Source organism: Drosophila ficusphila, unplaced genomic scaffold (assembly GCF_018152265.1).
Source record: "Drosophila ficusphila isolate 14025-0441.05 unplaced genomic scaffold, ASM1815226v1 contig_657, whole genome shotgun sequence".
In the NCBI taxonomy this organism is placed as follows: Eukaryota; Metazoa; Arthropoda; class Insecta; order Diptera; family Drosophilidae; genus Drosophila; species Drosophila ficusphila.
The window spans coordinates 40508-112596 of record NW_025064589.1 but is presented as its reverse complement, the minus strand read 5'-3'; the positions used below and the strand labels follow the sequence as shown (position 1 = coordinate 112596).

The 72089-nt window shown below is 41.1% G+C and overlaps 8 non-coding genes and 3 pseudogenes across 8 annotated transcripts; all 11 read right to left on the bottom strand.

Annotated features, from left to right (window-relative positions):
- Nucleotides 1–4803: 4803 nt before the first annotated feature.
- Nucleotides 4804–4983, bottom strand: LOC122320609. The gene has a single exon (XR_006245726.1). It is a non-coding gene; the product is annotated as a 5.8S ribosomal RNA (ribosomal RNA).
- A 598-nt stretch (nt 4984–5581) lies between these two features.
- LOC122320616 lies at nt 5582–7576 on the bottom strand. Its single transcript, XR_006245733.1, has one exon. It is a non-coding gene; the product is annotated as a small subunit ribosomal RNA (ribosomal RNA).
- Nucleotides 7577–13194: 5618 nt separating this feature from the next.
- Nucleotides 13195–22533, bottom strand: LOC122320623 (annotated as a pseudogene).
- A 438-nt stretch (nt 22534–22971) lies between these two features.
- Nucleotides 22972–23151, bottom strand: LOC122320608. Its single transcript, XR_006245725.1, has one exon. It is a non-coding gene; the product is annotated as a 5.8S ribosomal RNA (ribosomal RNA).
- A 599-nt stretch (nt 23152–23750) lies between these two features.
- Nucleotides 23751–25747, bottom strand: LOC122320613. The gene has a single exon (XR_006245730.1). It is a non-coding gene; the product is annotated as a small subunit ribosomal RNA (ribosomal RNA).
- Nucleotides 25748–33553: 7806 nt separating this feature from the next.
- Nucleotides 33554–42747, bottom strand: LOC122320628 (annotated as a pseudogene).
- A 7352-nt stretch (nt 42748–50099) lies between these two features.
- Nucleotides 50100–50279, bottom strand: LOC122320607. Its single transcript, XR_006245724.1, has one exon. It is a non-coding gene; the product is annotated as a 5.8S ribosomal RNA (ribosomal RNA).
- Nucleotides 50280–50878: 599 nt separating this feature from the next.
- Nucleotides 50879–52875, bottom strand: LOC122320612. The gene has a single exon (XR_006245729.1). It is a non-coding gene; the product is annotated as a small subunit ribosomal RNA (ribosomal RNA).
- A 4157-nt stretch (nt 52876–57032) lies between these two features.
- On the bottom strand, nt 57033–66373 carry LOC122320622 (annotated as a pseudogene).
- Nucleotides 66374–66811: 438 nt separating this feature from the next.
- LOC122320630 lies at nt 66812–66991 on the bottom strand. The gene has a single exon (XR_006245741.1). It is a non-coding gene; the product is annotated as a 5.8S ribosomal RNA (ribosomal RNA).
- Nucleotides 66992–67591: 600 nt separating this feature from the next.
- On the bottom strand, nt 67592–69587 carry LOC122320614. Its single transcript, XR_006245731.1, has one exon. It is a non-coding gene; the product is annotated as a small subunit ribosomal RNA (ribosomal RNA).
- Nucleotides 69588–72089: the final 2502 nt, after the last annotated feature.

Below are 72089 nucleotides of genomic sequence, written 5' to 3'. Positions count from 1 at the left end.
ATATTACTATCACCAGTAGCTAGGAGGTCCTTTGCAATCAATCGTTTTACGGACTGACTACTCCAGATCCCCCTCCAGTTAAGTGTCGCGGAGTGGAACTCGATGTCACATGTCCCTCCGTATTGTCGCCGCAATTCAGTACGTATGTCCGGTCTGTCGTATCTCTCGACTTTGCGTTTGTGCGCATCGTCGATCGAGTGTCCGTCTGTCACAACCTGAGCGTCTATCACATAAATGTGATTTTGTCGGATAGCCACCAGGTCAGGTTTATTCAAGCCGGATTCGCATTGCAGACTTGGTTCGACATGAACAACGCAGCCTTTTCTCTCAAGTCCCAACTTGATTGAATTTACTACGCTGTTGTGTCTAGCTACCCGCCTTCCATGCGTACGGTAACATTTCTGCAAGATGTGGTTTGTTGTTTCGGAAGCATCACATCCTGCACGACACAGTCTATCCAATTCGTGCCGTCCCCTCGTAGTACGAGACTTTGAAGGTAGGGCATTTATCCGCAACTTGATTCCGTTCAAATATTCCTTTCCTGTTAGTAAACGCGTGGGTTGACTTACCCATCCATGTTGCTGGTGGAATTTACCAGCTTCACGGAGACCGCTGCCATCAACAGACATGTACAACCTATTTGCCCAGTACGACTCTATGTCCGAACGTGAAAGCAGTTCCGTACCTCCCGCTAGTAATCTAACCCGGGCCCGCCGCATTTCGTCGTCCATGAAACAGCTGGCCGCCTCGGATTGTTCGAGGTGGGGCCACTTAATGCTGCTCAATCGTTTTAAACGAAGCATTGGAGCTATCCATCTTAATGATGGGATCCCGAGTCCCCCAGAATTATGGGGGGCGTGGAAGAAGGATACTGGCACATCCGCCGGAAGATCTAACCATTTCCGGATATAGAATCGTACCAATTTGTCAGATTTTCTTAGAACGCATCGTCACACTCCCAAGGGTCAGCTTGTGATAGAGTTGTGGGATAAGGACAGTCCTAAGGGCAAATAACTTCTGTTGTGGCTTCAGGGGGGCCCGTGTCAATCTCAACAGCTTCGGACCGAAGTCTTCCGCTGGATTGTACCGGGCCCTCCCCTCCGCTGTGAACCGGATACCTAAATACTTCCACTCGTCGGTGCGCTTCATTGAAGGACATTCTCGCGAGCCTACACGAAAGCTGTGTTGCGTCACAACACTACACTTTTGTTTCGGCTGTCCCTTTATGCTAACAATGAAACACTTGTTAGCATTTAGGTCGAGTCCCACAGAAGACAAAAAAGTCAACTGTTTTGTCCAACAATTTTTGAAGGCCCATCGGAGTTTCCGCAAAAAGGACCAGATCATCAGCGAATGCTGCCGCGTTTATCATGGCATTTCCGACTTTGGCACCAATCTCTTTGGGTAGGGATCTAAGCAACCGATCCATGATCAAGTTGAATAGAACTGGAGACAGAGGATCCCCTTGCTTAACACCTCGCGCAGGTCTGATCACATCTGATATCCAGCCCTCCCCATTGAGTGTGGTGCCCCCGACCTCGTACGACCTCTGTACGTAGTCGACGAAATCCTTTGGTAGGCCATACTGCAATGTTTTTTTTTTTGTTTTGGGAATTAAAAAATAAAATTTTTTTTTATTTTTTTTTTTTGTGTTTTTTTTTTTTTTTTTTTTTTTTTTTTTTTTTTTTATTATTTATTCTATTTTTTTTTTTTTTTTTACACTCTTAAAAGGATTATTATTTCCCCCGCCGTTGACCCGCGCTTACTTGAATTTCTTCACTTTGACATTCAGAGCACTGGGCAGAAATCACATTGTGTCAACACCCGCTAGGGCCATCACAATGCTTTGTTTTAATTAGACAGTCGGATTCCCCAAGTCCGTGCCAGTTCTGAATTGATTGTTAATTGATAATCGTTATAATTAATAAGAACTAATCGGTTTGAGCCAATTAGTATTCTTAAAAATTTTAGCAAGAAAGTTCCACAATTGGCTACGTAACTAAACTATCCGGGGAACAAGTAACCACCATAAATGATAGACACTCTATTTACCCAGAACGAGCACATAAACCATGTTATTGTTTCCCAATCAAGCCCGACTATCTCAATCTTCAGAGCCAATCCTTATCCCGAAGTTACGGATCTAATTTGCCGACTTCCCTTACCTACATTATTCTATCGACTAGAGACTCTTCACCTTGGAGACCAGCTGCGGATATTGGTACGGCCTGTTGAGAAGTTTGCGTGTCCCCACCATAAATTTTCAAGGTCCGAGGAGAAAATATCGACACAACAGTATATGTCATGCTCTTCTAGCCCATCTACCATATCTCTCTGCGAAAGACTTCCATGGTAGTACGGCTATAAAACAGAAAAGAAAACTCTTCCGATATCTCTCGACGGCTTCTTTATGGTCGTTCCTGTTGCCAGGATGAGCACGAGGCCCATATTTAATAACAAACGGATACTCAACAGGTTACGGAATTGGAACCGTATTCCCTTTCGTTCAAAATTATTCAAGTATATTATTTTTGGCTTGTATATATATTTATTTAGTCATTAGTTTTTTACTTGAAAATTTTCGGCTTTCGCCTTGAACTTAGGACCGACTAACTCGTGATCAACCACTGTTCACACGAAACCCTTCTCCACTTCAGTCCTCCAAGGTCTCATTCGATTATTTGCTACTACCACCAAGATCTGTACCAATGGCAGCTCCATGCAGGCTTACGCCAAACACTTCTACGCATACCATTGTACCTTCCTACTCACTAAAGTTTCAAAATTTATATTACAAGTAATATAAATCATCTACTTTAGCGGTAATGTATAGGTATACAACTTAAGCGCCATCCATTTTAAGGGCTAGTTGCTTCGGCAGGTGAGTTGTTACACACTCCTTAGCGGATTTCGACTTCCATGATCACCGTCCTGCTGTTTTAAGCAACCAACGCCTTTCATGGTATCTGCATGAGTTGTTAATTTGGGCACCGTAACATTACGTTTGGTTCATCCCACAGCGCCAGTTCTGCTTACCAAAAAGTGGCCCACTGGGCACATTATATCATAACCTTAAACTTCATATCAAGAAAGTTAAGGTTCTTACCCATTTAAAGTTTGAGAATAGGTTAAGATCGTTTCGACCCTAAGGCCTCTAATCATTCGCTTTACCAGATAAGATTATTTTATATAATATTAAAATGCACCAGCTATCCTGAGGGAAACTTCGGAAGGAACCAGCTACTAGATGGTTCGATTGGTCTTTCGCCCCTATACTCAATTCTGACAATCGATTTGCACGTCAGAACTGTTTCGGTCTTCCATCAGGGTTTCCCTGACTTCAACCTGATCAAGTATAGTTCACCATCTTTCGGGTCACAGCATATATGCTCAAGGTACGTTCCAGTTAGAGGCATAAATAATATAAATATCATTATACATAACTATATAGAACGCCCCGGGATTGTGTTAATTAACTATAAATAGTTAAAAAACTAATCCCATTATTAGTCAAGTTAATTACGCTATTAGGTTTATATCCCAATAACTTGCACATATGTTAGACTCCTTGGTCCGTGTTTCAAGACGGGTCCCGAAGGTATCCTGAATCTTTCGCATTGTTAATCATACAAGTGCATATAATAAACACAAAAATCATTGATAATTATGCCATTATATAATTCCGAAAAATTAACGCACTGTAATCATATAAATCTATCAGCACTTTATCAAATTAATGACATTTATTTTGTGTTAAAACGCAAGCATTTTAATTTAAATAAACTATAAGCCATATTTTATGATAAATTTTGTATGCTAATAGATTACAATGTCCTTATATGGAAAAAATGCACACTATTATCATAATATTGTTTAAATATTACAATTTTAATGATGAATTTTCCATAATGGATATTCAGGTTCATCGGGCTTAACCTCTAAGCAGTTTCACGTACTATTTAACTCTCTATTCAGAGTTCTTTTCAACTTTCCCTCACGGTACTTGTTTACTATCGGTCTCATGGTTATATTTAGTTTTAGATGGAGTTTACCACCCACTTAGTGCTGCACTATCAAGCAACACGACTCTTTGGAAACATCATCTAGTAATCATTAACGTTATACGGGCCTGGCACCCTCTATGGGTAAATGGCCTCATTTAAGAAGGACTTAAATCGTTAATTTCTCATACTAGAATATTGACGCTCCATACACTGCATCTCACATTTGCCATATAGACAAAGTGACTTAGTGCTGAACTGATTTCTTTTCGCTCGCCGCTACTAAGAAAATCCTAGTTAGTTTCTTTTCCTCCCCTAATTAATATGCTTAAATTCAGGGGGTAGTCCCATATGAGTTGAGGTTGTATATAACATTTTTTTTTCAATATATTCTTTACATTTATATAATGGAGAAACATTTAATGAATTCGTATAAAAATTTTTTTCGTTAATTAGTTTTAATTTAGTTATGAGTTTTAAACGAATTTAACGAAGAACAATAACATTTACAAAAGATTTCAATTTTACTAAATCATTAATAAGAGACAATTCTAGATGAAAAATATTTCAAACATTTTTTATGCTAGACATTCCTCAGTATTATATGATTGAAAATGAAAATATTTTTCTTCGTTTTTCACAATCAAATTATTTATAATGTGAGATAATGTTTTCCATAGATATTTTAATATTATGAATAAAAATAATAATTATATTTAATTAAAATTTTTATCCAATAATATACCATATGCTTAGAAATTTGATTACCAAATTTCTAAACAACTTAATTAGCATAGTCTTACAACCCTCAACCATATGTAGTCCAAGCAGCACTAAAAAATTAATTAAAGTACCATAACAGCATGGACTGCGATATGCGTTCAAAATGTCGATGTTCATGTGTCCTGCAGTTCACACGATGACGCACAGTTTGCTGCGTTCTTCATCGACCCATGAGCCGAGTGATCCACCGCTTAGAGTTTTTATATTTATTATTTCAATTTGTCAAATATGAATTTATTGAAAGAAATTAAAAATACACCATTTTACTGGCATATATCAATTCCTTCAATAAATCTTTTTTTTATACCTAAAACGAAATGCTGCGAAATGTCTTAGTTTTATATAAACAATATTATACCATTTATTACTTGGATAATTTACAATTTCATATAATTTTAATGTGATATAATATTGCGTTTTTTATATAAAACATTAACCTGAAGTAAACCAGGTACAACATTCAACATTTTAGGTTGTTGCATTAGCCAATGTATGCCCATAACTATGATGAACAATACATATTCGCAACGCGTGTATATTATGGTCCATATACACGCAAGTTTCATATTATAATATATAAACATAAATTTGTGAATATATTATAATACAATTTAATTTGCTTGATTATTATTCTTGTTTGCTTGATTTTATTTATAAAAAAATTTAATCCAAATTTTCATTGAACTTCTTTTTTATAAATATATAATTGTTTGGCAATTTTATCTTGTTATATTATAAAAATATATTTTATAATTAAAACAAGTTATTGTTGTTTACGGTAAAGATATTATATACAATAATGATCCTTCCGCAGGTTCACCTACGGAAACCTTGTTACGACTTTTACTTCCTCTAAATAATCAAGTTCGGTCAACTTTTGCGAAACAACCGTAACACGCAAGGCGTCACAGTGATCACGTCCGGAGACCTCACTAAATAATTCAATCGGTAGTAGCGACGGGCGGTGTGTACAAAGGGCAGGGACGTAATCAATGCGAGTTAATGACTCACACTTACTGGGAATTCCAAGTTCATGTGAACAGTTTCAGTTCACAATCCCAAGCATGAAAGTGGTTCAGCGGTTTACCCGGACCTCTCGGTCTAGGAAATACACGTTGATACTTTCATTGTAGCGCGTGCAGCCCAGGACATCTAAGGGCATCACAGACCTGTTATTGCTCAATCTCATTATTGCTAGACGCAATTTGTCCATTTAAGAAGCTAGTGTCCTTATAATGGGACAAACCAACAGGTACGGCTCCACTTACATAAACACATTCAAACACAATAAACATTTTACTGCCCACCATGAATGAAGGCTATATAAGCTTCAACACCATAATCCTGAAGATATCTATTTAATATATTTGAGTCTCGTTCGTTATCGGAATTAACCAGACAAATCACTCCACGAACTAAGAACGGCCATGCACCACCACCCATAGATTCGAGAAAGAGCTATCAATCTGTCTTACACACTTATGTTCGGACCTGGTAAGTTTTCCCGTGTTGAGTCAAATTAAGCCGCAGGCTCCACTCCTGGTGGTGCCCTTCCGTCAATTCCTTTAAGTTTCAGCTTTGCAACCATACTTCCCCCGGAGCCCAAAAGCTTTGGTTTCCCGGGAAGCGACTGAGAGAGCCATAAAAGTAGCTACACCCAATTGCTAGCTGGCATCGTTTATGGTTAGAACTAGGGCGGTATCTGATCGCCTTCGAACCTCTAACTTTCGTTCTTGATTAATGAAAACATCTTTGGCAAATGCTTTCGCTTAAGTTAGTCTTACGACGGTCCAAGAATTTCACCTCTCGCGTCGTAATACTAATGCCCCCAAACTGCTTCTATTAATCATTACCTCTTGATCTGAAAACCAATGAAAGCAGAACAGAGGTCTTATTTCATTATCCCATGCACAGAATATTCAGGCATTTGAAGCCTGCTTTAAGCACTCTAATTTGTTCAAAGTAATTGTACCGGCCCACAATAACACTCGTTTAAGAGCACTAATGCAGGTTTTTAAATAGGAGGAACATATGAAAAAATACAAGTACTTAATCACATATAAGAACTCCACCGGTAATACGCTTACATACATAAAGGTATAGTACTAACCACAAATGTAAGTTGTACTACCCGTATGAAGCACAAGTTCAACTACGAACGTTTTAACCGCAACAACTTTAATATACGCTATTGGAGCTGGAATTACCGCGGCTGCTGGCACCAGACTTGCCCTCCAATTGGTCCTTGTTAAAGGATTTAAAGTGTACTCATTCCAATTACAGGGCCTCGGATATGAGTCCTGTATTGTTATTTTTCGTCACTACCTCCCCGAGCTGGGAGTGGGTAATTTACGCGCCTGCTGCCTTCCTTAGATGTGGTAGCCGTTTCTCAGGCTCCCTCTCCGGAATCGAACCCTGATTCCCCGTTACCCGTTGCAACCATGGTAGTCCTAGATACTACCATCAAAAGTTGATAGGGCAGACATTTGAAAGATCTGTCGTCGGTACATGACCATACGATCTGCATGTTATCTAGAGTTCAACCAATATAACGATCTTGCGATCGCTTGGTTTTAGCCTAATAAAAGCACATGTCCCATAAAGGTTCATGTTTTAATTGCATGTATTAGCTCTAGAATTACCACAGTTATCCAAGTAACTGTTAACGATCTAAGGAACCATAACTGATATAATGAGCCTTTTGCGGTTTCACTTTTAATTCGTGTGTACTTAGACATGCATGGCTTAATCTTTGAGACAAGCATATAACTACTGGCAGGATCAACCAGAATAATGTTTTTCTTTACATATTTCATTCATATTTTCGAATAGAAATAATGCAATATAAATATTATAGATCTATTATTTTAATATTCTATTTTTGAATTTGATTACGGCCAAAACTTGTATAGCATTCGTAATCCTTCTTTTATGTTTTGTTTTATACTTGTTTCGCCACTAATATAACAAGTTTTAGATGTTATAAGAATTATTCATTACATCATATATATAAATATACGTATGTATGTATAATTTTATAACATAATTTTTATTTAATATATATTTGCTACTATAATTTTATTATATGTACAATATTTTATTCTAAAATATCATTTTATTTCAACATACATAATTATTTATGTATCCACACATTTGCAATTTTTGTTTAATCAATATAAATATTGAATTAAATCATTTGTATTTTGATGTTAAATTTAAAATTTAACATTTTTCCATATAACTCTCGAATGATATATAATATAAAACCGAGCGCATATGAAAAATAAGTATTTATTTAATAATAATATTATTAAAAAATATTATTATTTTATTTGAACTCACTATACCGGCAAACGATATAGTGCGTCCGATTTTAAGGCAGGTACTAATTTAATATACATTATATTAGCCTGCCACCAAAAATTAACGATAATAATTGGAAACCAATTGTTATTATATATATACATATATAACCTTGGCGCACGTTTCAACGTTATTATCTTGAGTTTTAATAATATTAGTCCGCTCAGCCAAGTCTCGTATTCAAAAAGAATAAAGAAACAAATTTATACGGATAATATTATAATATATATTGTCAACATTGACTAAATCATATTATATACATAGATTTATATCAATTCTAGATGGACATCCACTGACCATCCTATAGTAGTTTTTTGCATCGATGTCTTGAAATCGGGCATTTTCAATTGGGCTTGCCACCCACCCTACAGTTATTCTCCTATAATAACTTAAGAGAATATTGAATTCAGTACTTTTTATATACATATGAATTACTTCTTCATATAATTTATATTTATGCTGATTTTCATATGTATATGGTAAATTTATTTATATTATTGACAAAATCATATGCATATCATATGTTTTGAACAATACTTGGGTCGGCAACCACTGCCTACCTATAATAGTTTTTGAACACCCTATCTAGATATCGGGTGTTTTCTGTACTAGATGAGCCCACACTGTGGCTTTCTCTTAATTTACTTAAGAGTTTATAGGTATATTTCATACTTTTTTATATACATATGATATATTTCTTAATATAATTGATATTTATGCTGATTTTCATATGTATATGGTAAATTTATTTATATTATTGACAAAATCATATGCATATCATATGTTTTGAACAATACTTGGGTCGGCAACCACTGCCTACCTATAATAGTTTTTGAACACCCTATCTAGATATCGGGTGTTTTCTGTACTAGATGAGCCCACACTGTGGCTTTCTCTTAATTTACTTAAGAGTTTATAGGTATATTTCATACTTTTTTATATACATATGATATATTTCTTAATATAATTGATATTTATGCTGATTTTCATATGTATATGGTTAATTTATTAATATTATTGACAAAATCATATGCATATCATATGTTTTGAACAATACTTGGGTCGGCAACCACTGCCTACCTATAATAGTTTTTGAACACCCTATCTAGATATCGGGTGTTTTCTGTACTAGATGAGCCCACACTGTGGCTTTCTCTTAATTTACTTAAGAGTTTATAGGTATATTTCATACTTTTTTATATACATATGATATATTTCTTAATATAATTGATATTTATGCTGATTTTCATATGTATATGGTTAATTTATTAATATTATTGACAAAATCATATGCATATCATATGTTTTGAACAATACTTGGGTCGGCAACCACTGCCTACCTATAATAGTTTTTGAACACCCTATCTAGATATCGGGTGTTTTCTGTACTAGATGAGCCCACACTGTGGCTTTCTCTTAATTTACTTAAGAGTTTATAGGTATATTTCATACTTTTTTATATACATATGATATATTTCTTAATATAATTGATATTTATGTTGATTTTCATATGTATATGGTTAATTTATTAATATTATTGACAAAATCATATGCATATCATATGTTTTGAACAATACTTGGGTCGGCAACCACTGCCTACCTATAATAGTTTTTGAACACCCTATCTAGATATCGGGTGTTTTCTGTACTAGATGAGCCCACACTGTGGCTTTCTCTTAATTTACTTAAGAGTTTATAGGTATATTTCATACTTTTTTATATACATATGATATATTTCTTAATATAATTGATATTTATGTTGATTTTCATATGTATATGGTTAATTTATTAATATTATTGACAAAATCATATGCATATCATATGTTTTGAACAATACTTGGGTCGGCAACCACTGCCTACCTATAATAGTTTTTGAACACCCTATCTAGATATCGGGTGTTTTCAGTACTAGATGAGCCCACACTGTGGCTTTTTCTCAATTTACTTAAGAGTTTATAGGTATATTTCATACTTTTTTATATACATATGTTATATTTCTTAATATAATTGATATTTATGCTGATTTTCATATGTATATGGTTAATTTATTAATATTATTGACAAAATCATATGCATATCATATGTTTTGAACAATACTTGGGTCGGCAACCACTGCCTACCTATAATAGTTTTTGAACACCCTATCTAGATATCGGGTGTTTTCAGTACTAGATGAGCCCACACTGTGGCTTTCTCTTAATTTACTTAAGAGTTTATAGGTATATTTCATACTTTTTTATATACATATGATATATTTCTTAATATAATTGATATTTATGCTGATTTTCATATGTATATGATTAATTTATTAATATTATTGACAAAATCATATGCATATCATATGTTTTAAACAATACTTGAGTCGGCAACCACTTATAGGTAGGTTTATAGGTATATTTCATACTTTTTTATATACATATGATATATATTTCTTCATATAATTGATATTCATACTGATTTTCATATGTATATGGTAAATTTATTTATATTATTGATATCATATATATATATATATATATATCGGATATCATAATTTCATATATTTTGAAGAATACTTTGATCGGCAAAACTGCCTTGCCTACCTATAATGATTTTTAATGGAAAAAAAGTGTTTAGTGTGAGCACCAGCCGCGTTGGTTTAATTTAATTTTATCCCAGTAGCAATTCTTCGGGACAGTAGGAATTTGATTAATTTATTGATGAACATTACTAATTGATTAACAAGGCATTGAACTACACTTTAAAAGTTACAGTTACTCCCGCCATTCAATTGTGTATTTTAAAAAATCTTTTGTTAGTCAGGGTGACTTATATCGTAATAATAAATTAATTACCTATTTTAATAATATTATATCATAGTATAATATTATATGAACGATTCCGCAAATAATATGTATTATTTATAGATATATTAAATATAGGTTTTTTTTTTTTATTCATTACCGGTCACCAATCATCTATATGGCTATACATTCATTAACTATTATTATTAATGTGACGAGACTCTTGGTTACCGTAAAGAGGTTTATATATAGTTATCTCAAACATTACTTTGTTTCTTTTACTTTGACATGATCTTATATGCGTCACTAATAATATGACGGGACATTTGGCTACCGTAAAAGTGGATTCATAGTTAATCTCAAACATTACTTTGTTTCTTTTACTTTGACATGATCTTATATGCGTCACTAATAATATGACGGAATATTTGGCTACGGTAAAAGTGGATTCATAGTTAATCTCAAACATTACTTTGTTTCTTTTACTTTGACATGATCTTATATGCGTCACTAATAATATGACGGGACATTTGGCTACCGTAAAAGTGGATTCATAGTTAATCTCAAACATTACTTTGTTTCTTTTACTTTGACATGATCTTATATGCGTCACTAATAATATGACGGAACATTTGGCTACCGTAAAAGTGGATTCATAGTTAATCTCAAACATTACTTTGTTTCTTTTACTTTGACATGATCTTATATGCGTCACTAATAATATGACGGAACATTTGGCTACGGTAAAAGTGGATTCATAGTTAATCTCAAACATTACTTTGTTTCTTTTACTTTGACATGATCTTATATGCGTCACTAATAATATGACGGGACATTTGGCTACCGTAAAAGTGGATTCATAGTTAATCTCAAACATTACTTTGTTTCTTTTACTTTGACATGATCTTATATGCGTCACTAATAATATGACGGAATATTTGGCTACGGTAAAAGTGGATTCATAGTTAATCTCAAACATTACTTTGTTTCTTTTACTTTGACATGATCTTATATGCGTCACTAATAATATGACGGGACATTTGGCTACCGTAAAAGTGGATTCATAGTTAATCTCAAACATTACTTTGTTTCTTTTACTTTGACATGATCTTATATGCGTCACTAATAATATGACGGGACATTTGGCTACCGTAAAAGTGGATTCATAGTTAATCTCAAACATTACTTTGTTTCTTTTACTTTGACATGATCTTATATGCGTCACTAATAATATGACGGAACATTTGGCTACCGTAAAAGTGGATTCATAGTTAATCTCAAACATTACTTTGTTTCTTTTACTTTGACATGATCTTATATGCGTCACTAATAATATGACGGAACATTTGGCTACCGTAAAAGTGGATTCATAGTTAATCTCAAACATTACTTTGTTTCTTTTACTTTGACATGATCTTATATGCGTCACTAATAATATGACGGAACATTTGGCTACCGTAAAAGTGGATTCATAGTTAATCTCAAACATTACTTTGTTTCTTTTACTTTGACATGATCTTATATGCGTCACTAATATGACGGAACATTTGGCTACCGTAAAAGTGGATTCATAGTTAATCTCAAACATTACTTTGTTTCTTTTACTTTGACATGATCTTATATGCGTCACTAATAATATGACGGAATATTTGGCTACGGTAAAAGTGGATTCATAGTTAATCTCAAACATTACTTTGTTTCTTTTACTTTGACATGATCTTATATGCGTCACTAATAATATGACGGGACATTTGGCTACCGTAAAAGTGGATTCATAGTTAATCTCAAACATTACTTTGTTTCTTTTACTTTGACATGATCTTATATGCGTCACTAATAATATGACGGAACATTTGGCTACCGTAAAAGTGGATTCATAGTTAATCTCAAACATTACTTTGTTTCTTTTACTTTGACATGATCTTATATGCGTCACTAATAATATGACGGAACATTTGGCTACCGTAAAAGTGGATTCATAGTTAATCTCAAACATTACTTTGTTTCTTTTACTTTGACATGATCTTATATGCGTCACTAATAATATGACGGGACATTTGGCTACCGTAAAAGTGGATTCATAGTTAATCTCAAACATTACTTTGTTTCTTTTACTTTGACATGATCTTATATGCGTCACTAATAATATGACGAGTACTTTTTGGCTACCTTTTTCTTTGGATTCCCCAAAAATCCAAAATTATAATTATCAAAATAAATTTAATAATTATAATATTCTTTCCATTTCGTTATTTTATTAAATATCGAATCATCAAGCAAAGGATAAGCTTCAGTGGATCGCAGTATGGCAGCTGCTCAACCACTTACAACACCTTGCCTGTTACAAAAGTCGTTTACAATTGATTCTAGGCTTTGTCATTGTATTAAATAATGTTTTTATATGTAACTAGCGCGGCATCAGGTGATCGAAGATCCTCCCAATTTACTATGTTACAAATTACATTGGCATCACATCCATTGTCGTTTATAAAATGAATTATAAACTTTAAATGGTTTAGAAGCCATACAATGCAAATTGCCCCTTATTTATCATTGCAGTCCAGCACGGATACGACCTTAGAGGCGTTCAGGCATAATCCAACGGACGTAGCGTCATACCACTGTTCGCTCGAACAAGTATTGTGCCATTGGTCCGTACCTGCGGTTCCTCTCGTACTACGCAGGAATGCTGTCGCAACAACGTTTTGTCATTAGTAGGGTAAAACTAACCTGTCTCACGACGGTCTAAACCCAGCTCACGTTCCCTTGCATGGGTGAACAATCCAACGCTTGGTGAATTTTGCTTCACAATGATAGGAAGAGCCGACATCGAAGGATCAAAAAGCGACGTCGCTATGAACGCTTGGCCGCCACAAGCCAGTTATCCCTATGGTAACTTTTCTGACACCTCTTGTTAAAAACTCTTTAAACCAAAAGGATCGATAGGCCGAGCTTTTGCTGTCCCTGTGTGTACTGAACACCGAGATCAAGTCAGCATTTGCCCTTTTGCTCTATGTGTGGTTTCTGTCCGCACTGAGCTGGCCTTGGGACACCTCCGTTATTATTTGAGAGATGTACCGCCCCAGTCAAACTCCCTACCTGGCAATGTCCTTGAATTGGATCATACCTGAGTAATTGGAGTTATACCAAATTTTCAAATCAAAAATACATAAATGCATCGTTTTATTAAAGAATTTGTTTGCGATTATATAACAAACTCGTGATACTTTGATCAAGAAGCTTGCATCAAAACCCAATACCATAAGATATAATAAATATATCCGTATAATGGCTAGGAAATGATACACGTTCCATTTAATCAAGTAAGTAAGGAAACAATAAGAGTAGTGGTATTTCATTGGCGATATCAAACCGAAGCCTAATATCTCCCACTTATTCTACACCTCTTATGTCTCCTTACACTGCCAGATTAGAGTCAAGCTCAAAAGGGTCTTCTTTCCCCGCTAATTATTCCAAGCCCGTTCCCTTGGCTGTGGTTTCGCTAGATAGTAGATAGGGACAGGTGGTGGATCGGATCCCTCCGAGTTTTATTTAACGTGGCGTGTTCCACATTGAAGGGAGTACAGCCACGACACTCTTATATACCCATGTATATAGTGCATGTGTCTAGATTAAGCGCCAGACCAACGCCCCAAAATAGAAGCTACAGCTATGTACGTAGCAACTATCCCGGTAGCAATTCGAGTGTGTGCTTGTCGGGCAAACACTCCCCCTTGCTGAGGAGCGAGATCTATCTAAAATCTCTTCTGATCTTAGGGTCACAGCACCCGAGTCGTATATACGCAACTCTTCGTCGAACTTGAAAGTTCTACCCGCGATATAGGTATCAACCACAGCCACCACGATACTCCCACAAGGGGGCCGACCTCAATGAGCAGCCTTGGAAGGCACTGCTCAACCCGTGGTACCGAAATGCAGGGTTCGGTGGACCCTCCCTTTTGGCTCCGACAAGCCCGGATAGAGTGCCCATGCCATATTAGTCGCCTCCTACGACAAGCAATGGTGGGCTGTGGCAGTATTCTTCTCCGCTCACCACACGGCGTAAACAAAAGGAACTAGGAGTTCCTCCCTCTCCTGGTGAAAACCTCCTCAGCAAACTCCTTCAGCCTTCGAGTCCTGTCCTCGTCCTCCAGAATCCTTCCAAACGTCCAGGTTTCGCCAACGCGCTGCACACCAAGTCCATTGAGGTCGCGCAAATCTGCATAAAGGGGGCAAGCACAAAGGATGTGCTCCCAATCCTCATTAGGATCGCCACATGAGCATGCGGCGGTATCGCTAAGAGCTCTGCTATGCAGAAATGCGTTCAACGACCCGTGCCCTGTAAGCAGGAATCCCATGCGCATCGAAAACCCAAAATTGAGATTTCGATGGACGAGGCCGACATTTGGGATGAAGTTGTGGGTCACCCGTCCTGGGGAGTCCACATCATCCCATCTGTCCTGCCAATCACGCAATAGACACTCGTCAATCCGCTCCATTCTCTGCTTCCAGCTTAGACCTGAAAGGTCTTCGCCGTAGAGCCAGTCGTATTCCTCCAACGGGTATCCACGCTTCAGCTTGAACTTAACGGCAATTTTCATTGCAGCCAAGTCAAGCGGGGGAGCTCCAGCAAGAACTTGCAGTGCCAGGGAAGACACTGTTCGGCATACCGGAAGGCTTCCAAGTAGGATCAGCCTTTGGCAGGCAATAAGTCGCCTCCTGGCCACTATTTGCCTCGTCGTACTGACATACCATACCGAGGCACCAAAGAGCACACAGGGTGCTAAGAGTCCGGCATATATGGTCCGCTTGGCTCGAGGACTGAGGCCCCAGTCGGCTCGAAGCACACGCGCCAATGCTCCAACAACTCCCGTGATCCGCATTCTGAGCGAGGTGATGTGCACCATGAAGCTCATGCGCTCACTGACTTTGATGCCAAGGTACCGGCAGCTGCGGACATACGGCAAGCTTGCTCCCGCAAATCTTACCAATGGCGTGCGCGCCATGTTGCCCTTCAGCAGCATACCCACCGTCTTGCTGGTGGAAACGGTTACACCAATTTCTGCTCCCCACGTTTCAACAATGGACATTAGTTGCGCTCCTTTTTCTTCAAGCGCGAGTCGGGAGTTTCCCTCGATGAGAAGAAGCAGGTCATCCGCGTACGCGCTGAGTGCGCAGTACGGCTCAAGGCGCTGTAGCAGTACATCCATCAGTAGATCCCAAATAAATGGGCCACTGATTGACCCCTGCGGGCAACCTCTAGTGACTGGTACGTCCACGGTACCAACACTGCTTCGGATCACTGCTCTTCGGCCGGAGAAGAAGCTTCGCCACAAGCTCATTTCCCGGCATCCCAACTCGGCCAATCGGCGCAGTGCAGCGCACCATTCGACGTTGTCGAAAGCTCCTTTGAAGTCCACGAAAAGTCCAAGCACGTATCGCGCCGTGCTGGCGGCGACACTGCTCTTTACGTGTCTCCAAGCTTCCTCCACACATCGTCCTCGGCGAAATCCAAACTGCCATCTGCAGCCTTCCGGAAGAACTTCTCTAACGCGATTCACCATGATTCCCTCAAGCACCTTGCCGAAAACGGGCAGCAGGCAGATTCCCCTGTACGAGGATGGCTCGCACTTGTCCTTGTCGGGTCCCTTGAGTAGCGCCACTACGCGTGGACACTTCCACTCGCTGGGAAAGTACCCCGACCGGATGCACCGGGAAAATAGCCTCGTGAGGTATTGAGGTATGGCGCGCCAGACCGCCTTGCAGATCGTGCCGTTGATGCCGTCCATGCCAGGCGAGCGTCTGCTCTTCAACCTGGCGACACAAGCGTCAACCTCGAATTCATCGAGCGCCGGTGGGACTGTCTCCGCGTAGGCAATCGGTGCATCTGACTCCGCAACTGGGAAAAAGTTACGGAGGAGCACTCGCGCACAGTCACCCCAATCGGTGACCAGCTCGCCGTTTACGCGAAGACACCCAATCTCCGAGCGTTTGTTACGACCGCGGCAAATCTTGTAGACGCGCCCCCATGGATCGTCTGCGTTCTCTCCCACGAAGTTTCTCCAGCTGTCCTCCTTCGCCTTCAGAATGAGCTTTTTGTAGCCGGCTGAGGCGATCCTCAGTTCGACCACAAGCAGCTCAGTCCTTTCGACGTCGCCCCGTCGGCGGGCGTCCTGGAGCCTGCGCCGAAGTCTTCTGACTTCGCGGCGCGCAGAGCTGAGGTCGGCGGTCCACCAACGTGCTCTCCTCCTAGGCGATCTCGGCGTCTTCCTACCCAGCGCAAGGTCGCACGCCTCGTGCACCACTTGCCGCAGGGCAGAAACTTGCTGGTCCAACGGCGATTCAGAGAAGTCTTCCGAAAGTCCGGCTGCCCGGCTCACCAATTCCTCTTCGAACAATCGCCAGCGAGCAGTGGAGAAGTTCCAGGACGGCACAGGAGCTATGCTCTCAACTGCGCGCGTGGTAGTTGGTGTGGCAACAACAGTAATCCTGTTGTGATCACTTAACTCCCACTCGCCCACTCTCCACTCATATGTGGCCCACATAGATGCTGCTTCGTTGGCGATCGTCACGTCGATATCACTGCGGGCTCTGCCGCTATCGAACGTGAACACCTCACTGTGCTGGTTAAGAGCGACGACTCCTTTCTCCAGCATCCACTCAGACAGCAGTTCACCCCGGGTGCGGTTAGCTTGCCCCTCGGTCTGCCGAGAGAGTTTGCTAAGCCACATGGGGGATACTGCATTCGCATCAAGTCCCATGATGCACGGCGTTCTGCTGGCCTGCAGCAGGACCGCATCCATGTATCTGAGATACGGGTCTAGGTCGGCGTCGAATTGGCAATATACGGAGCAAAGGAAGATTGAGCCAAAACTCCCTTTAACGCTCACGCATACGCCGCGGTCGGTGGTGAGGGGCTCCACTGGCATGCAGATGACATCCTGGTGATTCACTAGGATGGCTGCCTTCCCTCGCCGATCGGCGAAGATCCTCATTCCTTCAGGCAGCACATCCATCCTCCCGACGCCTGGATATGGCTCCTGCAAAAGTGCGAACAGAAATCCTGATTCCCTCAATCGGACTCCGAGCTCGACAGTCGCAGCTCGGCCTCGGCCACAGTTTGCCTGGATGAAGCTAAACATTAGTGTCTAGCATTCACCCTCGCCAGCACAGCCGCATACACTGGGCAGCTTGGGGACAACATATTGTGTCCCGAGGCATACCCCTTGAAGCGGCAGTTCCGGCAGTCCACCGGGTTCGTGCAACTCCGCGCACTGTGACCGTTCTGTCCGCACTGGCGGCACACGTTCTCCTTATACCGGCACTGGGCGACCTTGTGGTCAAATCCGACGCACCTATGGCAGGCGTACGTGCGGACCAAGGCTCGGCAGTTGTATGCGAACCAGCCGATGTACGCCTTTGCTCCATCTAGCACCTCAAGGGCCACGGCATTGACGTCGAGCGTCACATTAACAGTGGCGCCGTCAGTCGCAGACCATGGCTTGACGAGGTGTACCGCCTTTTCAAAGGACGCCATGTCCATCACATCCGCAAAATTGTTCTTATACAGGTCCTTCATGAAGTCGGCTGGCTTCGTCGCAGTGTCCACGTTGCTAACGACCACCTTGGGTCGCTGCACCGGGCTCTGCTTCACCTCCAGACCGACTTCTGCAAACCTCTTGTTTGCAACAACCTTCCGAATTTCGCCTGATGAGGGGGTGCGTATGATGGCACCGCCACGCGCAAGCCCTCTCACCTCATGCAGACGTACGCCAAGCGAAGGGGCGATCTCCCTGCGCACCTTTTCTGCAACCTCTTTTCCGCTCACTGTCGGGTCCTTGCTCACCACAACGGCGGACCACGTCTCGCGTGGCTTCCGCGGGGCAGGCACCGGAGCAGCTTGAGGCGCTGGCAGGCTGGGATATGCGGCTGCATACCCAGCAGGTGGCATGGGGACCACAGCCTGCGCCATGACGGACTTCGGGGGCGGCGGCGGCGGCATTCGCTGCTGGTCGCGGAGAGCCTCCAAGGCTGCATTCCGCGCCGAGAGCGCAAGCACCAGGCCCTCATACCTGTTCAGGCACCGCATCATGGCGCAGGCCTGCTTGGTCGATAAATTCGACGCAACAACCTCTTCCAAGAATCCGTCCTTGATCTTGGCCAGCTCGGCCACCGTACCATGGACGGACGCGACGACGGGAGGGGAGACGGGGACAGGGGGGCAGCTGCGGCTCCACCAGAATCCCTGGCGACAGCGGGGGCAGCAGCGGGGGCAGCGGCAGGGGCAGCAGCGGGGGCAGCAGCAGGGGAAGCAGCGGGAGCAGCAGCAGGGGAAGCAGCGGGAGCAGCAGCGGAGGCGGCAGCGGGGGAAGCAGCGGAAAGGGCAGCGACGCCAGCGGCAGCGGCAGAGGCTGAGGCCAACGCCACCTCGAGAGAGGAGAATGGGCTCTCCTCCAACACACCTACCGGCGCCGGCAGAGGCTCGTTGACGTCAAGCGCCAACAGCTTCGGCTGCGTCGGTTTCGGCACCGCGCTCGTCGTCGCCTTCCCTCTCTTTCCGCGCCGACGCCTCGCCGTACTCGCAGCACTACTGGGCCGACTGCTGGCCCGACTGCTCGCCGACAGCTCGCTCTCAGAGAGCGCGCCCTCCATTGGGAGTAGGGGAGAATAAGCTGTGCTCTACTCACCCACACACACAAGCTGCAGCGGAAAATTTCCAACACGTGCTGTTGTTTGCAAACTTTCACACGATGTTTTCGCGAGGAAAACCGCACTTTTCCGACCGGAAAATTACACGATTTTAATCGCTAGGCGAATCCGCGAATTTTAAGCTAAAAATTAGCAATTAATTCGCACGGAATCAAAAGTTATTCACAAATTAATGGAGCACGTCGAAAACACACGTCCGTCGTTAATCCATTCATGCGCGTCACTAATTAGATGACGAGGCATTTGGCTACCTTAAGAGAGTCATAGTTACTCCCGCCGTTGACCCGCGCTTACTTGAATTTCTTCACTTTGACATTCAGAGCACTGGGCAGAAATCACATTGTGTCAACACCCGCTAGGGCCATCACAATGCTTTGTTTTAATTAGACAGTCGGATTCCCCAAGTCCGTGCCAGTTCTGAATTGATTGTTAATTGATAATCGTTATAATTAATAAGAACTAATCGGTTTGAGCCAATTAGTATTCTTAAAAATTTTAGCAAGAAAGTTCCACAATTGGCTACGTAACTAAACTATCCGGGGAACAAGTAACCACCATAAATGATAGACACTCTATTTACCCAGAACGAGCACATAAACCATGTTATTGTTTCCCAATCAAGCCCGACTATCTCAATCTTCAGAGCCAATCCTTATCCCGAAGTTACGGATCTAATTTGCCGACTTCCCTTACCTACATTATTCTATCGACTAGAGACTCTTCACCTTGGAGACCAGCTGCGGATATTGGTACGGCCTGTTGAGAAGTTTGCGTGTCCCCACCATAAATTTTCAAGGTCCGAGGAGAAAATATCGACACAACAGTATATGTCATGCTCTTCTAGCCCATCTACCATATCTCTCTGCGAAAGACTTCCATGGTAGTACGGCTATAAAACAGAAAAGAAAACTCTTCCGATATCTCTCGACGGCTTCTTTATGGTCGTTCCTGTTGCCAGGATGAGCACGAGGCCCATATTTAATAACAAACGGATACTCAACAGGTTACGGAATTGGAACCGTATTCCCTTTCGTTCAAAATTATTCAAGTATATTATTTTTGGCTTGTATATATATTTATTTAGTCATTAGTTTTTTACTTGAAAATTTTCGGCTTTCGCCTTGAACTTAGGACCGACTAACTCGTGATCAACCACTGTTCACACGAAACCCTTCTCCACTTCAGTCCTCCAAGGTCTCATTCGATTATTTGCTACTACCACCAAGATCTGTACCAATGGCAGCTCCATGCAGGCTTACGCCAAACACTTCTACGCATACCATTGTACCTTCCTACTCACTAAAGTTTCAAAATTTATATTACAAGTAATATAAATCATCTACTTTAGCGGTAATGTATAGGTATACAACTTAAGCGCCATCCATTTTAAGGGCTAGTTGCTTCGGCAGGTGAGTTGTTACACACTCCTTAGCGGATTTCGACTTCCATGATCACCGTCCTGCTGTTTTAAGCAACCAACGCCTTTCATGGTATCTGCATGAGTTGTTAATTTGGGCACCGTAACATTACGTTTGGTTCATCCCACAGCGCCAGTTCTGCTTACCAAAAGTGGCCCACTGGGCACATTATATCATAACCTTAAACTTCATATCAAGAAAGTTAAGGTTCTTACCCATTTAAAGTTTGAGAATAGGTTAAGATCGTTTCGACCCTAAGGCCTCTAATCATTCGCTTTACCAGATAAGATTATTTTATATAATATTAAAATGCACCAGCTATCCTGAGGGAAACTTCGGAAGGAACCAGCTACTAGATGGTTCGATTGGTCTTTCGCCCCTATACTCAATTCTGACAATCGATTTGCACGTCAGAACTGTTTCGGTCTTCCATCAGGGTTTCCCCTGACTTCAACCTGATCAAGTATAGTTCACCATCTTTCGGGTCACAGCATATATGCTCAAGGTACGTTCCAGTTAGAGGCATAAATAATATAAATATCATTATACATAACTATATAGAACGCCCCGGGATTGTGTTAATTAACTATAAATAGTTAAAAAACTAATCCCATTATTAGTCAAGTTAATTACGCTATTAGGTTTATATCCCAATAACTTGCACATATGTTAGACTCCTTGGTCCGTGTTTCAAGACGGGTCCCGAAGGTATCCTGAATCTTTCGCATTGTTAATCATACAAGTGCATATAATAAACACAAAAATCATTGATAATTATGCCATTATATAATTCCGAAAAATTAACGCACTGTAATCATATAAATCTATCAGCACTTTATCAAATTAATGACATTTATTTTGTGTTAAAACGCAAGCATTTTAATTTAAATAAACTATAAGCCATATTTTATGATAAATTTTGTATGCTAATAGATTACAATGTCCTTATATGGAAAAAATGCACACTATTATCATAATATTGTTTAAATATTACAATTTTAATGATGAATTTTCCATAATGGATATTCAGGTTCATCGGGCTTAACCTCTAAGCAGTTTCACGTACTATTTAACTCTCTATTCAGAGTTCTTTTCAACTTTCCCTCACGGTACTTGTTTACTATCGGTCTCATGGTTATATTTAGTTTTAGATGGAGTTTACCACCCACTTAGTGCTGCACTATCAAGCAACACGACTCTTTGGAAACATCATCTAGTAATCATTAACGTTATACGGGCCTGGCACCCTCTATGGGTAAATGGCCTCATTTAAGAAGGACTTAAATCGTTAATTTCTCATACTAGAATATTGACGCTCCATACACTGCATCTCACATTTGCCATATAGACAAAGTGACTTAGTGCTGAACTGATTTCTTTTCGCTCGCCGCTACTAAGAAAATCCTAGTTAGTTTCTTTTCCTCCCCTAATTAATATGCTTAAATTCAGGGGGTAGTCCCATATGAGTTGAGGTTGTATATAACATTTTTTTTTTCAATATATTCTTTACATTTATATAATGGAGAAACATTTAATGAATTCGTATAAAAATTTTTTTCGTTAATTAGTTTTAATTTAGTTATGAGTTTTAAACGAATTTAACGAAGAACAATAACATTTACAAAAGATTTCAATTTTACTAAATCATTAATAAGAGACAATTCTAGATGAAAAATATTTCAAACATTTTTTATGCTAGACATTCCTCAGTATTATATGATTGAAAATGAAAATATTTTTCTTCGTTTTTCACAATCAAATTATTTATAATGTGAGATAATGTTTTCCATAGATATTTTAATATTATGAATAAAAATAATAATTATATTTAATTAAAATTTTTATCCAATAATATACCATATGCTTAGAAATTTGATTACCAAATTTCTAAACAACTTAATTAGCATAGTCTTACAACCCTCAACCATATGTAGTCCAAGCAGCACTAAAAAATTAATTAAAGTACCATAACAGCATGGACTGCGATATGCGTTCAAAATGTCGATGTTCATGTGTCCTGCAGTTCACACGATGACGCACAGTTTGCTGCGTTCTTCATCGACCCATGAGCCGAGTGATCCACCGCTTAGAGTTTTTATATTTATTATTTCAATTTGTCAAATATGAATTTATTGAAAGAAATTAAAAATACACCATTTTACTGGCATATATCAATTCCTTCAATAAATCTTTTTTTTATACCTAAAACGAAATGCTGCGAAATGTCTTAGTTTTATATAAACAATATTATACCATTTATTACTTGGATAATTTACAATTTCATATAATTTTAATGTGATATAATATTGCGTTTTTTATATAAAACATTAACCTGAAGTAAACCAGGTACAACATTCAACATTTTAGGTTGTTGCATTAGCCAATGTATGCCCATAACTATGATGAACAATACATATTCGCAACGCGTGTATATTATGGTCCATATACACGCAAGTTTCATATTATAATATATAAACATAAATTTGTGAATATATTATAATACAATTTAATTTGCTTGATTATTATTCTTGTTTGCTTGATTTTATTTATAAAAAAATTTAATCCAAATTTTCATTGAACTTCTTTTTTTATAAATATATAATTGTTTGGCAATTTTATCTTGTTATATTATAAAAATATATTTTATAATTAAAACAAGTTATTGTTGTTTACGGTAAAGATATTATATACAATAATGATCCTTCCGCAGGTTCACCTACGGAAACCTTGTTACGACTTTTACTTCCTCTAAATAATCAAGTTCGGTCAACTTTTGCGAAACAACCGTAACACGCAAGGCGTCACAGTGATCACGTCCGGAGACCTCACTAAATAATTCAATCGGTAGTAGCGACGGGCGGTGTGTACAAAGGGCAGGGACGTAATCAATGCGAGTTAATGACTCACACTTACTGGGAATTCCAAGTTCATGTGAACAGTTTCAGTTCACAATCCCAAGCATGAAAGTGGTTCAGCGGTTTACCCGGACCTCTCGGTCTAGGAAATACACGTTGATACTTTCATTGTAGCGCGCGTGCAGCCCAGGACATCTAAGGGCATCACAGACCTGTTATTGCTCAATCTCATTATTGCTAGACGCAATTTGTCCATTTAAGAAGCTAGTGTCCTTATAATGGGACAAACCAACAGGTACGGCTCCACTTACATAAACACATTCAAACACAATAAACATTTTACTGCCCACCATGAATGAAGGCTATATAAGCTTCAACACCATAATCCTGAAGATATCTATTTAATATATTTGAGTCTCGTTCGTTATCGGAATTAACCAGACAAATCACTCCACGAACTAAGAACGGCCATGCACCACCACCCATAGATTCGAGAAAGAGCTATCAATCTGTCTTACACACTTATGTTCGGACCTGGTAAGTTTTCCCGTGTTGAGTCAAATTAAGCCGCAGGCTCCACTCCTGGTGGTGCCCTTCCGTCAATTCCTTTAAGTTTCAGCTTTGCAACCATACTTCCCCCGGAGCCCAAAAGCTTTGGTTTCCCGGGAAGCGACTGAGAGAGCCATAAAAGTAGCTACACCCAATTGCTAGCTGGCATCGTTTATGGTTAGAACTAGGGCGGTATCTGATCGCCTTCGAACCTCTAACTTTCGTTCTTGATTAATGAAAACATCTTTGGCAAATGCTTTCGCTTAAGTTAGTCTTACGACGGTCCAAGAATTTCACCTCTCGCGTCGTAATACTAATGCCCCCAAACTGCTTCTATTAATCATTACCTCTTGATCTGAAAACCAATGAAAGCAGAACAGAGGTCTTATTTCATTATCCCATGCACAGAATATTCAGGCATTTGAAGCCTGCTTTAAGCACTCTAATTTGTTCAAAGTAATTGTACCGGCCCACAATAACACTCGTTTAAGAGCACTAATGCAGGTTTTTAAATAGGAGGAACATATGAAAAAATACAAGTACTTAATCACATATAAGAACTCCACCGGTAATACGCTTACATACATAAAGGTATAGTACTAACCACAAATGTAAGTTGTACTACCCGTATGAAGCACAAGTTCAACTACGAACGTTTTAACCGCAACAACTTTAATATACGCTATTGGAGCTGGAATTACCGCGGCTGCTGGCACCAGACTTGCCCTCCAATTGGTCCTTGTTAAAGGATTTAAAGTGTACTCATTCCAATTACAGGGCCTCGGATATGAGTCCTGTATTGTTATTTTTCGTCACTACCTCCCCGAGCTGGGAGTGGGTAATTTACGCGCCTGCTGCCTTCCTTAGATGTGGTAGCCGTTTCTCAGGCTCCCTCTCCGGAATCGAACCCTGATTCCCCGTTACCCGTTGCAACCATGGTAGTCCTAGATACTACCATCAAAAGTTGATAGGGCAGACATTTGAAAGATCTGTCGTCGGTACATGACCATACGATCTGCATGTTATCTAGAGTTCAACCAATATAACGATCTTGCGATCGCTTGGTTTTAGCCTAATAAAAGCACATGTCCCATAAAGGTTCATGTTTTAATTGCATGTATTAGCTCTAGAATTACCACAGTTATCCAAGTAACTGTTAACGATCTAAGGAACCATAACTGATATAATGAGCCTTTTGCGGTTTCACTTTTAATTCGTGTGTACTTAGACATGCATGGCTTAATCTTTGAGACAAGCATATAACTACTGGCAGGATCAACCAGAATAATGTTTTTCTTTACATATTTCATTCATATTTTCGAATAGAAATAATGCAATATAAATATTATAGATCTATTATTTTAATATTCTATTTTTTGAATTTGATTACGGCCAAAACTTGTATAGCATTCGTAATCCTTCTTTTATGTTTTGTTTTATACTTGTTTCGCCACTAATATAACAAGTTTTAGATGTTATAAGAATTATTCATTACATCATATATATAAATATACGTATGTATGTATAATTTTATAACATAATTTTTATTTAATATATATTTGCTACTATAATTTTATTATATGTACAATATTTTATTCTAAAATATCATTTTATTTCAACATACATAATTATTTATGTATCCACACATTTGCAATTTTTGTTTAATCAATATAAATATTGAATTAAATCATTTGTATTTTGATGTTAAATTTAAAATTTAACATTTTTCCATATAACTCTCGAATGATATATAATATAAAACCGAGCGCATATGAAAAATAAGTATTTATTTAATAATAATATTATTAAAAAATATTATTATTTTATTTGAACTCACTATACCGGCAAACGATATAGTGCGTCCGATTTTAAGGCAGGTACTAATTTAATATACATTATATTAGCCTGCCACCAAAAATTAACGATAATAATTGGAAACCAATTGTTATTATATATATACATATATAACCTTGGCGCACGTTTCAACGTTATTATCTTGAGTTTTAATAATATTAGTCCGCTCAGCCAAGTCTCGTATTCAAAAAGAATAAAGAAACAAATTTATACGGATAATATTATAATATATATTGTCAACATTGACTAAATCATATTATATACATAGATTTATATCAATTCTAGATGGACATCCACTGACCATCCTATAGTAGTTTTTTGCATCGATGTCTTGAAATCGGGCATTTTCAATTGGGCTTGCCACCCACCCTACAGTTATTCTCCTATAATAACTTAAGAGAATATTGAATTCAGTACTTTTTATATACATATGAATTACTTCTTCATATAATTTATATTTATGCTGATTTTCATATGTATATGGTAAATTTATTTATATTATTGACAAAATCATATGCATATCATATGTTTTGAACAATACTTGGGTCGGCAACCACTGCCTACCTATAATAGTTTTTGAACACCCTATCTAGATATCGGGTGTTTTCTGTACTAGATGAGCCCACACTGTGGCTTTCTCTTAATTTACTTAAGAGTTTATAGGTATATTTCATACTTTTTTATATACATATGATATATTTCTTAATATAATTGATATTTATGCTGATTTTCATATGTATATGGTTAATTTATTAATATTATTGACAAAATCATATGCATATCATATGTTTTGAACAATACTTGGGTCGGCAACCACTGCCTACCTATAATAGTTTTTGAACACCCTATCTAGATATCGGGTGTTTTCTGTACTAGATGAGCCCACACTGTGGCTTTCTCTTAATTTACTTAAGAGTTTATAGGTATATTTCATACTTTTTTATATACATATGATATATTTCTTAATATAATTGATATTTATGCTGATTTTCATATGTATATGGTTAATTTATTAATATTATTGACAAAATCATATGCATATCATATGTTTTGAACAATACTTGGGTCGGCAACCACTGCCTACCTATAATAGTTTTTGAACACCCTATCTAGATATCGGGTGTTTTCAGTACTAGATGAGCCCACACTGTGGCTTTCTCTTAATTTACTTAAGGGTTTATAGGTATATTTCATACTTTTTTATATACATATGATATATTTCTTAATATAATTGATATTTATGCTGATTTTCATATGTATATGATTAATTTATTAATATTATTGACAAAATCATATGCATATCATATGTTTTAAACAATACTTGAGTCGGCAACCACTTATAGGTAGGTTTATAGGTATATTTCATACTTTTTTATATACATATGATATATATTTCTTCATATAATTGATATTCATACTGATTTTCATATGTATATGGTAAATTTATTTATATTATTGATATCATATATATATATATATATATATCGGATATCATAATTTCATATATTTTGAAGAATACTTTGATCGGCAAAACTGCCTTGCCTACCTATAATGATTTTTAATGGAAAAAAAGTGTTTAGTGTGAGCACCAGCCGCGTTGGTTTAATTTAATTTTATCCCAGTAGCAATTCTTCGGGACAGTAGGAATTTGATTAATTTATTGATGAACATTACTAATTGATTAACAAGGCATTGAACTACACTTTAAAAGTTACAGTTACTCCCGCCATTCAATTGTGTATTTTAAAAAATCTTTTGTTAGTCAGGGTGACTTATATCGTAATAATAAATTAATTACCTATTTTAATAATATTATATCATAGTATAATATTATATGAACGATTCCGCAAATAATATGTATTATTTATAGATATATTAAATATAGGTTTTTTTTTTTTTCATTACCGGTCACCAATCATCTATATGGCTATACATTCATTAACTATTATTATTAATGTGACGAGACTCTTGGTTACCGTAAAGAGGTTTATATATAGTTATCTCAAACATTACTTTGTTTCTTTTACTTTGACATGATCTTATATGCGTCACTAATAATATGACGGGACATTTGGCTACCGTAAAAGTGGATTCATAGTTAATCTCAAACATTACTTTGTTTCTTTTACTTTGACATGATCTTATATGCGTCACTAATAATATGACGGAATATTTGGCTACGGTAAAAGTGGATTCATAGTTAATCTCAAACATTACTTTGTTTCTTTTACTTTGACATGATCTTATATGCGTCACTAATAATATGACGGGACATTTGGCTACCGTAAAAGTGGATTCATAGTTAATCTCAAACATTACTTTGTTTCTTTTACTTTGACATGATCTTATATGCGTCACTAATAATATGACGGAACATTTGGCTACCGTAAAAGTGGATTCATAGTTAATCTCAAACATTACTTTGTTTCTTTTACTTTGACATGATCTTATATGCGTCACTAATAATATGACGGAACATTTGGCTACCGTAAAAGTGGATTCATAGTTAATCTCAAACATTACTTTGTTTCTTTTACTTTGACATGATCTTATATGCGTCACTAATAATATGACGGAACATTTGGCTACCGTAAAAGTGGATTCATAGTTAATCTCAAACATTACTTTGTTTCTTTTACTTTGACATGATCTTATATGCGTCACTAATAATATGACGGAATATTTGGCTACGGTAAAAGTGGATTCATAGTTAATCTTAAACATTACTTTGTTTCTTTTACTTTGACATGATCTTATATGCGTCACTAATAATATGACGGGACATTTGGCTACCGTAAAAGTGGATTCATAGTTAATCTCAAACATTACTTTGTTTCTTTTACTTTGACATGATCTTATATGCGTCACTAATAATATGACGGAACATTTGGCTACCGTAAAAGTGGATTCATAGTTAATCTCAAACATTACTTTGTTTCTTTTACTTTGACATGATCTTATATGCGTCACTAATAATATGACGGAACATTTGGCTACCGTAAAAGTGGATTCATAGTTAATCTCAAACATTACTTTGTTTCTTTTACTTTGACATGATCTTATATGCGTCACTAATAATATGACGGGACATTTGGCTACCGTAAAAGTGGATTCATAGTTAATCTCAAACATTACTTTGTTTCTTTTACTTTGACATGATCTTATATGCGTCACTAATAATATGACGGGACATTTGGCTACCGTAAAAGTGGATTCATAGTTAATCTCAAACATTACTTTGTTTCTTTTACTTTGACATGATCTTATATGCGTCACTAATAATATGACGGGACATTTGGCTACCGTAAAAGTGGATTCATAGTTAATCTCAAACATTACTTTGTTTCTTTTACTTTGACATGATCTTATATGCGTCACTAATAATATGACGGAACATTTGGCTACCGTAAAAGTGGATTCATAGTTAATCTCAAACATTACTTTGTTTCTTTTACTTTGACATGATCTTATATGCGTCACTAATAATATGACGGAACATTTGGCTACCGTAAAAGTGGATTCATAGTTAATCTCAAACATTACTTTGTTTCTTTTACTTTGACATGATCTTATATGCGTCACTAATAATATGACGGGACATTTGGCTACCGTAAAAGTGGATTCATAGTTAATCTCAAACATTACTTTGTTTCTTTTACTTTGACATGATCTTATATGCGTCACTAATAATATGACGGAACATTTGGCTACCGTAAAAGTGGATTCATAGTTAATCTCAAACATTACTTTGTTTCTTTTACTTTGACATGATCTTATATGCGTCACTAATAATATGACGGAACATTTGGCTACCGTAAAAGTGGATTCATAGTTAATCTCAAACATTACTTTGTTTCTTTTACTTTGACATGATCTTATATGCGTCACTAATAATATGACGAGTACTTTTTGGCTACCTTTTTCTTTGGATTCCCCAAAAATCCAAAATTATAATTATCAAAATAAATTTAATAATTATAATATTCTTTCCATTTCGTTATTTTATTAAATATCGAATCATCAAGCAAAGGATAAGCTTCAGTGGATCGCAGTATGGCAGCTGCTCAACCACTTACAACACCTTGCCTGTTACAAAAGTCGTTTACAATTGATTCTAGGCTTTGTCATTGTATTAAATAATGTTTTTATATGTAACTAGCGCGGCATCAGGTGATCGAAGATCCTCCCAATTTACTATGTTACAAATTACATTGGCATCACATCCATTGTCGTTTATAAAATGAATTATAAACTTTAAATGGTTTAGAAGCCATACAATGCAAATTGCCCCTTATTTATCATTGCAGTCCAGCACGGATACGACCTTAGAGGCGTTCAGGCATAATCCAACGGACGTAGCGTCATACCACTGTTCGCTCGAACAAGTATTGTGCCATTGGTCCGTACCTGCGGTTCCTCTCGTACTACGCAGGAATGCTGTCGCAACAACGTTTTGTCATTAGTAGGGTAAAACTAACCTGTCTCACGACGGTCTAAACCCAGCTCACGTTCCCTTGCATGGGTGAACAATCCAACGCTTGGTGAATTTTGCTTCACAATGATAGGAAGAGCCGACATCAAAGGATCAAAAAGCGACGTCGCTATGAACGCTTGGCCGCCACAAGCCAGTTATCCCTATGGTAACTTTTCTGACACCTCTTGTTAAAAACTCTTTAAACCAAAAGGATCGATAGGCCGAGCTTTTGCTGTCCCTGTGTGTACTGAACACCGAGATCAAGTCAGCATTTGCCCTTTTGCTCTATGTGTGGTTTCTGTCCGCACTGAGCTGGCCTTGGGACACCTCCGTTATTATTTGAGAGATGTACCGCCCCAGTCAAACTCCCTACCTGGCAATGTCCTTGAATTGGATCATACCTGAGTAATTGGAGTTATACCAAATTTTCAAATCAAAAATACATAAATGCATCGTTTTATTAAAGAATTTGTTTGCGATTATATAACAAACTCGTGATACTTTGATCAAGAAGCTTGCATCAAAACCCAATACCATAAGATATAATAAATATATCCGTATAATGGCTAGGAAATGATACACGTTCCATTTAATCAAGTAAGTAAGGAAACAATAAGAGTAGTGGTATTTCATTGGCGATATCAAACCGAAGCCTAATATCTCCCACTTATTCTACACCTCTTATGTCTCCTTACACTGCCAGATTAGAGTCAAGCTCAAAAGGGTCTTCTTTCCCCGCTAATTATTCCAAGCCCGTTCCCTTGGCTGTGGTTTCGCTAGATAGTAGATAGGGACAGGTGTGGATCGGATCCCTCCGAGTTTTATTTAACGTGGCGTGTTCCACATTGAAGGGAGTACAGCCACGACACTCTTATATACCCATGTATATAGTGCATGTGTCTAGATTAAGCGCCAGACCAACGCCCCAAAATAGAAGCTACAGCTATGTACGTAGCAACTATCCCGGTAGCAATTCGAGTGTGTGCTTGTCGGGCAAACACTCCCCCTTGCTGAGGAGCGAGATCTATCTAAAATCTCTTCTGATCTTAGGGTCACAGCACCCGAGTCGTATATACGCAACTCTTCGTCGAACTTGAAAGTTCTACCCGCGATATAGGTATCAACCACAGCCACCACGATACTCCCACAAGGGGGCCGACCTCAATGAGCAGCCTTGGAAGGCACTGCTCAACCCGTGGTACCGAAATGCAGGGTTCGGTGGACCCTCCCTTTTGGCTCCGACAAGCCCGGATAGAGTGCCCATGCCATATTAGTCGCCTCCTACGACAAGCAATGGTGGGCTGTGGCAGTATTCTTCTCCGCTAACCACACGGCGTGAGCAAAAAGGAACTATGAGTTCCTCCCTCTCCTGGTGAAAACTTCCTCAGCAAACTCCTTCAGCCTCCGAGTCCTGTCCTCGTCCTCCAGAATCCGTCCAAATGTCCAGGTTTCGCCAACGCGCTGCACACCAAGTCCATTGAGGTCGCGCAAATCTGCATAGTGGGGGCAAGCACAAAGGATGTGCTCCCAATCCTCGTTAGGATCGCCACATGAGCATGCGGCGGTATCGCTAAGAGCTCTGCTATGCAGAAATGCGTTCAACGACCCGTGCCCTGTAAGCAGGAATCCCATGCGCATCGAAAACCCAAAATTGGGATTTCGATGGACGAGGCTGACATTGGGGATGAAATTGTGGGTCACCCGTCCTGGGGAGTCCACATCATCCCATCTGTCCTGCCAATCACGCAATAGACACTCGTCAATCCGCTCCATTCTCTGCTTCCAGCTTAGACCTGAAAGGTCTTCGCCGTAGAGCCAGTCGTATTCCTCCAACGGGTATCCACGCTTCAGCTTGAACTTAACAGCAATTTTCATTGCTGCTAAGTCAAGCGGGGGAGCTCCAGCAAGAACCTGCAGTGCCAGGGAAGACACTGTTCGGCATACCGGAAGACTTCCTAGTAGGATCAGCCTTTGGCAGGCAATAAGTCGCCTCCTGGCCACTATTTGCCTCGTCGTACTGACATACCATACCGAGGCACCAAAGAGCACACAGGGTGCTAAGAGTCCGGCATATATGGTCCGCTTGGCTCGAGGACTGAGGCCCCAGTCGGCTCGAAGCACACGCGCCAATGCTCCAACAACTCCCGTGATCCGCATTCTGAGCGAGGTGATGTGCACCATGAAGCTCATGCGCTCACTGACTTTGATGCCAAGGTACCGGCAGCTGCGGACATACGGCAAGCTTGCTCCCGCAAATCTTACCAATGGCGTACGCGCCATGTTGCCCTTCAGCAGCATAACCACCGTCTTGCTGGTGGAAACGGTTACACCAATTTCTGCTCCCCACGTTTCAACAATGGACATTAGTTGCGCTCCTTTTCTTCAAGCGCGAGTCGGGAGTTTCCCTCGATGAGAAGAAGCAGGTCATCCGCGTACGCGCTGAGTGCGCAGTACGGCTCAAGGCGCTGTAGCAGTACATCCATCAGTAGATCCCAAATAAATGGGCCACTGATTGACCCCTGCGGGCAACCTCTAGTGACTGGTACGTCCACGGTACCAACACTGCTTCGGATCACTGCTCTTCGGCCGGAGAAGAAGCTTCGCCACAAGCTCATTTCCCGGCATCCCAACTCGGCCAATCGGCGCAGTGCAGCGCACCATTCGACGTTGTCGAAAGCTCCTTTGAAGTCCACGAAAGTCCAAGCACGTATCGCGCCGTGCTGGCGGCGACACTGCTCTTTACGTGTCTCCAAGCTTCCTCCACACATCGTCCTCGGCGAAATCCAAACTGCCATCTGCAGCCTGCGACATCAAAGGATCAAAAAGCGACGTCGCTATGAACGCTTGGCCGCCACAAGCCAGTTATCCCTATGGTAACTTTTCTGACACCTCTTGTTAAAAACTCTTTAAACCAAAAGGATCGATAGGCCGAGCTTTTGCTGTCCCTGTGTGTACTGAACACCGAGATCAAGTCAGCATTTGCCCTTTTGCTCTATGTGTGGTTTCTGTCCGCACTGAGCTGGCCTTGGGACACCTCCGTTATTATTTGAGAGATGTACCGCCCCAGTCAAACTCCCTACCTGGCAATGTCCTTGAATTGGATCATACCTGAGTAATTGGAGTTATACCAAATTTTCAAATCAAAAATACATAAATGCATCGTTTTATTAAAGAATTTGTTTGCGATTATATAACAAACTCGTGATACTTTGATCAAGAAGCTTGCATCAAAACCCAATACCATAAGATATAATAAATATATCCGTATAATGGCTAGGAAATGATACACGTTCCATTTAATCAAGTAAGTAAGGAAACAATAAGAGTAGTGGTATTTCATTGGCGATATCAAACCGAAGCCTAATATCTCCCACTTATTCTACACCTCTTATGTCTCCTTACACTGCCAGATTAGAGTCAAGCTCAAAAGGGTCTTCTTTCCCCGCTAATTATTCCAAGCCCGTTCCCTTGGCTGTGGTTTCGCTAGATAGTAGATAGGGACAGGTGTGGATCGGATCCCTCCGAGTTTTATTTAACGTGGCGTGTTCCACATTGAAGGGAGTACAGCCACGACACTCTTATATACCCATGTATATAGTGCATGTGTCTAGATTAAGCGCCAGACCAACGCCCCAAAATAGAAGCTACAGCTATGTACGTAGCAACTATCCCGGTAGCAATTCGAGTGTGTGCTTGTCGGGCAAACACTCCCCCTTGCTGAGGAGCGAGATCTATCTAAAATCTCTTCTGATCTTAGGGTCACAGCACCCGAGTCGTATATACGCAACTCTTCGTCGAACTTGAAAGTTCTACCCGCGATATAGGTATCAACCACAGCCACCACGATACTCCCACAAGGGGGCCGACCTCAATGAGCAGCCTTGGAAGGCACTGCTCAACCCGTGGTACCGAAATGCAGGGTTCGGTGGACCCTCCCTTTTGGCTCCGACAAGCCCGGATAGAGTGCCCATGCCATATTAGTCGCCTCCTACGACAAGCAATGGTGGGCTGTGGCAGTATTCTTCTCCGCTAACCACACGGCGTGAGCAAAAAGGAACTATGAGTTCCTCCCTCTCCTGGTGAAAACTTCCTCAGCAAACTCCTTCAGCCTCCGAGTCCTGTCCTCGTCCTCCAGAATCCGTCCAAATGTCCAGGTTTCGCCAACGCGCTGCACACCAAGTCCATTGAGGTCGCGCAAATCTGCATAGTGGGGCAAGCACAAAGGATGTGCTCCCAATCCTCGTTAGGATCGCCACATGAGCATGCGGCGGTATCGCTAAGAGCTCTGCTATGCAGAAATGCGTTCAACGACCCGTGCCCTGTAAGCAGGAATCCCATGCGCATCGAAAACCCAAAATTGGGATTTCGATGGACGAGGCTGACATTGGGGATGAAATTGTGGGTCACCCGTCCTGGGGAGTCCACATCATCCCATCTGTCCTGCCAATCACGCAATAGACACTCGTCAATCCGCTCCATTCTCTGCTTCCAGCTTAGACCTGAAAGGTCTTCGCCGTAGAGCCAGTCGTATTCCTCCAACGGGTATCCACGCTTCAGCTTGAACTTAACAGCAATTTTCATTGCTGCTAAGTCAAGCGGGGAGCTCCAGCAAGAACCTGCAGTGCCAGGAAGACACTGTTCGGCATACCGGAAGACTTCCTAGTAGGATCAGCCTTTGGCAGGCAATAAGTCGCCTCCTGGCCACTATTTGCCTCGTCGTACTGACATACCATACCGAGGCACCAAAGAGCACACAGGGTGCTAAGAGTCCGGCATATATGGTCCGCTTGGCTCGAGGACTGAGGCCCCAGTCGGCTCGAAGCACACGCGCCAATGCTCCAACAACTCCCGTGATCCGCATTCTGAGCGAGGTGATGTGCACCATGAAGCTCATGCGCTCACTGACTTTGATGCCAAGGTACCGGCAGCTGCGGACATACGGCAAGCTTGCTCCCGCAAATCTTACCAATGGCGTACGCGCCATGTTGCCCTTCAGCAGCATAACCACCGTCTTGCTGGTGGAAACGGTTACACCAATTTCTGCTCCCCACGTTTCAACAATGGACATTAGTTGCGCTCCTTTTCTTCAAGCGCGAGTCGGGAGTTTCCCTCGATGAGAAGAAGCAGGTCATCCGCGTACGCGCTGAGTGCGCAGTACGGCTCAAGGCGCTGTAGCAGTACATCCATCAGTAGATCCCAAATAAATGGGCCACTGATTGACCCCTGCGGGCAACCTCTAGTGACTGGTACGTCCACGGTACCAACACTGCTTCGGATCACTGCTCTTCGGCCGGAGAAGAAGCTTCGCCACAAGCTCATTTCCCGGCATCCCAACTCGGCCAATCGGCGCAGTGCAGCGCACCATTCGACGTTGTCGAAAGCTCCTTTGAAGTCCACGAAAAGTCCAAGCACGTATCGCGCCGTGCTGGCGGCGACACTGCTCTTTACGTGTCTCCAAGCTTCCTCCACACATCGTCCTCGGCGAAATCCAAACTGCCATCTGCAGCCTTCCGGAAGAACTTCTCTAACGCGATTCACCATGATTCCCTCAAGCACCTTGCCGAAAACGGGCAGCAGACAGATTCCCCTGTACGAGGATGGCTCGCACTTGTCCTTGTCGGGTCCCTTGAGTAGCGCCACTACGCGTGGACACTTCCACTCGCTGGGAAAGTACCCCGACCGGATACACCGGGAAAATAGCCTCGTGAGGTATTGAGGTATGGCGCGCCAGACCGCCTTGCAGATCGTGCCGTTGATGCCGTCCATGCCAGGCGAGCGTCTGCTCTTCAACCTGGCGACACAAGCGTCAACCTCGAATTCATCGAGCGCCGGTGGGACTGTCTCCGCGTAGGCAATCGGTGCATCTGACTCCGCAACTGGGAAAAAGTTACGGAGGAGCACTCGCGCACAGTCACCCCAATCGGTGACCAGCTCGCCGTTTACGCGAAGACACCCAATCTCCGAGCGTTTGTTACGACCGCGGCAAATCTTGTAGACGCGCCCCCATGGATCGTCTGCGTTCTCTCCCACGAAGTTTCTCCAGCTGTCCTCCTTCGCCTTTAGAATGAGCTTCTTGTAGCCGGCTGAGGCGATCCTCAGTTCGACCACAAGCAGCTCAGTCCTTTCGACGTCGCCCCGTCGGCGGGCGTCCTGGAGCCTGCGCCGAAGTCTTCTGACTTCGCGGCGCGCAGAGCTGAGGTCGGCGGTCCACCAACGTGCTCTCCTCCTAGGCGATCTCGGCGTCTTCCTACCCAGCGCAAGGTCGCACGCCTCGTGCACCACTTGCCGCAGGGCAGAAACTTGCTGGTCCATCGGCGATTCAGAGAAGTCTTCCGAAAGTCCGGCTGCCCGGCTCACCAATTCCTCTTCGAACAATCGCCAGCGAGCAGTGGAGAAGTTCCAGGACGGCACAGGAGCTATGCTCTCAACTGCGCGCGTGGTAGTTGGTGTGGCAACAACAGTAATCCTGTTGTGATCACTTAACTCCCACTCGCCCACTCTCCACTCATATGTGGCCCACATAGATGCTGCTTCGTTGGCGATCGTCACGTCGATATCACTGCGGGCTCTGCCGCTATCGAACGTGAACACCTCACTGTGCTGGTTAAGAGCGACGACTCCTTTCTCCAGCATCCACTCAGACAGCAGTTCACCCCGGGTGCGGTTAGCTTGCCCCTCGGTCTGCCGAGAGAGTTTGCTAAACCACATGGGGGATACTGCATTCGCATCAAGTCCCATGATGCACGGCGTTCTGCTGGCCTGCAGCAGGACCGCATCCATGTATCTAAGATACGGGTCTAGGTCGGCGTCGAATTGGCAATATACGGAGCAAAGGAAGATTGAGCCAAAACTCCCTTTAACGCTCACGCATACGCCGTGGTCGGTGGTGAGGGGCTCCACTGGCATACAGATGACATCCTGGTGATCCACTAGGATGGCTGCCTTCCCTCGCCGATCGGCGAAGATCCTCATTCCTTCAGGCAGCACATCCATCCTCCCGACGTCTGGATATGGCTCCTGCAAAAGTGCGAACAGAAATCCTGATTCCCTCAATCGGACTCCGAGCTCGACCGTCGCAGCTCGGCCTCGGCCACAGTTTGCCTGGATGATGCTAAACATTAGTGTCTAGCATTCACCCTCGCCAGCACAGCCGCATACACTGGGCAGCTTGGGGACAACATATTGTGTCCCGAGGCATACCCCTTGAAGCGGCAGTTCCGGCAGTCCACCGGGTTCGTGCAACTCCGCGCACTGTGGCCGTTCTGTCCGCACTGGCGGCACACGTTCTCCTTGTACCGGCACTGGGCGACCTTGTGGTCGAATCCGACGCACCTGTGGCAGGCGTACGTGCGCACCAAGGCTCGGCAGTTATACGCGAACCAGCCGATGTACGCCTTTGCACCATCCAGCACCTCAAGGGCCACGGCGTTGACATCGAGCGTCACATTGACTGTGGCGCCGTCAGCCGCAGACCATGGCTTCTCGAGATGTACCGCCTTTTCAAAGGAGGCCACATCCATTACTTCCGCGAAGTTGTTCCTGTAGAGGTCCTTCATAAAGTCAGCTGGCTTCGTCGCAGTGTCGACGTTGCTAACGACCACCTTGGGTCGCTGCGCCGGGCTCTGCTTGATCTCCAGGCCAACTTCTGCAAACTTCTTGTTTGCGACAACCTTGCGAATTTCGCCTGATGAGGGGGTGCGGATGATGGCACCGCCACGCGCAAGCCCTCTCACCTCATGCAGACGTACGCCAAGCGAAGGGGCGATCTCCCTGCGCACCTTTTCTGCAACCTCTTTTCCGCTCACTGTCGGGTCCTTGCTCACCACAACGGCGGACCACGTCTCGCGTGGCTTCCGCGGGGCAGGCACCGGAGCAGCTAGAGGCGCTGGCAGGCTGGGATATGCGGCTGCATACCCAGCAGGTGGCATGGGGACCACAGCCTGCGCCATGACGGACTTCGGGGGCGGCGGCGGCGGCATTCGCTGCTGGTCGCGGAGAGCCTCCAAGGCTGCATTCCGCGCCGAGAGCGCAAGCACCAGGCCCTCATACCTGTTCAGGCACCGCATCATGGCGCAGGCCTGCTTGGTCGATAAATTCGACGCAACAACCTCTTCCAAGAATCCGTCCTTGATCTTGGCCAGCTCGGCCACCGTACCATGGACGGACGCGACGACGGGAGGGGAGACGGGGACAGGGGGGCAGCTGCGGCTCCACCAGAATCCCTGGCGACAGCGGGGGCAGCAGCGGGGGCAGCGGCAGGGGCAGCAGCGGGGGCAGCAGCAGGGGAAGCAGCGGGAGCAGCAGCAGGGGAAGCAGCGGGAGCAGCAGCGGAGGCGGCAGCGGGGGAAGCAGCGGAAAGGGCAGCGACGCCAGCGGCAGCGGCAGAGGCTGAGGCCAACGCCACCTCGAGAGAGGAGAATGGGCTCTCCTCCAACACACCTACCGGCGCCGGCAGAGGCTCGTTGACGTCAAGCGCCAACAGCTTCGGCTGCGTCGGTTTCGGCACCGCGCTCGTCGTCGCCTTCCCTCTCTTTCCGCGCCGACGCCTCGCCGTACTCGCAGCACTACTGGGCCGACTGCTGGCCCGACTGCTCGCCGACAGCTCGCTCTCAGAGAGCGCGCCCTCCATTGGGAGTAGGGGAGAATAAGCTGTGCTCTACTCACCCACACACACAAGCTGCAGCGGAAAATTTCCAACACGTGCTGTTGTTTGCAAACTTTCACACGATGTTTTCGCGAGGAAAACCGCACTTTTCCGACCGGAAAATTACACGATTTTAATCGCTAGGCGAATCCGCGAATTTTAAGCTAAAAATTAGCAATTAATTCGCACGGAATCAAAAGTTATTCACAAATTAATGGAGCACGTCGAAAACACACGTCCGTCGTTAATCCATTCATGCGCGTCACTAATTAGATGACGAGGCATTTGGCTACCTTAAGAGAGTCATAGTTACTCCCGCCGTTGACCCGCGCTTACTTGAATTTCTTCACTTTGACATTCAGAGCACTGGGCAGAAATCACATTGTGTCAACACCCGCTAGGGCCATCACAATGCTTTGTTTTAATTAGACAGTCGGATTCCCCAAGTCCGTGCCAGTTCTGAATTGATTGTTAATTGATAATCGTTATAATTAATAAGAACTAATCGGTTTGAGCCAATTAGTATTCTTAAAAATTTTAGCAAGAAAGTTCCACAATTGGCTACGTAACTAAACTATCCGGGGAACAAGTAACCACCATAAATGATAGACACTCTATTTACCCAGAACGAGCACATAAACCATGTTATTGTTTCCCAATCAAGCCCGACTATCTCAATCTTCAGAGCCAATCCTTATCCCGAAGTTACGGATCTAATTTGCCGACTTCCCTTACCTACATTATTCTATCGACTAGAGACTCTTCACCTTGGAGACCAGCTGCGGATATTGGTACGGCCTGTTGAGAAGTTTGCGTGTCCCCACCATAAATTTTCAAGGTCCGAGGAGAAAATATCGACACAACAGTATATGTCATGCTCTTCTCAGCCCATCTACCATATCTCTCTGCGAAAGACTTCCATGGTAGTACGGCTATAAAACAGAAAAGAAAACTCTTCCGATATCTCTCGACGGCTTCTTTATGGTCGTTCCTGTTGCCAGGATGAGCACGAGGCCCATATTTAATAACAAACGGATACTCAACAGGTTACGGAATTGGAACCGTATTCCCTTTCGTTCAAAATTATTCAAGTATATTATTTTTGGCTTGTATATATATTTATTTAGTCATTAGTTTTTTACTTGAAAATTTTCGGCTTTCGCCTTGAACTTAGGACCGACTAACTCGTGATCAACCACTGTTCACACGAAACCCTTCTCCACTTCAGTCCTCCAAGGTCTCATTCGATTATTTGCTACTACCACCAAGATCTGTACCAATGGCAGCTCCATGCAGGCTTACGCCAAACACTTCTACGCATACCATTGTACCTTCCTACTCACTAAAGTTTCAAAATTTATATTACAAGTAATATAAATCATCTACTTTAGCGGTAATGTATAGGTATACAACTTAAGCGCCATCCATTTTAAGGGCTAGTTGCTTCGGCAGGTGAGTTGTTACACACTCCTTAGCGGATTTCGACTTCCATGATCACCGTCCTGCTGTTTTAAGCAACCAACGCCTTTCATGGTATCTGCATGAGTTGTTAATTTGGGCACCGTAACATTACGTTTGGTTCATCCCACAGCGCCAGTTCTGCTTACCAAAAGTGGCCCACTGGGCACATTATATCATAACCTTAAACTTCATATCAAGAAAGTTAAGGTTCTTACCCATTTAAAGTTTGAGAATAGGTTAAGATCGTTTCGACCCTAAGGCCTCTAATCATTCGCTTTACCAGATAAGATTATTTTATATAATATTAAAATGCACCAGCTATCCTGAGGGAAACTTCGGAAGGAACCAGCTACTAGATGGTTCGATTGGTCTTTCGCCCCTATACTCAATTCTGACAATCGATTTGCACGTCAGAACTGTTTCGGTCTTCCATCAGGGTTTCCCCTGACTTCAACCTGATCAAGTATAGTTCACCATCTTTCGGGTCACAGCATATATGCTCAAGGTACGTTCCAGTTAGAGGCATAAATAATATAAATATCATTATACATAACTATATAGAACGCCCCGGGATTGTGTTAATTAACTATAAATAGTTAAAAAACTAATCCCATTATTAGTCAAGTTAATTACGCTATTAGGTTTATATCCCAATAACTTGCACATATGTTAGACTCCTTGGTCCGTGTTTCAAGACGGGTCCCGAAGGTATCCTGAATCTTTCGCATTGTTAATCATACAAGTGCATATAATAAACACAAAAATCATTGATAATTATGCCATTATATAATTCCGAAAAATTAACGCACTGTAATCATATAAATCTATCAGCACTTTATCAAATTAATGACATTTATTTTGTGTTAAAACGCAAGCATTTTAATTTAAATAAACTATAAGCCATATTTTATGATAAATTTTGTATGCTAATAGATTACAATGTCCTTATATGGGGGGACGGTGGTCCAGCAGGTAGAGCGCTGGCCTCCGGTCCGGAAGGCCCGGGTTCAAGTCGAGCCCCAGGCTCCCCGAGAAAAAGAAACGGTCTCTTTTTCCAAATCTCCACCACTTCTATGCTCTATCGCTCACTTAACATTAGTAACAAATTTCGGCTCCCCGGACCCGCACACCCCCTCGTCCACGTTACTATGGACCCAACAATAGAATTTTCGTCACTCCTAGATGGCGCCAGGTGGCATCCCCACCGCTAGGCTAAGTCGCTACTGGCTTATCACCGGTACGATCGAAAATCAATGATAACGAATCCTCTACAAGAAATTGTAGAGGCTCTAAGCTCCCGGGTGGAGTAAAAAGAATGTAAATTTATATGGAAAAAATGCACACTATTATCATAATATTGTTTAAATATTACAATTTTAATGATGAATTTTCCATAATGGATATTCAGGTTCATCGGGCTTAACCTCTAAGCAGTTTCACGTACTATTTAACTCTCTATTCAGAGTTCTTTTCAACTTTCCCTCACGGTACTTGTTTACTATCGGTCTCATGGTTATATTTAGTTGTAGATGGAGTTTACCACCCACTTAGTGCTGCACTATCAAGCAACACGACTCTTTGGAAACATCATCTAGTAATCATTAACGTTATACGGGCCTGGCACCCTCTATGGGTAAATGGCCTCATTTAAGAAGGACTTAAATCGTTAATTTCTCATACTAGAATATTGACGCTCCATACACTGCATCTCACATTTGCCATATAGACAAAGTGACTTAGTGCTGAACTGATTTCTTTTCGCTCGCCGCTACTAAGAAAATCCTAGTTAGTTTCTTTTCCTCCCCTAATTAATATGCTTAAATTCAGGGGTAGTCCCATATGAGTTGAGGTTGTATATAACATTTTTTTTTTCAATATATTCTTTACATTTATATAATGGAGAAACATTTAATGAATTCGTATAAAAATTTTTTTCGTTAATTAGTTTTAATTTAGTTATGAGTTTTAAACGAATTTAACGAAGAACAATAACATTTACAAAAGATTTCAATTTTACTAAATCATTAATAAGAGACAATTCTAGATGAAAAATATTTCAAACATTTTTTATGCTAGACATTCCTCAGTATTATATGATTGAAAATGAAAATATTTTTCTTCGTTTTTCACAATCAAATTATTTATAATGTGAGATAATGTTTTCCATAGATATTTTAATATTATGAATAAAAATTGAAAAACAATAAGCTTTTTTATTGACGACAAACGCGAGAACTTGTGATTGCAGTGGTTATTTTCTGTTTTGCGATGGTTTATTAGGCGAATAGCGAAAAAGACGAGAGTTGCGGCGATGCGCACGATAAGGAGTTCGATTTTCAACTGACTTTAATTTCATATAATTCTCTTATGCTAACATAAAGTAATGAGCGGGAGATCGGCGGCCGAATTCGCCTGAGCGAGAAAGCTTTATTTACGCCCCGATCCCCGCTTTACACGAACATCAGAGAGAAATCTCCAAACACCGCCCCCTCTGAAGGGACGACGTCCTTCAGGACAACGTTGGAAGAAGCGCCAGCCGATGGATGGCTCGCCTGAAGGTTCCCTCTGCCGTCTTGATGTCCGCCACTCGGACCTTCCCGTCAGCGCCGACGTGCACCGCTACTACGCGCCCGATCCTCCACTGCTGGGGCGGCAGATTGTCCTCGCCGACGACGACGAGAGCTCCCACGACGACGTTTTGGACCTCCTGGTTCCACTTTTGCCTCGTCTGCAGGCTGGAGACGTACTCCCGGGACCATCGCTGCCAGAACCTGTGCCTGAGCGACGAGACACTGCGCCATCTTCGCAAGCAGGTCGGGCTGATCTGGTCCGGGAGTGCCGACGGTGGTGGAGCGACCAGCGGGCCGCCGATCAGGAGATGTCCGGGTGTGAGAGCTTCGCCGTCGCTGGGGTCGCTGCTTAGCGCTCCTATGGGCCTCGAGTTCAGCACCGCCTCCACGCTGGCGAGGAGAGTTCCGAGCTCCTCCGCGGTCAAGAGGTCGTGACCGACCGTCCGAAGGAACAGGTGCTTTGCAGACTTCACACCTGCTTCCCATAGACCGCCGAAGTGAGGTGCTCTGGGCGGTATGAACGCAAACTCGCATCCTTTTCTTGACGCGAATGCTTCGATACCGCCCCCCTGCTCCTCCAGACGGGCCCGGAACTCTTTCAGGTGCCGATCCGCGCCGACGAAGTTGGTCGCGTTGTCGCACCACACCTTCTCCGGAATCCCGCGACGACTCACGAACCTTTGGAAAGCCAAGAGAAATGCATCAGTGGTAAGGTCAGACACTAACTCTATGTGGACCGCTTTGGACGCAAAACACATATGACTTGTACGGTGGTTTACCACGGATGCGATACGTTGTGCTAAATGGCCCACAAAAATCGACGCCACAGATATTAAAAGGGCGGAGAGCTCGGAGTCTGTCTGATGGCAAGTTCCCCATAATTTGCGTCAAGAGCTGCGGCTTGCATCGAAAGCAGCGCATGCACGAACGAACTGTTCGGCGACATACGTCTTGAGCATTGACCAACCAGACTTTCTCTCGTAGGAGACTCACAAGAGCTCGAGGACCAGCGTGACAATTCGTAACGTGCAGATACGACACGTAGGTTTTAACGAACTGTGAGCTTTTTGTTAGCAACAACGGAAATTTGGCTTCGTACGGGATATGAGCATTCAATAACCGACCACCAACTCGCAATAATGTCGAAGAGCACCAATCTGATTTCTTTTCCTGCACAAAGGGATTTAGCTTTTGAATCTGCGTTGATACCGGTTTCTTTTTCCGAATTTTGCCTATGTCGTCACTGAATTCGTGAGATTGGATGACTTCTACAATTTTCTCGAACGCAAAATTCAATTCTCTTGGCGTAATGCTTTTTCAAAAGGCTGTAAAACTTTCTTACACCTCCGAATAAATCTGAAAACCCACACGAAAACTCTCAGCAGCTTCAGGTGCGACGAAAAGGACTCGATTTTCTGAAGCAGGTAGTTGGGCTCTGGTGTGACAACAAGAGTTAACGCCGACTTGCGTAACTCACTCGACACAACTTCTGAAGGAAGTTCGAAATGCTGATTTACAGGCCAACTACTTTCTGTGTCGAGCAAAAATGACGGCCCAGCGAACCAAATGGACGTTAAAAGATCTTCAACGTCACATCCTCGAGACACTATATCCGCTGGGTTAACTTTCGTGGGAACGTGTCACCAAATTGCGTTCTCCGACCACTCTTGGATCTCAGCTACTCGGTTTGAGACGAAAACGGACAACGACGAAGGATGAGTTTTGATCCAATGCAGAGTGATCTCGGAGTCGGTCCATAGGACCACTTTTTTGATAGGGCAATTTAGTAATGGCCTTACACGATTCAGAAGATCTGCTAGAAGGTGAGCTGCACACAGCTCAAGGCGAGGCAAAGTTTTCGTCTTGAGGGGAGCTACTTTGGATTTGGCAGTCAGTAATGACACTTTCAAACCTTCAGCAGTTTGAGTGCGAACGTAGATGCACGCTCCATATGCTCGCATGGAAGCGTCAGCGAAACCGTGGATCTCAATCGGGACTTGCGGATCTGTATGAACGAATCGCGATACCTTAACTTTGGGCAGTTGCAGCAGAGTTGCCTTGAAGGCTTCCCACGACGTTTGTAGCTGCATCGGTAGCGACTCGTCCCAATCTAATTTTCGAAGCCACAGCTCCTGTAGAAGCATCTTCGCCTTCGTGACCAAAGGACACAACAGGCCCAGTGGATCGAAAAGTCTCGCAGTCACGGAGAGTATGTTTCGTTTTGTCGGACGAAGATCCTGGAAAGAGTCATCCAACCGGAATTGGAAGTAATCTTTACCAGGTAACCAAACCACTCCAAGGGTTTTAGTCACATCTGAGTCAGCCAATAATGGCATGATAGCGCTGTCAGATGCGGAGATCTCTGGGCAGTTCGAAAACCACTTTGCCAATTCGAAACCTGCCTCTTGCAAAACCTGAGAAACTTCCTCACGAAGGCTTTGCAGGTTCTCAACGCATCCGGCGCCTGTCAACAAATCGTCAACATAAAAATCATTCTGAATGACCTTTGCGGCATTTGGATACTTAGCTTGCGCCATCTCTCCAAGCCGCATTAAACACCGGATTGCCATGAAGGGTGCTGGCGATGTTCCGTATGTCACGGTATTTAATCTAAAGATCTTCAGAGACTCAGAAGGATCTCGTCTCCACACTATGAGCTGATAGTTTCGGTCAGCTTCGTCCACCATCACTTGGCGATACATCTTTTTAATGTCCGCTGCAAGGGCGAACCTGTGCATTCTGAACCGAAGTAGCGTCGAATACAGCTCCTCTTGAATAGTGGGGCCTACCATCAAGATATCATTCAACGCAACCTGCGTCGATGTGCGGCTTGAGGCATCGAACACCACTCTCAACTTGGTTGAGGTGCTTTGAGGCCGCAGCACGCATTGGTGCGGAATAAAATAGTGTGGACCATCTGGAATTCTATTACCAGTAGAAGACATATGGCCCATTGACGCATATTCCTCCATGAAATCCAGATACATTTTTTTTAAGGAAGGATCTTTGGACAATCTCCTTTCCAGCGACAAAAATCTACGTTTCGCAACTTCATACGAAGAACCAAGAGAATTCGGGTCAGATTTGAACGGCAGACGAACCGAAAATCTCCCGGACGACAGTCTTTGAGTATTCTTCTCAAAGTGTTGTTCACAAAGTTGCTGCTCAGGAGTATGGACTTTAGCCTTAGGCGGCAAGTCCTCCACAGACCAAAATTTCTGCAGGGTTGTGTCGATTGACTCCAACGCTTCTTCCTGGCAGCTGAGATGTACCGAATTTTCTGCCTTAATTTTGGTTTCCGAGGTACATCTCCCTGACACTATCCAGCCGAGAACAGTTTTTTGTAAGATGGGAAGTTCAGGCCCCTGCTTTATCTGGCCGACTGACAGAATTTCAAAAAATGAATCTGCGCCGATAAGCATGTCTATTTTTTGGGGCTTGAAGAAGAATGGATCTGCCAATTTAATATTTTCCGGCACCCTCCACCCGCTGGTGTTCACCGCTTGATCCGGATGATAACCAGAAATATTCTTTAAAATATAAAAATCGGACGACAACTGGCTGCTCCCTACTCGCGACTTCACTATTGTATTTATTTTCTTTGTTGCTTGGGCATTAGTTTGACCAATGCCCCGCAAGCTCATACACACATCCTCTCTTTTAATTTGTAGTCTCTGAGCGAGCTCGTCGGTCACAAAATTTATTTGTGAACCAGAGTCAAGCAACGCTCGAGCCACAACAAATTCGCCACTTTTCGATAATACGCTCACGATAGCTGTGGCAAGAATGACTCTATCCGAAGCAGTCGCATGCAAAACATGTGAAGTGGATGGAGTCTCTTGCATGAGCGTGGGCTGAGGAGGAGGCGGCAACGCGAGATTTGTCTTAGGCGAGTATATGTGCAGCAAAGTGTGGTGTGAAGATTTGCACACCCTGCACCTGTTCGATTTGCATTTCTTCACCGTGTGACCCTTGCGAAGGCAGTTAATGCATAAGGGCACTTTCTTGGCAAAATCGAACCTCTGCTGCACTGTTAGAGCTGCGAAAGAAGCGCAGTTTCCTACTTGATGCTCTGCTGATGTACAAAACACACATAAAGAAGCGTCGTCCCTGGCAGCGATCAATGAAAAACTTTTATTTCCATTCTTCTTCGGAATAGTCTGGCTTGGCTGAACATTTTTCGGCTTGGAAGCCTCTTCGGCGACCATGTGTTGGTATCGCCTGTCCAGAGCCGACTCACATTCGCTCCAAAGCGGAAGCGAAGTATAGTCCAACTGTTCTTCCCACTTTCTTTTTGTCCCTGCATCGACTTTGCTCATGATTAGATGAATGAGGATGGCATTCGTTATACGTTTGTCATCCCCAATGGATAGCAACGAATCATACAGAGCTCTGACTGTGTCGATCAGGTTTCTCAAGGCTGTAGCTGATGGCTGGGACATTTTTGGCAGATTAAAAAGTGTCGATATATTGTCGAAGAAAATCAGACAATCATTATCGTACACCCGCTTCAGGCTAGCCAGGGCCTTGGGATAGTTAGCCGCGGTGACTTGAAATGCCCTGACTGTGCCTAAAGCGTCTCCAGCTAGACACGATATCAAATGGTTAAATTTTTCGATATCGTGCAGAGTGTCATCTTTGTCGACAAACGTTTCGAAAAGGCTTATGAAGTTTTTAAATTCGGAGTGCTTTCCGCTAAATGTTGGAAGAGACACGCTCGGCAGGCGGCATTGGGGAGTGCGCCTTGCCGGTGGAGCGGATTCATCGACGCACGTACGCCTGGTTTTGTTTATTAAAGAAATTAGCAGGGACTTGGCCAATACAGCAGTCTCTTCCAATTCTTCCCGAAACAAATCCTCCGGGTCTCTCGCTTCGATTTGGTTTTGGATTGTCGAAGCATTTTCGATGTGCGAACTTAAAATTTCTAAACGACATTCCAATTCGACAGGATTCAGAGATAATCTACCCTCATTCAAATACTGTTGAGTTCGGGATATACTTCGCATAATTCCGTCTCGTTTATTTTTTAGCGCTTCGATTTCCTTGTTGCTCATTTTGATTTGTTATTTAATTAAATTTGGTTGACAATCGAAGGCTGGGAATTTAGTTTTTTATTCAAAAAAAAACAAAATTAAAATAAAAAATTTTATTTTATTTTTTATTATTGAAACAAATAAAAAAATAAACGAGTGGTATATGCCGAACGTCTGCAGTGTAGGGGATTTGTCGAACAAATTTAACGAAGTCGTTTAGAAGAATAATAATTAATTTATTAATTCCTTACGGAACTAATAAGCCCCACGCACAAATTGTAGAGGAGCACACGCTCAGCGCAAATACCGAAACACAGCGATAACACAAAAAACGCTCGCAATAGTCCAGCGACCAAAAACGAAAAGCGCGAAAGCGAGATCAAAAACACTGGCAGCGCTGCGTGGGTGAGAGTGCGTGTGTGTGTATGTCTGTATGTGGCTGGCGGCTCACTCTTTGGAAATGCCGACTAGCGGAAAATGATGCACTGACCGATATATAAGGGCAACGAATATATAAGCGGGATGCAGAAGCGCGGGAAATGGCGCTAAGGCTTGGGAAAATGGCGGAAAAGCGCGGCAAATTTGGTAATGAAAAATGCGCGCACAAGTTTTTTCCGCGATTTTCTTTGCACAATAGTTCACTCGATGCACTATTAAATCACTTTATTTTCGGCCTTAATTTTTAACCCTAAATTGGTGCTCTCTACGACAAATTGGGGGGTTTAATTTGCACTTATTGGGTCAACGAATATTTATTTATAAAGGTCCAAAGCGATTCACTTTCAGTTTAATATAAATATATGGGTATATCAATATAATATATATTCGAATCAAAGTTGTTAGTGCATGCGAAAATCAAATTTTTTGGTTAGAATGCTCACTATCTGGCTGGCCGATTCGGTCTGATCAGCGACTTCCCTTTTGGTATCCATATGCCTGGGTATATAGGGTCCGATCAATCTTCTCCAGCGGCGACGACGAAAAGGGCTTCTTGGCAGCAACAACAAAATTTTCTCCAGCGGCAGCGACGACAAGGCTTCTTCAGCAGCAAAGTCCAACGACGATAAATATTATTTATTGGCACTTTATATATTTTAAGCCGACGCGGAGAACTGTTTTTGGTTTTTTTTTTTTTTTTTAATTGTTGTCACACACCAGAAAAAAAATGCGAAAAGAACGAAAAACCAACTGCTGATCACGTCGGGGTCACCATGAAAAACAATAAGCTTTTTTATTGACGACAAACGCGAGAACTTGTGATTGCAGTGGTTATTTTCTGTTTTGCGATGGTTTATTAGGCGAATAGCGAAAAAGACGAGAGTTGCGGCGATGCGCACGATAAGGAGTTCGATTTTCAACTGACTTTAATTTCATATAATTCTCTTATGCTAACATAAAGTAATGAGCGGGAGATCGGCGACCGAATTCGCCTGAGCGAGAAAGCTTTATTTACGCCCCGATCCCCGCTTTACACGAACATCAGAGAGAAATCTCCAAACAAAAATAATAATTATATTTAATTAAAATTTTTATCCAATAATATACCATATGCTTAGAAATTTGATTACCAAATTTCTAAACAACTTAATTAGCATAGTCTTACAACCCTCAACCATATGTAGTCCAAGCAGCACTAAAAAATTAATTAAAGTACCATAACAGCATGGACTGCGATATGCGTTCAAAATGTCGATGTTCATGTGTCCTGCAGTTCACACGATGACGCACAGTTTGCTGCGTTCTTCATCGACCCATGAGCCGAGTGATCCACCGCTTAGAGTTTTTATATTTATTATTTCAATTTGTCAAATATGAATTTATTGAAAGAAATTAAAAATACACCATTTTACTGGCATATATCAATTCCTTCAATAAATCTTTTTTTTATACCTAAAACGAAATGCTGCGAAATGTCTTAGTTTTATATAAACAATATTATACCATTTATTACTTGGATAATTTACAATTTCATATAATTTTAATGTGATATAATATTGCGTTTTTTATATAAAACATTAACCTGAAGTAAACCAGGTACAACATTCAACATTTTAGGTTGTTGCATTAGCCAATGTATGCCCATAACTATGATGAACAATACATATTCGCAACGCGTGTATATTATGGTCCATATACACGCAAGTTTCATATTATAATATATAAACATAAATTTGTGAATATATTATAATACAATTTAATTTGCTTGATTATTATTCTTGTTTGCTTGATTTTATTTATAAAAAAATTTAATCCAAATTTTCATTGAACTTCTTTTTTTATAAATATATAATTGTTTGGCAATTTTATCTTGTTATATTATAAAAATATATTTTATAATTAAAACAAGTTATTGTTGTTTACGGTAAAGATATTATATACAATAATGATCCTTCCGCAGGTTCACCTACGGAAACCTTGTTACGACTTTTACTTCCTCTAAATAATCAAGTTCGGTCAACTTTTGCGAAACAACCGTAACACGCAAGGCGTCACAGTGATCACGTCCGGAGACCTCACTAAATAATTCAATCGGTAGTAGCGACGGGCGGTGTGTACAAAGGGCAGGGACGTAATCAATGCGAGTTAATGACTCACACTTACTGGGAATTCCAAGTTCATGTGAACAGTTTCAGTTCACAATCCCAAGCATGAAAGTGGTTCAGCGGTTTACCCGGACCTCTCGGTCTAGGAAATACACGTTGATACTTTCATTGTAGCGCGCGTGCAGCCCAGGACATCTAAGGGCATCACAGACCTGTTATTGCTCAATCTCATTATTGCTAGACGCAATTTGTCCATTTAAGAAGCTAGTGTCCTTATAATGGGACAAACCAACAGGTACGGCTCCACTTACATAAACACATTCAAACACAATAAACATTTTACTGCCCACCATGAATGAAGGCTATATAAGCTTCAACACCATAATCCTGAAGATATCTATTTAATATATTTGAGTCTCGTTCGTTATCGGAATTAACCAGACAAATCACTCCACGAACTAAGAACGGCCATGCACCACCACCCATAGATTCGAGAAAGAGCTATCAATCTGTCTTACACACTTATGTTCGGACCTGGTAAGTTTTCCCGTGTTGAGTCAAATTAAGCCGCAGGCTCCACTCCTGGTGGTGCCCTTCCGTCAATTCCTTTAAGTTTCAGCTTTGCAACCATACTTCCCCCGGAGCCCAAAAGCTTTGGTTTCCCGGGAAGCGACTGAGAGAGCCATAAAAGTAGCTACACCCAATTGCTAGCTGGCATCGTTTATGGTTAGAACTAGGGCGGTATCTGATCGCCTTCGAACCTCTAACTTTCGTTCTTGATTAATGAAAACATCTTTGGCAAATGCTTTCGCTTAAGTTAGTCTTACGACGGTCCAAGAATTTCACCTCTCGCGTCGTAATACTAATGCCCCCAAACTGCTTCTATTAATCATTACCTCTTGATCTGAAAACCAATGAAAGCAGAACAGAGGTCTTATTTCATTATCCCATGCACAGAATATTCAGGCATTTGAAGCCTGCTTTAAGCACTCTAATTTGTTCAAAGTAATTGTACCGGCCCACAATAACACTCGTTTAAGAGCACTAATGCAGGTTTTTAAATAGGAGGAACATATGAAAAAATACAAGTACTTAATCACATATAAGAACTCCACCGGTAATACGCTTACATACATAAAGGTATAGTACTAACCACAAATGTAAGTTGTACTACCCGTATGAAGCACAAGTTCAACTACGAACGTTTTAACCGCAACAACTTTAATATACGCTATTGGAGCTGGAATTACCGCGGCTGCTGGCACCAGACTTGCCCTCCAATTGGTCCTTGTTAAAGGATTTAAAGTGTACTCATTCCAATTACAGGGCCTCGGATATGAGTCCTGTATTGTTATTTTTCGTCACTACCTCCCCGAGCTGGGAGTGGGTAATTTACGCGCCTGCTGCCTTCCTTAGATGTGGTAGCCGTTTCTCAGGCTCCCTCTCCGGAATCGAACCCTGATTCCCCGTTACCCGTTGCAACCATGGTAGTCCTAGATACTACCATCAAAAGTTGATAGGGCAGACATTTGAAAGATCTGTCGTCGGTACATGACCATACGATCTGCATGTTATCTAGAGTTCAACCAATATAACGATCTTGCGATCGCTTGGTTTTAGCCTAATAAAAGCACATGTCCCATAAAGGTTCATGTTTTAATTGCATGTATTAGCTCTAGAATTACCACAGTTATCCAAGTAACTGTTAACGATCTAAGGAACCATAACTGATATAATGAGCCTTTTGCGGTTTCACTTTTAATTCGTGTGTACTTAGACATGCATGGCTTAATCTTTGAGACAAGCATATAACTACTGGCAGGATCAACCAGAATAATGTTTTTCTTTACATATTTCATTCATATTTTCGAATAGAAATAATGCAATATAAATATTATAGATCTATTATTTTAATATTCTATTTTTTGAATTTGATTACGGCCAAAACTTGTATAGCATTCGTAATCCTTCTTTTATGTTTTGTTTTATACTTGTTTCGCCACTAATATAACAAGTTTTAGATGTTATAAGAATTATTCATTACATCATATATATAAATATACGTATGTATGTATAATTTTATAACATAATTTTTATTTAATATATATTTGCTACTATAATTTTATTATATGTACAATATTTTATTCTAAAATATCATTTTATTTCAACATACATAATTATTTATGTATCCACACATTTGCAATTTTTGTTTAATCAATATAAATATTGAATTAAATCATTTGTATTTTGATGTTAAATTTAAAATTTAACATTTTTCCATATAACTCTCGAATGATATATAATATAAAACCGAGCGCATATGAAAAATAAGTATTTATTTAATAATAATATTATTAAAAAATATTATTATTTTATTTGAACTCACTATACCGGCAAACGATATAGTGCGTCCGATTTTAAGGCAGGTACTAATTTAATATACATTATATTAGCCTGCCACCAAAAATTAACGATAATAATTGGAAACCAATTGTTATTATATATATACATATATAACCTTGGCGCACGTTTCAACGTTATTATCTTGAGTTTTAATAATATTAGTCCGCTCAGCCAAGTCTCGTATTCAAAAAGAATAAAGAAACAAATTTATACGGATAATATTATAATATATATTGTCAACATTGACTAAATCATATTATATACATAGATTTATATCAATTCTAGATGGACATCCACTGACCATCCTATAGTAGTTTTTTGCATCGATGTCTTGAAATCGGGCATTTTCAATTGGGCTTGCCACCCACCCTACAGTTATTCTCCTATAATAACTTAAGAGAATATTGAATTCAGTACTTTTTATATACATATGAATTACTTCTTCATATAATTTATATTTATGCTGATTTTCATATGTATATGGTAAATTTATTTATATTATTGACAAAATCATATGCATATCATATGTTTTGAACAATACTTGGGTCGGCAACCACTGCCTACCTATAATAGTTTTTGAACACCCTATCTAGATATCGGGTGTTTTCTGTACTAGATGAGCCCACACTGTGGCTTTCTCTTAATTTACTTAAGAGTTTATAGGTATATTTCATACTTTTTTATATACATATGATATATTTCTTAATATAATTGATATTTATGCTGATTTTCATATGTATATGGTTAATTTATTAATATTATTGACAAAATCATATGCATATCATATGTTTTGAACAATACTTGGGTCGGCAACCACTGCCTACCTATAATAGTTTTTGAACACCCTATCTAGATATCGGGTGTTTTCTGTACTAGATGAGCCCACACTGTGGCTTTCTCTTAATTTACTTAAGAGTTTATAGGTATATTTCATACTTTTTTATATACATATGATATATTTCTTAATATAATTGATATTTATGCTGATTTTCATATGTATATGGTTAATTTATTAATATTATTGACAAAATCATATGCATATCATATGTTTTGAACAATACTTGGGTCGGCAACCACTGCCTACCTATAATAGTTTTTGAACACCCTATCTAGATATCGGGTGTTTTCAGTACTAGATGAGCCCACACTGTGGCTTTCTCTTAATTTACTTAAGAGTTTATAGGTATATTTCATACTTTTTTATATACATATGATATATTTCTTAATATAATTGATATTTATGCTGATTTTCATATGTATATGGTTAATTTATTAATATTATTGACAAAATCATATGCATATCATATGTTTTGAACAATACTTGGGTCGGCAACCACTGCCTACCTATAATAGTTTTTGAACACCCTATCTAGATATCGGGTGTTTTCAGTACTAGATGAGCCCACACTGTGGCTTTCTCTTAATTTACTTAAGGGTTTATAGGTATATTTCATACTTTTTTATATACATATGATATATTTCTTAATATAATTGATATTTATGCTGATTTTCATATGTATATGGTAAATTTATTTATATTATTGATATCATATATATATATATATATATATCGGATATCATAATTTCATATATTTTGAAGAATACTTTGATCGGCAAAACTGCCTTGCCTACCTATAATGATTTTTAATGGAAAAAAAGTGTTTAGTGTGAGCACCAGCCGCGTTGGTTTAATTTAATTTTATCCCAGTAGCAATTCTTCGGGACAGTAGGAATTTGATTAATTTATTGATGAACATTACTAATTGATTAACAAGGCATTGAACTACACTTTAAAAGTTACAGTTACTCCCGCCATTCAATTGTGTATTTTAAAAAATCTTTTGTTAGTCAGGGTGACTTATATCGTAATAATAAATTAATTACCTATTTTAATAATATTATATCATAGTATAATATTATATGAACGATTCCGCAAATAATATGTATTATTTATAGATATATTAAATATAGGTTTTTTTTTTTATTCATTACCGGTCACCAATCATCTATATGGCTATACATTCATTAACTATTATTATTAATGTGACGAGACTCTTGGTTACCGTAAAGAGGTTTATATATAGTTATCTCAAACATTACTTTGTTTCTTTTACTTTGACATGATCTTATATGCGTCACTAATAATATGACGGGACATTTGGCTACCGTAAAAGTGGATTCATAGTTAATCTCAAACATTACTTTGTTTCTTTTACTTTGACATGATCTTATATGCGTCACTAATAATATGACGGAATATTTGGCTACGGTAAAAGTGGATTCATAGTTAATCTCAAACATTACTTTGTTTCTTTTACTTTGACATGATCTTATATGCGTCACTAATAATATGACGGGACATTTGGCTACCGTAAAAGTGGATTCATAGTTAATCTCAAACATTACTTTGTTTCTTTTACTTTGACATGATCTTATATGCGTCACTAATAATATGACGGAACATTTGGCTACCGTAAAAGTGGATTCATAGTTAATCTCAAACATTACTTTGTTTCTTTTACTTTGACATGATCTTATATGCGTCACTAATAATATGACGGAACATTTGGCTACCGTAAAAGTGGATTCATAGTTAATCTCAAACATTACTTTGTTTCTTTTACTTTGACATGATCTTATATGCGTCACTAATAATATGACGGAACATTTGGCTACCGTAAAAGTGGATTCATAGTTAATCTCAAACATTACTTTGTTTCTTTTACTTTGACATGATCTTATATGCGTCACTAATAATATGACGGAACATTTGGCTACCGTAAAAGTGGATTCATAGTTAATCTCAAACATTACTTTGTTTCTTTTACTTTGACATGATCTTATATGCGTCACTAATAATATGACGGAACATTTGGCTACCGTAAAAGTGGATTCATAGTTAATCTCAAACATTACTTTGTTTCTTTTACTTTGACATGATCTTATATGCGTCACTAATAATATGACGGAACATTTGGCTACCGTAAAAGTGGATTCATAGTTAATCTCAAACATTACTTTGTTTCTTTTACTTTGACATGATCTTATATGCGTCACTAATAATATGACGGAACATTTGGCTACCGTAAAAGTGGATTCATAGTTAATCTCAAACATTACTTTGTTTCTTTTACTTTGACATGATCTTATATGCGTCACTAATAATATGACGGGACATTTGGCTACCGTAAAAGTGGATTCATAGTTAATCTCAAACATTACTTTGTTTCTTTTACTTTGACATGATCTTATATGCGTCACTAATAATATGACGGAACATTTGGCTACCGTAAAAGTGGATTCATAGTTAATCTCAAACATTACTTTGTTTCTTTTACTTTGACATGATCTTATATGCGTCACTAATAATATGACGGGACATTTGGCTACCGTAAAAGTGGATTCATAGTTAATCTCAAACATTACTTTGTTTCTTTTACTTTGACATGATCTTATATGCGTCACTAATAATATGACGAGTACTTTTTGGCTACCTTTTTCTTTGGATTCCCCAAAAATCCAAAATTATAATTATCAAAATAAATTTAATAATTATAATATTCTTTCCATTTCGTTATTTTATTAAATATCGAATCATCAAGCAAAGGATAAGCTTCAGTGGATCGCAGTATGGCAGCTGCTCAACCACTTACAACACCTTGCCTGTTACAAAAGTCGTTTACAATTGATTCTAGGCTTTGTCATTGTATTAAATAATGTTTTTATATGTAACTAGCGCGGCATCAGGTGATCGAAGATCCTCCCAATTTACTATGTTACAAATTACATTGGCATCACATCCATTGTCGTTTATAAAATGAATTATAAACTTTAAATGGTTTAGAAGCCATACAATGCAAATTGCCCCTTATTTATCATTGCAGTCCAGCACGGATACGACCTTAGAGGCGTTCAGGCATAATCCAACGGACGTAGCGTCATACCACTGTTCGCTCGAACAAGTATTGTGCCATTGGTCCGTACCTGCGGTTCCTCTCGTACTACGCAGGAATGCTGTCGCAACAACGTTTTGTCATTAGTAGGGTAAAACTAACCTGTCTCACGACGGTCTAAACCCAGCTCACGTTCCCTTGCATGGGTGAACAATCCAACGCTTGGTGAATTTTGCTTCACAATGATAGGAAGAGCCGACATCAAAGGATCAAAAAGCGACGTCGCTATGAACGCTTGGCCGCCACAAGCCAGTTATCCCTATGGTAACTTTTCTGACACCTCTTGTTAAAAACTCTTTAAACCAAAAGGATCGATAGGCCGAGCTTTTGCTGTCCCTGTGTGTACTGAACACCGAGATCAAGTCAGCATTTGCCCTTTTGCTCTATGTGTGGTTTCTGTCCGCACTGAGCTGGCCTTGGGACACCTCCGTTATTATTTGAGAGATGTACCGCCCCAGTCAAACTCCCTACCTGGCAATGTCCTTGAATTGGATCATACCTGAGTAATTGGAGTTATACCAAATTTTCAAATCAAAAATACATAAATGCATCGTTTTATTAAAGAATTTGTTTGCGATTATATAACAAACTCGTGATACTTTGATCAAGAAGCTTGCATCAAAACCCAATACCATAAGATATAATAAATATATCCGTATAATGGCTAGGAAATGATACACGTTCCATTTAATCAAGTAAGTAAGGAAACAATAAGAGTAGTGGTATTTCATTGGCGATATCAAACCGAAGCCTAATATCTCCCACTTATTCTACACCTCTTATGTCTCCTTACACTGCCAGATTAGAGTCAAGCTCAAAAGGGTCTTCTTTCCCCGCTAATTATTCCAAGCCCGTTCCCTTGGCTGTGGTTTCGCTAGATAGTAGATAGGGACAGGTGTGGATCGGATCCCTCCGAGTTTTATTTAACGTGGCGTGTTCCACATTGAAGGGAGTACAGCCACGACACTCTTATATACCCATGTATATAGTGCATGTGTCTAGATTAAGCGCCAGACCAACGCCCCAAAATAGAAGCTACAGCTATGTACGTAGCAACTATCCCGGTAGCAATTCGAGTGTGTGCTTGTCGGGCAAACACTCCCCCTTGCTGAGGAGCGAGATCTATCTAAAATCTCTTCTGATCTTAGGGTCACAGCACCCGAGTCGTATATACGCAACTCTTCGTCGAACTTGAAAGTTCTACCCGCGATATAGGTATCAACCACAGCCACCACGATACTCCCACAAGGGGGCCGACCTCAATGAGCAGCCTTGGAAGGCACTGCTCAACCCGTGGTACCGAAATGCAGGGTTCGGTGGACCCTCCCTTTTGGCTCCGACAAGCCCGGATAGAGTGCCCATGCCATATTAGTCGCCTCCTACGACAAGCAATGGTGGGCTGTGGCAGTATTCTTCTCCGCTAACCACACGGCGTGAGCAAAAAAGGAACTATGAGTTCCTCCCTCTCCTGGTGAAAACTTCCTCAGCAAACTCCTTCAGCCTCCGAGTCCTGTCCTCGTCCTCCAGAATCCGTCCAAATGTCCAGGTTTCGCCAACGCGCTGCACACCAAGTCCATTGAGGTCGCGCAAATCTGCATAGTGGGGGCAAGCACAAAGGATGTGCTCCCAATCCTCGTTAGGATCGCCACATGAGCATGCGGCGGTATCGCTAAGAGCTCTGCTATGCAGAAATGCGTTCAACGACCCGTGCCCTGTAAGCAGGAATCCCATGCGCATCGAAAACCCAAAATTGGGATTTCGATGGACGAGGCTGACATTGGGGATGAAATTGTGGGTCACCCGTCCTGGGGAGTCCACATCATCCCATCTGTCCTGCCAATCACGCAATAGACACTCGTCAATCCGCTCCATTCTCTGCTTCCAGCTTAGACCTGAAAGGTCTTCGCCGTAGAGCCAGTCGTATTCCTCCAACGGGTATCCACGCTTCAGCTTGAACTTAACAGCAATTTTCATTGCTGCTAAGTCAAGCGGGGGAGCTCCAGCAAGAACCTGCAGTGCCAGGGAAGACACTGTTCGGCATACCGGAAGACTTCCTAGTAGGATCAGCCTTTGGCAGGCAATAAGTCGCCTCCTGGCCACTATTTGCCTCGTCGTACTGACATACCATACCGAGGCACCAAAGAGCACACAGGGTGCTAAGAGTCCGGCATATATGGTCCGCTTGGCTCGAGGACTGAGGCCCCAGTCGGCTCGAAGCACACGCGCCAATGCTCCAACAACTCCCGTGATCCGCATTCTGAGCGAGGTGATGTGCACCATGAAGCTCATGCGCTCACTGACTTTGATGCCAAGGTACCGGCAGCTGCGGACATACGGCAAGCTTGCTCCCGCAAATCTTACCAATGGCGTACGCGCCATGTTGCCCTTCAGCAGCATAACCACCGTCTTGCTGGTGGAAACGGTTACACCAATTTCTGCTCCCCACGTTTCAACAATGGACATTAGTTGCGCTCCTTTTTCTTCAAGCGCGAGTCGGGAGTTTCCCTCGATGAGAAGAAGCAGGTCATCCGCGTACGCGCTGAGTGCGCAGTACGGCTCAAGGCGCTGTAGCAGTACATCCATCAGTAGATCCCAAATAAATGGGCCACTGATTGACCCCTGCGGGCAACCTCTAGTGACTGGTACGTCCACGGTACCAACACTGCTTCGGATCACTGCTCTTCGGCCGGAGAAGAAGCTTCGCCACAAGCTCATTTCCCGGCATCCCAACTCGGCCAATCGGCGCAGTGCAGCGCACCATTCGACGTTGTCGAAAGCTCCTTTGAAGTCCACGAAAAGTCCAAGCACGTATCGCGCCGTGCTGGCGGCGACACTGCTCTTTACGTGTCTCCAAGCTTCCTCCACACATCGTCCTCGGCGAAATCCAAACTGCCATCTGCAGCCTTCCGGAAGAACTTCTCTAACGCGATTCACCATGATTCCCTCAAGCACCTTGCCGAAAACGGGCAGCAGACAGATTCCCCTGTACGAGGATGGCTCGCACTTGTCCTTGTCGGGTCCCTTGAGTAGCGCCACTACGCGTGGACACTTCCACTCGCTGGGAAAGTACCCCGACCGGATACACCGGGAAAATAGCCTCGTGAGGTATTGAGGTATGGCGCGCCAGACCGCCTTGCAGATCGTGCCGTTGATGCCGTCCATGCCAGGCGAGCGTCTGCTCTTCAACCTGGCGACACAAGCGTCAACCTCGAATTCATCGAGCGCCGGTGGGACTGTCTCCGCGTAGGCAATCGGTGCATCTGACTCCGCAACTGGGAAAAAGTTACGGAGGAGCACTCGCGCACAGTCACCCCAATCGGTGACCAGCTCGCCGTTTACGCGAAGACACCCAATCTCCGAGCGTTTGTTACGACCGCGGCAAATCTTGTAGACGCGCCCCCATGGATCGTCTGCGTTCTCTCCCACGAAGTTTCTCCAGCTGTCCTCCTTCGCCTTCAGAATGAGCTTCTTGTAGCCGGCTGAGGCGATCCTCAGTTCGACCACAAGCAGCTCAGTCCTTTCGACGTCGCCCCGTCGGCGGGCGTCCTGGAGCCTGCGCCGAAGTCTTCTGACTTCGCGGCGCGCAGAGCTGAGGTCGGCGGTCCACCAACGTGCTCTCCTCCTAGGCGATCTCGGCGTCTTCCTACCCAGCGCAAGGTCGCACGCCTCGTGCACCACTTGCCGCAGGGCAGAAACTTGCTGGTCCAACGGCGATTCAGAGAAGTCTTCCGAAAGTCCGGCTGCCCGGCTCACCAATTCCTCTTCGAACAATCGCCAGCGAGCAGTGGAGAAGTTCCAGGACGGCACAGGAGCTATGCTCTCAACTGCGCGCGTGGTAGTTGGTGTGGCAACAACAGTAATCCTGTTGTGATCACTTAACTCCCACTCGCCCACTCTCCACTCATATGTGGCCCACATAGATGCTGCTTCGTTGGCGATCGTCACGTCGATATCACTGCGGGCTCTGCCGCTATCGAACGTGAACACCTCACTGTGCTGGTTAAGAGCGACGACTCCTTTCTCCAGCATCCACTCAGACAGCAGTTCACCCCGGGTGCGGTTAGCTTGCCCCTCGGTCTGCCGAGAGAGTTTGCTAAACCACATGGGGGATACTGCATTCGCATCAAGTCCCATGATGCACGGCGTTCTGCTGGCCTGCAGCAGGACCGCATCCATGTATCTGAGATACGGGTCTAGGTCGGCGTCGAATTGGCAATATACGGAGCAAAGGAAGATTGAGCCAAAACTCCCTTTAACGCTCACGCATACGCCGTGGTCGGTGGTGAGGGGCTCCACTGGCATACAGATGACATCCTGGTGATCCACTAGGATGGCTGCCTTCCCTCGCCGATCGGCGAAGATCCTCATTCCTTCAGGCAGCACATCCATCCTCCCGACGTCTGGATATGGCTCCTGCAAAAGTGCGAACAGAAATCCTGATTCCCTCAATCGGACTCCGAGCTCGACCGTCGCAGCTCGGCCTCGGCCACAGTTTGCCTGGATGATGCTAAACATTAGTGTCTAGCATTCACCCTCGCCAGCACAGCCGCATACACTGGGCAGCTTGGGGACAACATATTGTGTCCCGAGGCATACCCCTTGAAGCGGCAGTTCCGGCAGTCCACCGGGTTCGTGCAACTCCGCGCACTGTGGCCGTTCTGTCCGCACTGGCGGCACACGTTCTCCTTGTACCGGCACTGGGCGACCTTGTGGTCGAATCCGACGCACCTGTGGCAGGCGTACGTGCGCACCAAGGCTCGGCAGTTGTAGGCGAACCAGCCGATGTACGCCTTTGCACCATCCAGCACCTCAAGGGCCACGGCGTTGACATCGAGCGTCACATTGACTGTGGCGCCGTCAGCCGCAGACCATGGCTTCTCGAGATGTACCGCCTTTTCAAAGGAGGCCACATCCATTACTTCCGCGAAGTTGTTCCTGTAGAGGTCCTTCATAAAGTCGGCTGGCTTCGTCGCAGTGTCGACGTTGCTAACGACCACCTTGGGTCGCTGCGCCGGGCTCTGCTTGATCTCCAGGCCAACTTCTGCAAACTTCTTGTTTGCGACAACCTTGCGAATTTCGCCTGATGAGGGGGTGCGGATGATGGCACCGCCACGCGCAAGCCCTCTCACCTCATGCAGACGTACGCCAAGCGAAGGGGCGATCTCCCTGCGCACCTTTTCTGCAACCTCTTTTCCGCTCACTGTCGGGTCCTTGCTCACCACAACGGCGGACCACGTCTCGCGTGGCTTCCGCGGGGCAGGCACCGGAGCAGCTTGAGGCGCTGGCAGGCTGGGATATGCGGCTGCATACCCAGCAGGTGGCATGGGGACCACAGCCTGCGCCATGACGGACTTCGGGGGCGGCGGCGGCGGCATTCGCTGCTGGTCGCGGAGAGCCTCCAAGGCTGCATTCCGCGCCGAGAGCGCAAGCACCAGGCCCTCATACCTGTTCAGGCACCGCATCATGGCGCAGGCCTGCTTGGTCGATAAATTCGACGCAACAACCTCTTCCAAGAATCCGTCCTTGATCTTGGCCAGCTCGGCCACCGTACCATGGACGGACGCGACGACGGGAGGGGAGACGGGGACAGGGGGGGCAGCTGCGGCTCCACCAGAATCCCTGGCGACAGCGGGGGCAGCAGCGGGGGCAGCGGCAGGGGCAGCAGCGGGGGCAGCAGCAGGGGAAGCAGCGGGAGCAGCAGCAGGGGAAGCAGCGGGAGCAGCAGCGGAGGCGGCAGCGGGGGAAGCAGCGGAAAGGGCAGCGACGCCAGCGGCAGCGGCAGAGGCTGAGGCCAACGCCACCTCGAGAGAGGAGAATGGGCTCTCCTCCAACACACCTACCGGCGCCGGCAGAGGCTCGTTGACGTCAAGCGCCAACAGCTTCGGCTGCGTCGGTTTCGGCACCGCGCTCGTCGTCGCCTTCCCTCTCTTTCCGCGCCGACGCCTCGCCGTACTCGCAGCACTACTGGGCCGACTGCTGGCCCGACTGCTCGCCGACAGCTCGCTCTCAGAGAGCGCGCCCTCCATTGGGAGTAGGGGAGAATAAGCTGTGCTCTACTCACCCACACACACAAGCTGCAGCGGAAAATTTCCAACACGTGCTGTTGTTTGCAAACTTTCACACGATGTTTTCGCGAGGAAAACCGCACTTTTCCGACCGGAAAATTACACGATTTTAATCGCTAGGCGAATCCGCGAATTTTAAGCTAAAAATTAGCAATTAATTCGCACGGAATCAAAAGTTATTCACAAATTAATGGAGCACGTCGAAAACACACGTCCGTCGTTAATCCATTCATGCGCGTCACTAATTAGATGACGAGGCATTTGGCTACCTTAAGAGAGTCATAGTTACTCCCGCCGTTGACCCGCGCTTACTTGAATTTCTTCACTTTGACATTCAGAGCACTGGGCAGAAATCACATTGTGTCAACACCCGCTAGGGCCATCACAATGCTTTGTTTTAATTAGACAGTCGGATTCCCCAAGTCCGTGCCAGTTCTGAATTGATTGTTAATTGATAATCGTTATAATTAATAAGAACTAATCGGTTTGAGCCAATTAGTATTCTTAAAAATTTTAGCAAGAAAGTTCCACAATTGGCTACGTAACTAAACTATCCGGGGAACAAGTAACCACCATAAATGATAGACACTCTATTTACCCAGAACGAGCACATAAACCATGTTATTGTTTCCCAATCAAGCCCGACTATCTCAATCTTCAGAGCCAATCCTTATCCCGAAGTTACGGATCTAATTTGCCGACTTCCCTTACCTACATTATTCTATCGACTAGAGACTCTTCACCTTGGAGACCAGCTGCGGATATTGGTACGGCCTGTTGAGAAGTTTGCGTGTCCCCACCATAAATTTTCAAGGTCCGAGGAGAAAATATCGACACAACAGTATATGTCATGCTCTTCTAGCCCATCTACCATATCTCTCTGCGAAAGACTTCCATGGTAGTACGGCTATAAAACAGAAAAGAAAACTCTTCCGATATCTCTCGACGGCTTCTTTATGGTCGTTCCTGTTGCCAGGATGAGCACGAGGCCCATATTTAATAACAAACGGATACTCAACAGGTTACGGAATTGGAACCGTATTCCCTTTCGTTCAAAATTATTCAAGTATATTATTTTTGGCTTGTATATATATTTATTTAGTCATTAGTTTTTTACTTGAAAATTTTCGGCTTTCGCCTTGAACTTAGGACCGACTAACTCGTGATCAACCACTGTTCACACGAAACCCTTCTCCACTTCAGTCCTCCAAGGTCTCATTCGATTATTTGCTACTACCACCAAGATCTGTACCAATGGCAGCTCCATGCAGGCTTACGCCAAACACTTCTACGCATACCATTGTACCTTCCTACTCACTAAAGTTTCAAAATTTATATTACAAGTAATATAAATCATCTACTTTAGCGGTAATGTATAGGTATACAACTTAAGCGCCATCCATTTTAAGGGCTAGTTGCTTCGGCAGGTGAGTTGTTACACACTCCTTAGCGGATTTCGACTTCCATGATCACCGTCCTGCTGTTTTAAGCAACCAACGCCTTTCATGGTATCTGCATGAGTTGTTAATTTGGGCACCGTAACATTACGTTTGGTTCATCCCACAGCGCCAGTTCTGCTTACCAAAAGTGGCCCACTGGGCACATTATATCATAACCTTAAACTTCATATCAAGAAAGTTAAGGTTCTTACCCATTTAAAGTTTGAGAATAGGTTAAGATCGTTTCGACCCTAAGGCCTCTAATCATTCGCTTTACCAGATAAGATTATTTTATATAATATTAAAATGCACCAGCTATCCTGAGGGAAACTTCGGAAGGAACCAGCTACTAGATGGTTCGATTGGTCTTTCGCCCCTATACTCAATTCTGACAATCGATTTGCACGTCAGAACTGTTTCGGTCTTCCATCAGGGTTTCCCCTGACTTCAACCTGATCAAGTATAGTTCACCATCTTTCGGGTCACAGCATATATGCTCAAGGTACGTTCCAGTTAGAGGCATAAATAATATAAATATCATTATACATAACTATATAGAACGCCCCGGGATTGTGTTAATTAACTATAAATAGTTAAAAAACTAATCCCATTATTAGTCAAGTTAATTACGCTATTAGGTTTATATCCCAATAACTTGCACATATGTTAGACTCCTTGGTCCGTGTTTCAAGACGGGTCCCGAAGGTATCCTGAATCTTTCGCATTGTTAATCATACAAGTGCATATAATAAACACAAAAATCATTGATAATTATGCCATTATATAATTCCGAAAAATTAACGCACTGTAATCATATAAATCTATCAGCACTTTATCAAATTAATGACATTTATTTTGTGTTAAAACGCAAGCATTTTAATTTAAATAAACTATAAGCCATATTTTATGATAAATTTTGTATGCTAATAGATTACAATGTCCTTATATGGAAAAAATGCACACTATTATCATAATATTGTTTAAATATTACAATTTTAATGATGAATTTTCCATAATGGATATTCAGGTTCATCGGGCTTAACCTCTAAGCAGTTTCACGTACTATTTAACTCTCTATTCAGAGTTCTTTTCAACTTTCCCTCACGGTACTTGTTTACTATCGGTCTCATGGTTATATTTAGTTTTAGATGGAGTTTACCACCCACTTAGTGCTGCACTATCAAGCAACACGACTCTTTGGAAACATCATCTAGTAATCATTAACGTTATACGGGCCTGGCACCCTCTATGGGTAAATGGCCTCATTTAAGAAGGACTTAAATCGTTAATTTCTCATACTAGAATATTGACGCTCCATACACTGCATCTCACATTTGCCATATAGACAAAGTGACTTAGTGCTGAACTGATTTCTTTTCGCTCGCCGCTACTAAGAAAATCCTAGTTAGTTTCTTTTCCTCCCCTAATTAATATGCTTAAATTCAGGGGGTAGTCCCATATGAGTTGAGGTTGTATATAACATTTTTTTTTTCAATATATTCTTTACATTTATATAATGGAGAAACATTTAATGAATTCGTATAAAAATTTTTTTCGTTAATTAGTTTTAATTTAGTTATGAGTTTTAAACGAATTTAACGAAGAACAATAACATTTACAAAAGATTTCAATTTTACTAAATCATTAATAAGAGACAATTCTAGATGAAAAATATTTCAAACATTTTTTATGCTAGACATTCCTCAGTATTATATGATTGAAAATGAAAATATTTTTCTTCGTTTTTCACAATCAAATTATTTATAATGTGAGATAATGTTTTCCATAGATATTTTAATATTATGAATAAAAATAATAATTATATTTAATTAAAATTTTTATCCAATAATATACCATATGCTTAGAAATTTGATTACCAAATTTCTAAACAACTTAATTAGCATAGTCTTACAACCCTCAACCATATGTAGTCCAAGCAGCACTAAAAAATTAATTAAAGTACCATAACAGCATGGACTGCGATATGCGTTCAAAATGTCGATGTTCATGTGTCCTGCAGTTCACACGATGACGCACAGTTTGCTGCGTTCTTCATCGACCCATGAGCCGAGTGATCCACCGCTTAGAGTTTTTATATTTATTATTTCAATTTGTCAAATATGAATTTATTGAAAGAAATTAAAAATACACCATTTTACTGGCATATATCAATTCCTTCAATAAATCTTTTTTTTTATACCTAAAACGAAATGCTGCGAAATGTCTTAGTTTTATATAAACAATATTATACCATTTATTACTTGGATAATTTACAATTTCATATAATTTTAATGTGATATAATATTGCGTTTTTTATATAAAACATTAACCTGAAGTAAACCAGGTACAACATTCAACATTTTAGGTTGTTGCATTAGCCAATGTATGCCCATAACTATGATGAACAATACATATTCGCAACGCGTGTATATTATGGTCCATATACACGCAAGTTTCATATTATAATATATAAACATAAATTTGTGAATATATTATAATACAATTTAATTTGCTTGATTATTATTCTTGTTTGCTTGATTTTATTTATAAAAAAATTTAATCCAAATTTTCATTGAACTTCTTTTTTTATAAATATATAATTGTTTGGCAATTTTATCTTGTTATATTATAAAAATATATTTTATAATTAAAACAAGTTATTGTTGTTTACGGTAAAGATATTATATACAATAATGATCCTTCCGCAGGTTCACCTACGGAAACCTTGTTACGACTTTTACTTCCTCTAAATAATCAAGTTCGGTCAACTTTTGCGAAACAACCGTAACACGCAAGGCGTCACAGTGATCACGTCCGGAGACCTCACTAAATAATTCAATCGGTAGTAGCGACGGGCGGTGTGTACAAAGGGCAGGGACGTAATCAATGCGAGTTAATGACTCACACTTACTGGGAATTCCAAGTTCATGTGAACAGTTTCAGTTCACAATCCCAAGCATGAAAGTGGTTCAGCGGTTTACCCGGACCTCTCGGTCTAGGAAATACACGTTGATACTTTCATTGTAGCGCGGTGCAGCCCAGGACATCTAAGGGCATCACAGACCTGTTATTGCTCAATCTCATTATTGCTAGACGCAATTTGTCCATTTAAGAAGCTAGTGTCCTTATAATGGGACAAACCAACAGGTACGGCTCCACTTACATAAACACATTCAAACACAATAAACATTTTACTGCCCACCATGAATGAAGGCTATATAAGCTTCAACACCATAATCCTGAAGATATCTATTTAATATATTTGAGTCTCGTTCGTTATCGGAATTAACCAGACAAATCACTCCACGAACTAAGAACGGCCATGCACCACCACCCATAGATTCGAGAAAGAGCTATCAATCTGTCTTACACACTTATGTTCGGACCTGGTAAGTTTTCCCGTGTTGAGTCAAATTAAGCCGCAGGCTCCACTCCTGGTGGTGCCCTTCCGTCAATTCCTTTAAGTTTCAGCTTTGCAACCATACTTCCCCCGGAGCCCAAAAGCTTTGGTTTCCCGGGAAGCGACTGAGAGAGCCATAAAAGTAGCTACACCCAATTGCTAGCTGGCATCGTTTATGGTTAGAACTAGGGCGGTATCTGATCGCCTTCGAACCTCTAACTTTCGTTCTTGATTAATGAAAACATCTTTGGCAAATGCTTTCGCTTAAGTTAGTCTTACGACGGTCCAAGAATTTCACCTCTCGCGTCGTAATACTAATGCCCCCAAACTGCTTCTATTAATCATTACCTCTTGATCTGAAAACCAATGAAAGCAGAACAGAGGTCTTATTTCATTATCCCATGCACAGAATATTCAGGCATTTGAAGCCTGCTTTAAGCACTCTAATTTGTTCAAAGTAATTGTACCGGCCCACAATAACACTCGTTTAAGAGCACTAATGCAGGTTTTTAAATAGGAGGAACATATGAAAAAATACAAGTACTTAATCACATATAAGAACTCCACCGGTAATACGCTTACATACATAAAGGTATAGTACTAACCACAAATGTAAGTTGTACTACCCGTATGAAGCACAAGTTCAACTACGAACGTTTTAACCGCAACAACTTTAATATACGCTATTGGAGCTGGAATTACCGCGGCTGCTGGCACCAGACTTGCCCTCCAATTGGTCCTTGTTAAAGGATTTAAAGTGTACTCATTCCAATTACAGGGCCTCGGATATGAGTCCTGTATTGTTATTTTTCGTCACTACCTCCCCGAGCTGGGAGTGGGTAATTTACGCGCCTGCTGCCTTCCTTAGATGTGGTAGCCGTTTCTCAGGCTCCCTCTCCGGAATCGAACCCTGATTCCCCGTTACCCGTTGCAACCATGGTAGTCCTAGATACTACCATCAAAAGTTGATAGGGCAGACATTTGAAAGATCTGTCGTCGGTACATGACCATACGATCTGCATGTTATCTAGAGTTCAACCAATATAACGATCTTGCGATCGCTTGGTTTTAGCCTAATAAAAGCACATGTCCCATAAAGGTTCATGTTTTAATTGCATGTATTAGCTCTAGAATTACCACAGTTATCCAAGTAACTGTTAACGATCTAAGGAACCATAACTGATATAATGAGCCTTTTGCGGTTTCACTTTTAATTCGTGTGTACTTAGACATGCATGGCTTAATCTTTGAGACAAGCATATAACTACTGGCAGGATCAACCAGAATAATGTTTTTCTTTACATATTTCATTCATATTTTCGAATAGAAATAATGCAATATAAATATTATAGATCTATTATTTTAATATTCTATTTTTTGAATTTGATTACGGCCAAAACTTGTATAGCATTCGTAATCCTTCTTTTATGTTTTGTTTTATACTTGTTTCGCCACTAATATAACAAGTTTTAGATGTTATAAGAATTATTCATTACATCATATATATAAATATACGTATGTATGTATAATTTTATAACATAATTTTTATTTAATATATATTTGCTACTATAATTTTATTATATGTACAATATTTTATTCTAAAATATCATTTTATTTCAACATACATAATTATTTATGTATCCACACATTTGCAATTTTTGTTTAATCAATATAAATATTGAATTAAATCATTTGTATTTTGATGTTAAATTTAAAATTTAACATTTTTCCATATAACTCTCGAATGATATATAATATAAAACCGAGCGCATATGAAAAATAAGTATTTATTTAATAATAATATTATTAAAAAATATTATTATTTTATTTGAACTCACTATACCGGCAAACGATATAGTGCGTCCGATTTTAAGGCAGGTACTAATTTAATATACATTATATTAGCCTGCCACCAAAAATTAACGATAATAATTGGAAACCAATTGTTATTATATATATACATATATAACCTTGGCGCACGTTTCAACGTTATTATCTTGAGTTTTAATAATATTAGTCCGCTCAGCCAAGTCTCGTATTCAAAAAGAATAAAGAAACAAATTTATACGGATAATATTATAATATATATTGTCAACATTGACTAAATCATATTATATACATAGATTTATATCAATTCTAGATGGACATCCACTGACCATCCTATAGTAGTTTTTTGCATCGATGTCTTGAAATCGGGCATTTTCAATTGGGCTTGCCACCCACCCTACAGTTATTCTCCTATAATAACTTAAGAGAATATTGAATTCAGTACTTTTTATATACATATGAATTACTTCTTCATATAATTTATATTTATGCTGATTTTCATATGTATATGGTAAATTTATTTATATTATTGACAAAATCATATGCATATCATATGTTTTGAACAATACTTGGGTCGGCAACCACTGCCTACCTATAATAGTTTTTGAACACCCTATCTAGATATCGGGTGTTTTCTGTACTAGATGAGCCCACACTGTGGCTTTCTCTTAATTTACTTAAGAGTTTATAGGTATATTTCATACTTTTTTTATATACATATGATATATTTCTTAATATAATTGATATTTATGCTGATTTTCATATGTATATGGTAAATTTATTTATATTATTGACAAAATCATATGCATATCATATGTTTTGAACAATACTTGGGTCGGCAACCACTGCCTACCTATAATAGTTTTTGAACACCCTATCTAGATATCGGGTGTTTTCTGTACTAGATGAGCCCACACTGTGGCTTTCTCTTAATTTACTTAAGAGTTTATAGGTATATTTCATACTTTTTTATATACATATGATATATTTCTTAATATAATTGATATTTATGCTGATTTTCATATGTATATGGTTAATTTATTAATATTATTGACAAAATCATATGCATATCATATGTTTTGAACAATACTTGGGTCGGCAACCACTGCCTACCTATAATAGTTTTTGAACACCCTATCTAGATATCGGGTGTTTTCTGTACTAGATGAGCCCACACTGTGGCTTTCTCTTAATTTACTTAAGAGTTTATAGGTATATTTCATACTTTTTTATATACATATGATATATTTCTTAATATAATTGATATTTATGTTGATTTTCATATGTATATGGTTAATTTATTAATATTATTGACAAAATCATATGCATATCATATGTTTTGAACAATACTTGGGTCGGCAACCACTGCCTACCTATAATAGTTTTTGAACACCCTATCTAGATATCGGGTGTTTTCTGTACTAGATGAGCCCACACTGTGGCTTTCTCTTAATTTACTTAAGAGTTTATAGGTATATTTCATACTTTTTTATATACATATGATATATTTCTTAATATAATTGATATTTATGTTGATTTTCATATGTATATGGTTAATTTATTAATATTATTGACAAAATCATATGCATATCATATGTTTTGAACAATACTTGGGTCGGCAACCACTGCCTACCTATAATAGTTTTTGAACACCCTATCTAGATATCGGGTGTTTTCTGTACTAGATGAGCCCACACTGTGGCTTTCTCTTAATTTACTTAAGAGTTTATAGGTATATTTCATACTTTTTTATATACATATGATATATTTCTTAATATAATTGATATTTATGCTGATTTTCATATGTATATGGTTAATTTATTAATATTATTGACAAAATCATATGCATATCATATGTTTTGAACAATACTTGGGTCGGCAACCACTGCCTACCTATAATAGTTTTTGAACACCCTATCTAGATATCGGGTGTTTTCAGTACTAGATGAGCCCACACTGTGG